The 71,864-nt window shown below is 33.1% G+C and overlaps 5 protein-coding genes and 1 long non-coding RNA gene across 9 annotated transcripts; 4 read left to right on the forward strand and 2 right to left on the reverse strand.

Moving 5' to 3' along the window:
* Positions 1-9,405: 9,405 nt before the first annotated feature.
* Positions 9,406-10,935, forward strand: LOC106797555 (uncharacterized). Its single transcript, XR_001386817.3, has 2 exons — positions 9,406-9,734; positions 9,868-10,935. It is a non-coding gene; the product is annotated as an uncharacterized lncRNA (long non-coding RNA).
* A 1,976-nt stretch (positions 10,936-12,911) lies between these two features.
* Positions 12,912-17,162, reverse strand: LOC100805250 (protein argonaute 2). 2 transcript variants are annotated; one of them, XM_006605460.4, is made up of 3 exons: positions 16,782-17,162; positions 15,504-16,662; positions 12,912-14,718 (listed from the first exon to the last, which is right to left on the reverse strand). In XM_006605460.4, exons 1-3 carry the CDS (start codon positions 17,050-17,052, stop codon positions 13,245-13,247), a joined length of 2,904 nt encoding a protein of 967 aa, XP_006605523.1. In that variant the 5' UTR covers positions 17,053-17,162; the 3' UTR covers positions 12,912-13,244. The 2 variants fall into 2 exon arrangements, with proteins under 2 accessions (XP_006605523.1, XP_003556681.1); XM_003556633.5 differs by having other exon boundaries at positions 16,785-17,161.
* Positions 17,163-31,309: 14,147 nt separating this feature from the next.
* LOC100815587 (putative E3 ubiquitin-protein ligase LIN) lies at positions 31,310-35,559 on the reverse strand. 2 transcript variants are annotated; one of them, XM_003556435.5, is made up of 7 exons: positions 34,301-35,559; positions 34,068-34,188; positions 33,013-33,977; positions 32,739-32,886; positions 32,291-32,545; positions 31,855-32,164; positions 31,310-31,625 (listed from the first exon to the last, which is right to left on the reverse strand). In XM_003556435.5, the coding sequence occupies exons 1-7, from the start codon at positions 35,407-35,409 to the stop codon at positions 31,504-31,506; spliced, it is 3,030 nt and encodes a 1,009-aa protein (XP_003556483.2). In that variant the 5' UTR covers positions 35,410-35,559; the 3' UTR covers positions 31,310-31,503. The 2 variants fall into 2 exon arrangements, with proteins under 2 accessions (XP_003556483.2, XP_006605524.1); XM_006605461.4 differs by having other exon boundaries at positions 31,310-31,628.
* Positions 35,560-36,802: 1,243 nt separating this feature from the next.
* LOC100806316 (pentatricopeptide repeat-containing protein At4g18520, chloroplastic) lies at positions 36,803-41,284 on the forward strand. 2 transcript variants are annotated; one of them, XM_006605462.4, is made up of 4 exons: positions 36,803-37,231; positions 37,985-38,391; positions 38,736-38,904; positions 39,350-41,284. In XM_006605462.4, the coding sequence occupies exons 1-4, from the start codon at positions 37,084-37,086 to the stop codon at positions 41,125-41,127; spliced, it is 2,502 nt and encodes an 833-aa protein (XP_006605525.1). In that variant the 5' UTR covers positions 36,803-37,083; the 3' UTR covers positions 41,128-41,284. The 2 variants fall into 2 exon arrangements, with proteins under 2 accessions (XP_006605525.1, XP_006605526.1); XM_006605463.4 differs by having other exon boundaries at positions 36,804-37,231; positions 38,033-38,391.
* Positions 41,285-50,789: 9,505 nt separating this feature from the next.
* Positions 50,790-54,618, forward strand: LOC100806846 (polygalacturonase). Its single transcript, XM_014772378.3, has 4 exons — positions 50,790-51,365; positions 52,452-52,741; positions 52,904-53,132; positions 54,038-54,618. Exons 1-4 carry the CDS (start codon positions 50,904-50,906, stop codon positions 54,254-54,256), a joined length of 1,200 nt encoding a protein of 399 aa, XP_014627864.1. The 5' UTR covers positions 50,790-50,903; the 3' UTR covers positions 54,257-54,618.
* A 928-nt stretch (positions 54,619-55,546) lies between these two features.
* Positions 55,547-56,908, forward strand: LOC102663497 (uncharacterized). Its single transcript, XM_006606575.2, has 4 exons — positions 55,547-55,641; positions 55,849-56,167; positions 56,257-56,514; positions 56,621-56,908. The coding sequence occupies exons 1-4, from the start codon at positions 55,547-55,549 to the stop codon at positions 56,906-56,908; spliced, it is 960 nt and encodes a 319-aa protein (XP_006606638.2).
* The last annotated feature ends 14,956 nt before the right edge of the window (positions 56,909-71,864 follow it).

The following is a 71,864-nucleotide window of genomic DNA, read 5'->3' on the forward strand; positions in this document are numbered from 1 at the left end:
TGAGGCTTCTACAACTCAGGAGCCGCAGCCAGAGTCGGAGGCGACACTGGAGGAGAAGTCGGAGGACATGTCAGCCGCCATACCCATGGAGGTCACTAAGGAGGGAGATGGCACTGCGGACACAAATTATGTCGCAGATATGACAACAGCGTAGGGCACTTGGGATCCCTAGCCAACCCCAACACATGATACACCTCTTCCGGCCCAGGACGCCCCCTCATCACCTCAGGACGATCCAGCACCAACTCAGGAGGAGTGAAGACAAGATCTATTTATTTTTATGCTATTTAGATACAGTTTTTAAATTTCAGTTTTAGTTATTTATTTACTTAGCATAATTTTACAGCTTTTTGAACAATTTACAATTTTTAAACTATGCACAGTGGTCTTGGTTTTTGAAACATCTTTTGGTTTAAATCTTTGGTGTTTGTTGAATTGGTTTGAATGTGATTGATTACATGAACTGAGTGAATTGCGACGATAAATCACATGCCTTCAATAAGTATGCGGTAGTTAGAAGAGAAAGAACATGAATTAGGGGCGTGAGTGAAAATGTTAGTTTGTTTGACAGGTAAATAGTGAAGGTAATCATTGGCTATAACCCGGTGAGATGTGTGAACTTAAATTGTGAGAGAACGACTAACATCAAGTACCAATTTTGACATGAATCTTTGAATATGGAATGAATGCATGATTTGGAGATGATGAAGGCCATGATTGATTGATTTAGCCACTTGGCCAAATAGCCTTACCCTGTTCATGAATGATGAAACCCTTGCACCCATTTTGAGCTTGAATTTGATTGAATGAGCTGAACCCAAAGCCTGATTGAAATTATAATCTTCGTCTACCTTTCCTTAGGTTGTAAGAGAGCATTGTGGTTCAAGGCAAATTTGTCCCAAATTTGGGGGAGAATGTTGGGTGTTTTTTATTGTGGTAAAGAAAGCAACAGCCACAGACAATTGTTTAAAGAAGCAGTAATCATAAACTGCTAAAATAAAATGAAAAAAGAAAATGAAAGTTTTAAGAATAAGTAAAGCTTTGTGTGTGTTGTTGCTTAAGCTAAGTGTCTTATATGATTGTGGCATATCAATAGAAGTTGGGAATTAAAAGGAAAAGGTGATCTAAGGATGAATGCTCTCCTAGAACCTAAGTTTTGCATCCTAGAAAAACCATGAATTGTTTGTAGCCCAGCCCCATTACAAGCCAAGAAAGTCCTTCAGATTCAATTTGTGTGTTTGTGATTGTATGGCATGAGATGAAATGCAAAAGTTAAGACTTGTGTTGGTTGTTGATTTGAAGAATTACCTTAAACACTTGTGCTTATGAGAGAAATAGTGGCCATGAGGATTAAGCTGGATAAACCTTCCTTGATACTTGTCTTGCTTGCTAGCTTATTTCATTTGTGCTGCTTAATGAACATGTTCATATCTTTGAAACATTGCATATCTTTATGAAGGGCTGTTGGTTGAAGTATTGCTAATTACCTTTGTTCATGCGATTGAATATTTTGGAACAAACAGATTTTTTGGTTAACCACTGTGAATTATGTCACTTGAGGACAAGTAAACTGTTATTTCTTTGCTTGAGGATAAGCAAAACTATAAATTTGGGGGAGTTTTGTTAGTCGTTATTCAGGAGTTAGTTTTATGTTGAATATTTGCATGGAAATAGGGCTTTACCTCCAAATTATGGTTCTTTTTGTAGGAATTGTATATATTTTTTTTGTTTAGTGTGATTTTATAGATTAGATACCCCCATTCTATGAATTAATGTTGAATCCAACTCAGTTTCAGGCTAAAGAAGAGAAGGTTCAAGTAGCTGATGACTCGCTCAGCGAGACAGATCTGCTCAGCGAGTGGCATCCGCTAAGCGAGGCATACAACTCACTTAGTGGGTTGGGAAATGTTGGATCAAGTGGCCTTGGAATAATTAAGAAGAGGGGATTGAATTAATTATTAATGAACCTTTACTAATTAAAAAACTATCCTTCTTAATGTTACTAGATTCAATTAGGTTTTTACTATAATGTTAAGAAAGTAAAGAACAGAAATAGAAACTTAACCAAAAGTAAAAGCAATAATTAAAGTGCACAACGGAAATTAAAGAGTGTAGGGAAGAAGAAGACAAACACAAAAACTATCCTTGATATTTCTTTTCAACCTTGTAAAATCCTTTACAAGCAAAGATCCACAAGGGATGTACCCTTCCTTGTTCTCTTTGAACAACCAAGTGGATGTACCCTCCACTTGAACTGATCCACAAGAGATGTACTCTCTCTTGTTCTCAGTTACAACAATCCAAGTAGATGTACCCTCTACTTGTACCACAAAGGATGTACCCTCCAATGTGTTAAGACAAAGTTCTCAGGCGGTTAGTCCTTTGAAACTTTGTGAAGGGGAAACAAAAGATATCTCAGGTGGTTAGTCCTTGGAAATCTTTTGTTTAAGGGAAAGGGAAGAATCAAAAGAATTCTCAGATTGTGTCGTTTTGAATTCTTTTGAAAAGGGAGAAGGGAGACACAAAAGAATTCAGGCGGTTAGTCCTTTGTTCTTTTGGAAAAGGGAGAAGAGAGACACAAAAAGAATTCAGGCGGTTAGTCCTTGTCGAATTCTTTTTGGCAAAGGGAGATGAGAGACACAAAAGAATTCAGGCGGTTAGTCCTTCGTTCTTTTGGCAAAGGGAGAAGAGAGACACAAAAGAATTCAGGCGGTTAGTCCTTCGTTCTTTTGGAAAAGGGAGAAAAGAGACACAAAAAGAATTCAGGCGATTAGTCCTTGTTGAATTCTTTTTGGCAAAGGGAGAAGAGAATGAAAAGATATAGCACACCTTTGTTTTCTGTGAAAGAACAAGGTTTGGAAACCAGAAAACCTAGAAAGCTTTCGGCAAAGGAAGAAGAAGAAGAAGTTCAAAGAGATGTTCAAAAGTTATGCAAAAGTTATTAAAATGCAAATCAAGGTCTTGCTTTTATAAACTCTTCATGTCTGGTCAAGAAAACCATTGGAAGAGTTATAACCTTGAGAAAAACCTGAAAACCATTGGAAGAGTTACATCTCTTGACTTTTTATTCAAAACTTTTCACTGGTAATCGATTACCAAAACCATGTAATCGATTACACAAAGCATTTTATGAAAAGATGTGACTCTTCACAATTGAATTTGAATTTCAACGTTTAGATACACTAGTAATCGATTACCAATATATTGTAATCGATTAGACCATTTAAAAAATAATTGGAATGTTGCAAATTCAGTTAAAAGCTTTTGAAATCAAACTTTGCCACTGGTAATCGATTACAGGAAATTGGTAATCGATTACCAGAGAGTAAAAACTCTGGTAACTTCGAAAATTTTGAGAAAAATTCTTTTGAAAAACAAAATTGTGCTATGTTTGTTTTTTTAAAAAGCTTTTCAATACTTCCCTTGTGAAGTATTCTTGATTTCTTCTCTTGAATCTTGAATTAATCTTCTCTTGAATCGTGAAATCAAACTTCTCTTGATTCTTGAAATTTATCTTGATCTTGAACTTGTTGACTGAATCTTGAAATCATTCTTTGGGCTTTTTGTCATCATCATTGTCATCATCAAAACTACTTGAATCAACTTGATTCATCATCATGAAGCTTGCTTCTACAAGAAATTCTAGAAGATGATTAGTCAGAGATATGCTCGCTTAGCGCGCATCCAGCCTGCCCAGTCTCGCTAAGGTAAAATTCACTTACTCTCGCTTAGCGAGCCTTTAGAAGTTGAAAGGTCCAAGAGCCTTTAAAACACTGAAGTTGGCGGAAATAAAATATAGAGAGTTGGAGAGAGTGCACAAAACAAAGCTGAGAAGACAGAAGGAAGGCAACTGAGAGAGCTTAGGTTAGAAGAAGTGAAGTCTAGGGTTTAGAGGTTGTAGGAGATATCCTCAACCATCCTTTGCCATTTTCTTTCACTCAAAACTATTCCTTCCTTGTATTGAGAGATTGCATTACTTGTAATGGAAGGCTAAGCCTCTTTGTTGGGGAGTTCTGCTGAAACCTTGATGTAACACTCTTTCACTATCTATTTAATGTTATTTTTATGTGTTCATTGCTTCTATATATGCTTATTGTACATGTTTGTGGCTTGATCACCCATTTGTATGTATAGTTAGGATTTTTAGCATTGGGAAATGCTTTAAAGCCTTAGAACTTGGTAGGGCAAGCTAGAAATCTGTATGTCTAGGAATAGAGTGCAGCTTTAAAGCCTTGTGTCTTGGTAGTCCATATTATGTTATAGGCTTAATGCAACTCTTTTAGACTAAGTTTGTTGAGGGATCAAGGACGAAGTTTAATGAGAGTTAGGCTCATTCACTAGAGGGATCTTGGTTTGAGTAGTTTCTCAATATAAGAACACTAGGATAACATTAAATAGAGAAAAATACACATTAACATCAAGAGAAATTCAGTAGAATGACCCAACGTTTGTTACTTGATAGTTTTCACTTCCAAAATTCTTGATATTTAGTTCATATTCCAATAGACTTTAGTACAAAATTCAACTTCATATTTACTTTGCTTTTAATCCATACAAATGTTTGCATACTGGATGTACAGTGTTTGAGTGAAAAAAATTCCCTGAGGATATGATACTTGATCTTACTATTTTATAATACTTGAACGAATCGGTACACTTGCCGAAGAGCACTAACAATTATGTAATTAAAACATATAAGAATTAGCAATATCCTCCCATTTTTATTGCTTCTTTTTGTGTGAATCATTGAAATTTCAGCATCCTCTGAGTTGTTGTGCAGTAGGTGCCTTAAATTACTAATTCATACTGTTTTGATGATTTTATTTTACAATTATACAAGCAAGGGATAGAGAGAGAAGTTGAGGCCTGATGGTTCGTGCTCAGCGCACCAAGCTCGCTTAGCAAGCTGTGTCGCTTAGCGGGAGATGTCCGCTCAGCGTGAAGCAGCAGTAGAGAGAACCTGAAGTCAAGCGAAAGGGCGCTTAGCGCCTAGCCACTTACTTGCGTTCAGCGTGCAGACGCGCTCAACGCATAGTCGCAGGATTTCAGACTTAAGAAAGGTTTTTAAGCAAAAAGTTGCGGGGAAGAAAGAGTTCGTTCAGATAACAGAAAAAGTCTTAAGCTTGAGTTAGAGGAAGAAGACAATCATTGGGAGCCCACTCTCTTTCCCTACTTCATCTTCATTCCTTATCCCTTCACCTTTTACACATTTGAGCCCTTCATGACCATGAAGGGCTAAACAATCCGTTGTTGGGGGAGCTTTTCACCAAACTCTTTTGATGTAAAAACTCTTATTATCTATTTAATATTATTGCTAGTTTCATTGTTTCTTCCTGTGTTTATTTCCATGTATTTGGTTTGATCATCCATTTATATGTTATGTTAGGGTTTAAGCATTGGGGAATGTGGGTAATCCTTAGAACTTGGAAGAACATCTAAAATGCTTTATTGCTAGGGATAGTGTGGAGTAATTTAGCCAAGGTGTACATCTCTGTTAATCATGCAGTTCACTTAGTTTAGTTCTTAAGAGATTAAGGAAGAAACTAGGAGAACTAGGCTCTCTCATGTAAGGAATCACGGCTAGAGTATTTTCACAGATGTAGGTTAAACTAGAATAATATTAAATAGAGAAAATTACCCCAATTACATCAAGAGAGGTTTTAGTAGGGAGTCCCCGACATAATCAAATCCTGCATTTGCTTTTCATCATCAAGCTCAGTGTTTGTTTTCTTTACTCAGTTTTAGTCTAGAATCGCACCATCGTTTAATTTGCAACCAAAATGATTTACATAGCATTTTCCCAAGTCATTCATTAATTGCACACAAATTGAATATGCATTAGTTGAGCACAAACAAAATCCCTATGGAAATGATACTCGGTTTTACCGTTTAAAATACCACTTGGACAAATTGGTGCACTTACCAATTAGTTAACAATAGGGACCACTGCAACGGGGTAATAAGAGACAAAGGGACCACTAACAAAGGAAAAAAATTAACAAAACGAAAAAATCATCGTACTTGCTATAGTTTGAAGATGACTCATCTCTTATTTTCAAAGATAACAGGCACCACTAACAAAGGGAATGCAACAACATGTAAAAGTCAACGAAGGTGAAGATGAAATCACATTTGTGAAGAAAGCCACTAAGAAAGGGACCACTAAGATGAAGCCACAAAATAGATGAAGTCACTACCTTGATAACACTTGCAATCAGCCATTGAAGAAAGTGACTACTATTGCCAAGAAGATGAAGTCACGTTTGTGAGAAATGATGTTTTCCAAAGAACAGTGATTTTTTTAAATTTTTTTTATTAATGTATATAATAATATGATTTTTTAAATTAAAATAACAAAAATAATGACATGGACACTTGTGTCTACGTGTTTAGTGACAACATGTGATGACGTGACACTCTGTTTGCTAAGTTATCACTTAACGGATACAGACTAATGGCAGATAGTAAAATGAAACGTAAAATATTTTTAGGTACTTGGTTGAAAAAAAATGAATGTTGAGTAGTAATCTGAAAACGACCTATATTTCAGGTATGAAAAACTTAATTAAGCCTTTTTTATGGTGTATAAAAAAATTAGTGTTATTTTTTTTTTTTGTCATAGGTCAGAGATCACAAGTGTCTCCCGAGCTCACTGGGTCAAAGACTAATCTTGTTTGTGGTGTGTTATTGTCGCTGTTTCAAGAAAATTTTACACATGATGATAATCAAATACAAATTCTTTCACTAAATAGATAGTTTCCACTCATGTAATCGTAGCGGAACCTTACATTAATTCACCAACCCTTTTGATTAAAATTAGTGTTATCTTATCTAGCTTAACTAAACCAAATGTGGCCACTGATTTTTGTTTGTTTTTTGTGAGAGAATATTGGGCTTATATAAGTTGTTGGCCCATGTGCAATAGAATTTTTTAGTTATTTATAGATTTTGATTTTGATTTTATTCATTTAAAGAGATTTTGTTTTGTTTTAAATGATAATGTAACATCAATGTTAACCATCTATTGACTTGTCATATTTTCAAGAAGAAAATTTGATAGGATAATCACATGTAATTCTTTATTTACAAAATTGTATTTTTAAATCTTTATTTGCTCAAAAATAGTTGACGGCATTAGACTAATTGGTGGTGTAATTAAAAATACAGCGTACCACAAAAACTTTATATGTGATTGCCATATTAACTCTTTAGTGACAAAATCAATGTGTTGTGTTGTCAAAGTTTACGTTATTAGCGGGTAGAAACTAAAGCAAGAAATTTAATTCTTTAAAGAATTAAAACAAAAAAGAATATTAAAGGACTAAAATAAAAATATTTTATTTTATAGGAACCAAAAATTTATTTTTAAGTCAAAATATTGTAGATTGTGACAATAAATTGTGTGTGTTATATCATTTAGATTCTAAGAAAATAAATGATAGATAAAAACCACAAATAATTATAAAAAACTCACCATTAATGTAAACATGTCTATAAATATATGAGACATAAGGAGTATTTTATTATGAGGGTGAGAAAATTAAATAACAGTTCTTAAATCAAGATAAAAGGTTCAGATTTAATTATTAATTAAAACTACACATATATTCTCAAAGGTGAGAAAAAATATATTTAATATTGATCCTCTCACAACACTCCTCTCATTTTATTTATATATATATATATATATATATATATATATATATATATAATGATAATTTAATTGAAACGGATTAGGATTATTATAAACACACCCAATGAAAACTTATCACTTCATTAAAATTTTATTAAAGAATAAATAATAAAATAATATTAATAAAAAACAAGGAAATACTAAACCATTGAAAATGGGAGAAATTTTTGCATATCGTTGAGCTCTGGTTACTTTACGTGCTTCTCAAAAGCAAACAATTGCTTCCTCTACAAGCAATGCTACAATTTTGTTGCTGCCATCCACATTAAAGCAAATCATGGCTGCCTTCTTCTCAAAAGCATCTAGGTGTTTTATGACTTATGACTTACCATCACTCTTTACTATGCCGTTGATCCTTGTACTTTGAGTAAATGATCAATATACTTCCTGAATTTCTATCTTACGAGTTCCTAAAACTAAGTAAAACTCAAATAAGTCTATAAATTTTTTTAAAATTTCATCTAACTTTCTCAAAATAACCCTTTTGTTTTCATTTTGGTTCCTACTCTAGAGACTTAAGAGAATAATAATAATAATATAAGTTTATGGACCAAAATGAGAGGGAAAAAGGGTTGATTTTGGGGACTTAAATAAAATCCTAAAAATTTTCAGGGACAGATTTAAGTTTTTTTTTTTTTAATTTCAATAACTAGAATGACAAGGTGATTCAAATCGAAGGATTAAATTAATTATTTACTCGGAGTAAAAAAAATGTTAAAAAATTGGTAGAGTTTTTGAAATTAAAAAAAAATGTATGATTAAATTAATGAATTGTTAGGTTTTTTAAATTAAAAAAGTGGGTAGTTTTAATAAATAAATTAGACAGGTTTTTAAAATTCAAATAAACTGGAAGTTTTAAATTTCAGTAAATGAAAAGAATAAGTAAAAAGAAATAAAATTGAAATTAGTTATCTTTATTGCTCTTCGTTATTTTTTTAATGGAGAAAATAATTAAATTGAACTCCTTTTATATTTTTAAATAAATGGAGAGAAATAATAAAAAATTGTTGTATAAAAAACTGAAAACAATTTGCGTCAGTTGGAAAGAATTATGTCTAAAATAATAGATTTAATAAAATAAAAGTTAAAAAAGTATAAAAGGTATAAAAATTTCTTTATTCTTATCCATCTAAAATTTAAAATTATTATTATTTTCCTAATTTGCAATATTTTTTTATTTTGGCATTTGTATATTTCTTGAAAAAATTATGTCTAAAATGTTTGTTTTTAAGGGATGTCTAAAATGTTAGAGTTTTTTTAAAAATAAAATAAAAATTTTAAAAAATATAAAAGGTATACAATTTCCTTATTTTCATCCCTTTAAAATTAAAAACTATTATTTTTTCCCATAATCCGTAAAAACCAAGAAGTAAGAACGAAAAAAATTTAGTATAAATAAGCATGTATGAGAAAAACATATTAAACTAAAATTAATATACATACATATGAATGCATAATAAAAAAAATGTTATTATATATGATTTTTATGTTAATCATAGTATTAATGTATAGTAATCTTCTTTCAATATAATTTATTTTATATCTAATAAAAAATTAAAATTAAAATTTTGAATCAATTAGTTAAGTAACAAAAACTACAATGAATTATGTGAAATGATATTAATATAATATATCAATTTTTATACAATAAAAATTATAGCATAATAGAATTGCAGACATTTAGCAGTGTTTCCGCCAGTTTTGATAAATCAAACACAAGTTCATCCGTTTCGTTTTCCTACCTTTTTTTCTCGCTCCCGTTTTCTCCAATTCTTCGTAGCAACAATCCCAATGGAAAGAGGTGCTTACAGAGGCCGTGGCCGTAATAGTTACGGTGGTGGTCGCGGTAGTTACGGTGGTGACCGTGACGGTAACGGTGACCATAACAGTTACGGTGGTGGCCGCGGTGGTTACGGTGGTGGTCGTAGCAGTTAGTTCTCCTTCTCAATCGCAGTGACAACTAAGGTCAAACCCTTCTTTTTCTTCTCCAAAACCTAACAATTCTCATTCTCAAGTTCAAACACAACTCAAGCTCATCCAGGTATTCAGTATCAGCCACTAATTTCACTTTTCTTACTGTTTTTAGTCTGTAAAATGCATCATCAATATTAACTAACAATAAATGATAATATTTTAGTTTAATTTGTTTTTATTTTTTTTTTAATTATGTACAGACATTGGATCTTCGAAGATATCAGAGAAGAAAATGGACACCATTACACCTGTGCGTAGGCCTGACAATGGGGAACAGTGGCAGTTCGAAAATGCTATCTCCGTGTGAACCATTTCCCTGTTTCCTTCAATCCACAGAGTATAATTATGCATTATAATGTGGAAGTGAAGGCCAAGGCTCCTCCGCCGAAGAACAATCGCCCTCCCAAGAAGATTTCGAAGTACGACTTGTCATCGATTTGGGATAATCTGTTTTCAGACAATCGCCCTTCAATCCACAGAGTATAAGTATGCATTATAGCGTGGTGCCTTTGCCAGAGGAAACATTTACTGTGGACGTGTCCAAAGGAGAGGACGAAAGACCTGTTTCGTATCTGGTCCCTCTGACATTGGTGAGCAGGCTCGAGCTTCGGAAGTTGAGGGATTACCTCAGTGGAAGCGTACTTTCGATCCCTAGGGATGTTTTGCATGGCTAGGATTTGGTGGTGAAGGAGAATCCTTTGAAGCAGTGTGTTTCGTTGAGGCGGTGCTTCTTCCCCATGAACCCTCCTTTGAGGAAGAAAGATCTTAACCATGGCATAATGGCGATTGGAGGGTTTCAGCAGAGTTTAAGTCTACTTCTCAGGGATTGTCCTTGTGCCTGGACTATTCGGTTTTGTCCTTTCGGAAGAAGCTGCAGGTGTTGGATTTTCTGTATGAGCATATTAGGGACTTTAATTTGAGGGAGTTTGGGCTGTTCAGGAGACAAGTTGAGCATGTACTTATTGGGTTGAAGGTTAATGTTAAACACCGGAAGACAAAGCAGAAGTACACTATTACTAGGTTGACACCCAAGGTTACGAGACATATCACATTCCCTATTTTGGGCCCCGAGGGCCGGAATCCCCCAAAGGGAAGCTACTCTGGTTGGTTACTTTCTGGAGAAGTAAGGTGTGAACATTGAATACAAGGACATTCCTGCCTTGGATTTTGGAGGCAACAAGACTAATTTTGTGCCTATGGAGTTGTGTGAGTTGGTTGAGGGACAGAGATATCCCAAAGAGAATTTGGACAAATATGCTGCCAAGGACTTAAAAGGCATGTCAGTGGCTCCTCCAAGGGTGAGGCAAAGTACAATACAAGCAATGGTAAACTCAGAGGACGGACCGTGCGGGTAAGGGGAATTTAATTTCGTGAAACTGGATACTTGTAGCTTTTGGTGGTGTTTGTTGCATTGGTGTAAGTTTCAAATGATTTGTGTGTGGTCACTTTCTCCTTGTCTGTTTACTAATTTGTCAGTGTTGTGACTTGTGATCCATAAGTAAATTTTTTACCTTGCTGCGCATATATGTTGAAAATGTTATTATTGAATATGTATGGTTTGTGGAACTTGTGATGCTGCTTTTCCTTGCTTGCATGGAACCTAATTAGTTTTATTGACATAAGTATGGACTCGGTTCTTTGGTGTTTCTTTTTCTTCTTTTTTGTTTTACCTCCTCTCCATCCTGCTTTGTAATGTCCAATGAGGTTACTTTTGCAAAGTCATTTCATTCTATTTATTTGAAGGTAAAATTAACTAAATATCAGGACCTTGCGCTTAAAGGACTGCATAGCTTTGAAAGCAAGCACAAATCCTCAAATGTCCTGTCCGTATAGCACATTCTCTCTATATTTGTTGACTTGATTGTATTTAGTATAAACTGTTTTGGTTTCACAAATACAAATTGATTTATATTTAACAATTACTTTCTGTAAGTACAGAACTAGAATTGGAAATGTAATGGTTATTCTTTTGTAACGGGGAACCTATAACTTCATAATCAATGTATCTTTTTAATTTCCCTTTTATCTCCTCGTGTATATACTTTGCCATGATTCTTTTCATCTGCTGTATCTTATTTTCTTTCTTAATTTGTTATAGAGACAAAGGCCTTACAAGTAAAGGAGTAAATTACTCCTTTACTTTTCTTCCTTTTATTTTATGTGATTTTCATTATTTTACATTTTTATAAATTTTCCTTTCTCCTCAAACGATTATTTGTTATTTACTTATATAGAATAAGATTATCCTTTCTAAATAATGTTTTGGCACTTTTTCCCCTAATTTCTTGTGTTTTAGGAAAAAAGTTATAATCATTTTATATGTGTAGAGGATATGGAGTCTAATGAATGTCAGCCCCTTGAAATTAATGAGCCTTAAAACATTTTTCTTGGTCAAGTTCTGAATAGCAACAGTGAAGCTTAAAACTTTTACCAGACACACATGCCTTCAAATTGGGGTTTAGTGTAAGAAGGGAAAGAAGTTGCATCATTATGATAATGAGAAAAAGTTCATATGATTTAAATAGTTTTTTTTTAGGATTTAAAAACACTGAAGCTGAAGGTGAAATGACATATGAAATAGCATATTCAAGAACGGGTTGCGAACCAATGGTGCGATTTAATGTAAGGAAGGAATTTGAAAATTTCAAAGTTGATACTGAATCCTACAATTTTTTCTTGTGTTCTTTTGGAAGTAGTACTTACGAAATTTTTACTTGGCTTTAATCCCACAATTTTGTATAGCATAAGTGAAAATAACCCCTTAGGATAATAAGACTGTTTAATTGATGGCATTTTTTTTGCATTGACACACTTATTGACAAGTCAGAAATCTGATTCCACTAACTCTTTCTTGTAACAACAATCAATTTTCCTAACAAAATTAGTTAATCCCAAAACTATCATCTCTGCTCATGGGCGTGACATGCCTTTGTTATTTTAAGGCTTTCTTGAGTATTTCCTTTTCTTTCGTCACCTTTTTTACGAGAATAAACATGAATTTTAATAATAATAATAAAATATCCAGACAAAATTACATATTCCCAACTACAAATAAGTCATAATTGTACAAATAGAATTTAATAAATGACTCAAAATAAGCAAAAGAAAAAATCTATTAATTTCCTGCATACCAAGAAACATGCAACGGCGAGTAAAAATAGAGCAAGTTTACCCCAAAAAATAAAGCAGGAAAAATTGAGAAATGGTAGACCAAAAAAATAAGGAGCAACTTCAGAGGCAGGTATAAACCCAAAACCAACTAAAATAAATAACATGAACAATATGTGACTCCATTGCAACTATAGCAAAGTACATGAAACCTGCTAAAAGGTTGCATGTAGATGCAACCACAAACCCAAAACCAACTAAAACAACATGAACAATATTCGACTCCATTATAACAATAACAAAGGACAAGACACTGAAAACAGTTTCACGATAATTGACCCATTAGATTCACGCACAAACTACTTATCTATTTCAATCAGGAAAAGTAGTTTGTCCCAATGCAAAGAGAGCAGAGAAGAGGAGCAAAATAAGTTCTTCTGCCACAACAGAAAGTGCAGATATAAGCCCTTCAAACGAAGAACATTATATTTTCCACATCAGCATGCAACTTGTAATACCCCGGATCATTTAAACTTGAGCCTGTTGAAGAAATTGACAAAGAAGTAATCTGTGATGATGAAGACGACACAGCTGAACCAGGAGATTGCATTTGATTCATTGCTTCATAGTATAACCGTCCTCTATATGCAGTGAGATCAGCATAGTACACTGGAGGGACTAAAGATACAGGTTTAGTGCACCTTGCAAAGGTAAAGCACATGTCATATATCAGTTTCTGCAAATCATCAGAGTTAAATTTATGCTCATCCCATAAGACATGATAGTGAGTGGGCTTACTAGTACCCAAGCTTCCATAGTGACTACAAAGGTAAAAGTCAAATTCAAAAGGATGTACTACTTTTGTGTCCACAACTGTACCTGGAAACACATTGCCATTTTGAATCCCATCCTTTGGACCCACAGGAAAAAATCGAGTTTGATGTCGCTTTTGTGCGACAATAATAGTGATGGTTGGGAAGTAATTTGCATCACTAAACACCGATTTCAAATCTTGTAACTCCTCTGTGAGAACCATATGGAATTGACTTTCGCTCACGCCATCACGAAAGACAACAATTTTTTCAGGCCTGACTTTGTTCAGCCTATCGTAATACGAAACAAGTTCATAGCAAATTCTCCCAAAATTCAAAATTTTCTCAACCCGATGACCTTGAGCACAAACACGTGCTGCATAGCGATTTGCAGCAGGCCAATTAACAGTGGCAACTACAGCAGCAATTGATGGACTGTTGATGTCCCGGGAAGCTGGATGATTGACATCAGCCCCTATGAACATAACATGACCTTCACCCTCAAAGTGTGGTAGCCTATTGATGAGCTCCACATTACTTCCTCCAATTTTGGCATTGATCTTGAGGGCAAGATTTGTAAGATATTGGTCCTTCCCTTCATTAGCAATACCAGACAAGCAGCATTGTGTCACTATGCCAACCTTGGTCTCAGCAATCCATTTGAGGCACTTGTAACCTTGATGCTTGTCGGACATCACACACAGAAGAAATTGTAGTTTTCGTCGATATCTTTTTTGAACCTTATCCTCAATATTTTCAAGTAATTTACACAGCGAATTGTAATCCCCAAGACTCCACATACTAGATTGTTCACGCCAAACTGGCTCCTTCATGCCAATACCCAATTTTCTATACTTACCCATAAGGTTCTCAATGAATTGTTTGCTGTTTAATTTGCGCCAACCAGACTCCTGGCTGGTAAAATCAAGAATGCCCCAACACTCAACTGGCTTGCCTTCCACCATTGATCGTCCCACTAGATTCCACTGACATTTCTCTACTTCAAGTGTCATACTAACAGTCTGGCCATTTGGATTACCTAGCTTCAATTGTGGAGGCTGAATTACACGTCCTGTCACATTTGTCATGGAAGTGTTGACACTCATTCCAAAATTTTTAATAACACCACCTCTGTCAAAAGAGATTTTGTGAGGCCTTTGTCTCTATAACAAATTAAGAAAAAAAAAAAGATACAGCAGATGAAAAGAATCATGGCAAAGTATATACACGAGGAGATAAAAGGGAAATTAAAAAGATACATGAATTATGAAGTTATAGGTTCCCCGTTACAAAAGAATAACCATTACATTTCCAATTCTAGTTCTGTACTTACAGAAAGTATTTGTTAAATATAAATCAATTTGTATTTGTGGAACCAAAACAGTTTATACTAAACACAATCAAGTCAACAAATATAGAGAGAATGTGCTATACGAACAGGACATTTGAGGATTTGTCCTTGCGTTCAAAGCTATGCAGTCCTTTAAGCGCAAGGTCCTGATATTTAGTTAATTTTACCTTCAAATAAATAGAATGAAATGACTTTGCAAAAGTAACCTCATTGGACAGTACAAAGCAGGATGGAGAGGAGAGGTAAAAAAAAAGAAGAAAAAGAAACACCAAAGAACCAGAAAGACTCCATACTTATGTCAATAAAACTAATTAGGTTCCATGCAAGCAAGGAAAAGCAGCATCACAAGTTCCACAAACCATACATATTCAATAATAACATTTTCAACATATATGCACAGCAAGGTAAAAAATTTACTTATGGATCACAAGTCACAACACTTGACAAATTAGTAAACAGACAACGAGAAAGTGACCACACACAAATCATTTGAAACTTACACCAATGCAACAAACACCACAAAAAGCTACAAGTATCCAGTTTCATGAAATTAAATTCCCCTTACCCGCACGGTCCGTCCTCTGAGTTTACCATTGCTTGTATTGTACTTTGCCTCACCCTTGGAGGAGCCACTGACATGTCTTTTAAGTCCTTGGCAGCATATTTGTCCAAATTCTCTTTGGGATATCTCTGCCCCTCAACCAACTCACACAACTCCATAGGCACAAAATTCGTCTTGTTGCCTCCAAAATCCAAGGCAGGAATGTCCTTGTATTCAATGTTCACACCATACTTCTCTAGAAAGTAACCAACCAGAGTAGCTTCCTTTGGGGGATTCCGGCCCTCGGGATCCAAAATAGGGAATGTGATATGTCTCGTAACCTTGGGTGTCAACCTAGTAATAGTGTACTTCTGCTTTGTCTTCCGGTGTTTAACATTAACCTTCAACCCAATAAGTACATGCTCAACTTGTCTCCTGAACCGCCCAAACTCCCTTAAATTGAAGTCCCTAATATGCTCGTGCAGAAAATCCAACACCAACAGCTTCTTCCGAAAGGACAAAACCGAATAGTCCAGGCACAAGGACAATCCCTGAGAAGTAGACTTAAGACTCTGCTGAAACCCTCCAATCGCAATTATGCCATGGTTAAGATCTTTCTTCCTCAAAGGAGGGTTCATGGGGAAGAAGCACCGCCCCAAGGAAACACACTGCTTCGAAGGATTTTCCTTCACCACCAAATCCAAGCCGTGCAAAACATCCCTAGGGATCGAAAGCACGCTTCCACTGAGGTAATCCCTCAACTTCCGAAGCTCGAGCCTACTCACCAATGTCAGAGAGACCAAATAAGAAACAGGCCTTTCGTCCTCTCCTTTGGACACGTCCACGGTAAATGTTTCCTCCGGCAAAGGCACCGCGCTGAAGATGTTCTTTTCACCATCATACGCTGAAGCTGGCAGTGAATTGTCGGAAAACAGCTTATCCCGAATCAATGACAAGTCGTACTTCGAAATCTTCTTGGGAGGACGATTGTTCTTCAGTGGAGGAGCCTTGGCCTTCACTTCCACATTATAATGCATAATTATACTCTGTGGATTGAAGGAAACAGGGAAATGGTTCACACGGAGATAGCACTTTCGCACTGCAACTGTTCCCCCATTGTCAGGCCTACGCACAGGTGTGATGGTGTCCATTTTCTTCTCTGGTATCTTCGAAGATCCAATGTCTGTACATAATTAAAAACAAATTAAACTAAAATATTATCATTTATTGTTAGTTAATATTGATGATGCATTTTACAGACTAAAAACTGTAAGAAAAGAAAAATTAGTGGCTGATACTGAATACCTGGATGAGCTTGAGTTTGTGTTTGAACTTGAGAATGAGAATTGTTAGGTTTTGGAGAAGAAAAAGAAGGGTTTGACCTTGGTTGCCACTGTGATTGAGAAGGAGAACTTCTATCACCGTAACTGCTACGACCACCGCGGCCACCACCGTAACTGTTATGGTCACCGTTACCGTCACGGCCACCACCGTAACTACCGCGACCACCACCGTAACTGTTACGGCCACCATTACCGTTACGGCCACGGCCTCTGTAAGCACCTCTTTCCATTGGGATTGTTGCTAGGAAGAATTGGAGAAAACGGGAGCGAGAAAAAAAAGTAGGAAAACGAAACGGAAATGAACGGAAGCAGTAACTGCAGAATTTGAGTAGTAACCGCGAGGGTCGGGGCGAATTTATACTGGGGTTGGGGAAATTACGGGAATGCCCTGGGTTGGCTTACCGTGTAAGCAAGAGACAAGAGTATTTGAGTAGTAACCGCGGGCGAATTTATACTGGGGTTGGGGAAATTACGGGAATGCCCTGGGTTGGCTTACAGTGTAAGCAAGAGACAAGAGTGAAAGAGTGTGTTTCCGGGCATAACGAGAGAGGAAGGTGTGAGGAAGTGACGGAGAAAATGAGGGGGGTTTATGCAAATAGACCAAATTGTCATAATCAAGTCAAAGTAATTTGATAGTGACATGTGTGTGGGGTATGGGATTACCTAAGCTAAATTCTTTTTTGACTGAAATCCCAATAGTGTTTTGTATCTCTTAAAGGATATTCATATTTAAAATTACTGTGCCAATGCTTGTCCATTTCTTGTTTGGTGATTAAGGATGAACTTGTGTTTGATTTATCAAAACTGGCGGAAACACTGCTAAATGTCTGCAATTCTATTATGCTATAATTTTTATTGTATAAAAAATTATATATTATATTAATATCAGTTCACATAATTCATTGTAATTTTTGTTACTTAACTAATTGATTCAAAATTTTAATTTTAATTTTTTATTAGATATAAAATAAATTATATTGAAAGAATATTACTATACATTAGTACTATGATTATGTTGATGTGAATAGAAGTTAATAGAAGTTAAGAAGTTAGTGGTAGTTTCTTGTAAATAGGAGTTATGTGAAGTAGTTATGTGGAGTCATTTTAAATATATTGTAACTGCAGTAGTCTATATATTGTAACTTTGTAACTGCAGTAGTTGTATTTTTGAAAATTAAGAAAAAGAGCCGTCTCTCTAAATACTTGTATGTCATTGTTCTTTTTAACAATTGGTATCAGAGCTCCATTGTAGGGGCCTGATATTGAGTGCATGTGAGGAAAACAGTGAGTGTGTGAGGAAAACAGTGAGTGTGAGTCAAGAAAGAAACTGCAGTTTTTCTTTCTTTCGAGTAGAACGAGTTGAGAAGAATGGCAGAAGGTGGGAGTAGCAGTTTCGTGCAGCCTGCAATTCCAAGGTTTAATGGTCATTATGATCATTGGGCAATGTTGATGGAGAATTTTCTCCGCTCCAAAGAATATTGGGATCTCATTGAGAATGGGATATTGATGGTGGCAGATGGAATAGAGCCTACGGAGGCACAATGCAAATTGATCGAGGAGCAGAAGTTGAAGGACTTAAAGGTAAAGAATTACCTTTTCCAGGCAATAGATCGTGAAGTCCTTGAAACAATCCTCAAGAGGGACACGACAAAAAATATATGGGATTCAACGAAGCAAAAATTCCAAGGTTCAACCAGGGTCAAAAGGGCTCAACTGCAAGCTTTACGCAAAGATTTTGAGATTCTTCAAATGAAGGAAGGAGAAACAGTGAATGCATATTTTTCTCGTACTTTAACCATAGCCAACAAAATGAAGGCTCATGGTGAAAGTATGAGTGAAACAGTCATTACTGCAAAGATTTTGAGATCAATGATCTCAAAATTTGATTATGTGGTATGCTCAATTGAAGAATCCAACAACTTAGACGTGATGACTATTGATGAGTTGCAAAGTAGTCTTCTTGTTCATGAGCAGAGGATGAGAAGTTGTGGAGAAGAAGAGCAGGTTCTGAAGATCTCCCATGAAGACAAAGCAAGTAGAGGTAGAGGTAATGGTTCATTCAGAGGAGGTCGAGGAAGGGGAAGACAATCATTCAATAAAGCTGTTATTGAATGTTTCAAATGTCACAAGTTAGGACACTATCAATATGAATGTCCTGATTGGGAGAAAAATGCCAATTATGTTGAATTAGAGAAGGAAAAAGATGAAGAATTGTTATTAATGTCTTATGTTGAATTGGAGCAAGACAAAATGGAAGAAGTGTGGTTCCTTGACTCTGGTTGCAGCAATCATATGACTGGAAACAAGGAGTGGTTCTCAGAACTGGATGAAAGCTTTAGCCAAACTGTAAAACTTGGCAATAATACCAGAATGGCTGTTGTGGGAAAAGGTATCATTCGTATGCAAGTGAATGGATTTACTCAGGCAATTTCTGGTGTCTATTATGTTCCTGAACTTAAGAATAATCTATTGAGCATAGGGCAACTTCAAGAAAAAGGCTTAACTATTTTGATTCAACATGGGAAGTGTAGGGTATATCATTCTGAGAAAGGATTAATTATGCAGTCAGATATGAGTGGAAATAGAATGTTTTCTGTGTTGGCAACCATGATACCAAAAGCTTCCTCGTGTTTCCAAATTGTATCAGAAAATGAATCTCATCTTTGGCATTGCCGCTTTGGTCACTTAGGCTATAACGGATTGAGGACACTTTTTGATAAGAAGATGGTAATTGGGTTGCCTTCAGTCAAGATTCCAAAGAAGATATGCATAGAATGTTTAACTGGAAAGCAACACAGAAACTCTATGCCTAAGAAGAGTTTATGGAGAGCATCAAACAAGTTACAACTTGTGCATGCAGACATATGCGGGCCTATTAAACCAGAATCAAATAGCAACAAGAGGTACATCCTAAGTTTTATTGATGATTTCACTCGTAAAACTTGGATTTATTTCTTACATGAAAAATCAGAAGCTTTTTCCATGTTTAGAAATTTTAAAGCTCATGTTGAAAAGGAGATTGGTGCATATATTGCTTCTTTGAGAACAGATAGAGGTGGTGAATTTACCTCAAATGAGTTTGTAGAATTTTGCAAAAATCAAGGCATTAGTAGACAATTGACTGCAGCCTATACTCCTCAACAAAACGGAGTTGTAGAGAGGAAAAATAGAACGATAATGAACATGGTGCGTTCTATGTTAGCGGAGAAGCAGGTTCCTAAAATGTTTTGGCCCGAAGCTGTAAAATGGAGTGTGCATATCCTCAATAGATGTCCTACTGTGGTTGTGCAGAACAAAACTCCAGAAGAGGCATGGAGCAATGTGAAGCCAATGGTTGATTATTTTCGAGTTTTTGGGTGTGTAGCTCATGCACATGTCCCAGACCAGAAGAGAAGCAAATTAGATGAAAAAAGCAAGAAGTGTGTTTTCTTGGGAGTAAGTGATGAATCAAAGGCATACAGATTATATGATCCAGTTTCCAAGAAAATCATCATTAGCAAGGATGTGATTTTTCAAGAAGATGAATGCTGGAATTGGGGCAAAAGCAATGAAGAATGCATATCAGATGTTTTAAAGTGGAACGATGATGGTGATGAGAATAACATGGAAGAAGGAATAGAAAACAATGAAGAAGAAGGTAACATTGAAGGAGAAGGCAGTGATGTTGATACAAGAAACTTAAGTGAAACTGGTGTTTCTTCTAGTGAATCAACTGAAAATGATTCACCAATTTTGAATGAAGGGAGGGTAAGAGGACCACCATCTTGGGCAATAGACTATGTAACAGGTGAAGGTTTGTCAGATGAAGATGGTCTGAATGCTATGATAATGCTCACTGAAGATGACCCACTTACATTTGAACAAGCTGTCAAGAGTAAGAAGTGGAGGGATGCAATGATGGCAGAGATAGAGTCAATAGAAAAGAACAAGACTTGGGAGTTAACTATTCTACCGAAAGGGGTGAAGCCAATTGGAGTTAAGTGGGTTTTCAAAACCAAACTTAATGAGAAAGGAGAGGTAGACAAGTACAAAGCAAGGCTAGTGGCGAAGGGGTATGCACAACAATATGGAGTTAATTATACTGAAGTTTTTGCTCTAGTTGCTAGACTTGACACCATTCGATTAATACTTGCTTTGGCAGCACAAAACAATTGGGATGTTTTTCAACTAGATGTAAAGAGTGCATTTCTTCACGGTGAACTCAATGAAGAAATCTTTGTGCAACAACCATTGAGATATGAGAAGAAAGGTGAAGAAGGCAAAGTTTACAAGCTAAGAAAGGCATTGTATGGCTTGAAGCAAGCACCAAGGGCGTGGTATAGCAAGATAGAGGCTTACTTTGTTCGAGAAGGCTTTGAAAGGTGTTTATGTGAACACACACTGTTCACAAAGTCGAAGGAAGTAGGTAAAATTTTAATAGTAAGTCTTTATGTTGATGATTTAATATATACTGGAAATGATAAAAGTATGTATGATGATTTTAAGAATTCCATGATGTTGGAATTTGACATGACTGATTTGGGGAGGATGAGATATTTTCTCGGGATTGAAGTAATACAAAGTTTAGATGGGATTTTTGTGTGTCAAAGAAAGTATGCTCATGAAATTCTAGGAAGGTTTGGAATGGATAAAAGCAATCCAGTGAAGAATCCTATTGTTCCAGGCACGAAATTGTCAAAGGATGAAGCAGGAACCAAAGTTGATGAAACTTTGTTCAAACAGGTGGTTGGCAGTCTGATGTACTTGACTGCAACTCGACCTGATTTGATGTATGGAGTGAGTCTTATTAGTAGATTCATGTCTTGCCCAACTGAATCTCATTGGCTTGCAGCAAAAAGAATATTAAGGTATTTGAAAGGTACAACTGAGCTTGGAATTTTCTACAAAAAGAATGGTTGCACAAATTTGGTGGCTTACACCGACAGTGATTTTGCTGGTGATTTGGATGATCGTAGGAGCACTTCTGGCTTTGCATTCTTACTTGGTTCTGGAGCAGTTTCATGGTCTTCTAAAAAACAGCCTATAGTGACATTGTCTACTACTGAGGCTGAGTACATAGCTGCTGCGTTTTGTGCCAGTCAATGTATTTGGTTGAGAAGAGTTTTAGAGAAACTTGGTCATAAGGAGGAAAATAGTACTTTGATTCAATGTGACAATAATTATACTATACAGCTATCAAAGAATTCTGTTTTTCATGGCAGAAACAAACATATTGATATAAGGTTTCATTTTCTTAGAGATTTGACCAGAGACAAAATTGTGGAGTTGAGTTACTGTAATTCTCAAGAACAAGTTGCAGACATAATGACAAAACCTCTTAAGTTAGAACAATTCTTGAAATTACGGAGTATGCTGGGAATGGTTGATGCGTCATTTATAAACTAAATGTTTGTTTTTCTTTTTAGTTTAAGGGAGGGAATGTTGATGTGAATAGAAGTTAATAGAAGTTAAGAAGTTAGTGGTAGTTTCTTGTAAATAGGAGTTATGTGAAGTAGTTATATGGAGTAGTTATGTGGAGTCATTTTAAATATATTGTAACTACAGTAGTTTATATATTGTAGTAATTGCAGTAGTTGTATTTTTGAAGATTAAGGAAAAGAGCATTCTCTCTAAATACTTGTATGTCATTGTTCTTTTTAACAGATTAACATATAAATCATATATAATAACATTTTTTTATTATGCATTCATATGTATATTAATTTTAGTTTAATATGTTTTTCTCCTACATGCTTATTTATACTAAATTTTTTTAGTTCTTACTTCTTAGTTTTTACGGATTATGGGAAAAAATAATAGTTTTTAATTTTAAAGGGATGAAAATAAGGAAATTGTATACCTTTTATATTTTTTTTAATTTTTATTTTATATTTTAAAAAACTCTAACATTTTAGACATCCTTAAAAACAAACATTTTAGACATAATTTTTTCAAGAAATATACAAATGCCAAAATAAAAAATATAGCAAATTAGGACAATAATAATAATTTTAAATATTAGATGGATAAGAATAAATAAATTTTTATACCTTTTATATTTTTTTAACTTTTATTTTATTAAATCTATTATTTTACACATAATTCTTTCCAACTGACGCAAATTTTTTTCAGTTTCGTATACAACAATTTTTTATTATTTCTCTCCATTTATTTAAAAATATAAAAGGAGTTCAATTTAATTATTTCTCCATTAAAAAATAAAGAAGAGCAATAAAGATAACTAATTTCAATTTTATTTCTTTTTACTTATTCATTTCATTTACTGAAATTTAAAACTTCCAGTTTATTTGAATTTTAAAAACCTGTCTATTTTTATTTATTAAAACTACCCACTTTTTTAATTTAAAAAACCTAATAATTCATTAATTTAATCATATTTTTTTTTTAATTTCAAAAACTCTACCCACATTTGCTTCCACAATTTTTCACTATTATATTTACACGAATATATAAGATTGATTAAATGATCAGAAAAGAAAAAAATATAAAATGTCGTGATTTTAATCATCTTCTTAATAAAAATTATTAATTAATATTAGTTGGAAAAAAAGACTGTTGTGTTTACTTAAGATATGATGGTTCTTATCGTTGTATTTTTTCTAATTCTATTTTTTATATTTAATATTTTATTATTTGATTAATTATTTTTATTTTGAAAGTTTGGTTATAAAAATAATAATAATCAAGTACTATTTGTGCCTTTATTTATTTGTTGATAAAATATTTTATTTTCCTTTTATATCTTTATTAAGATAATGATATTATTTTTTTCTTTTAAAAAAATATATCATTTTTGTTTTTATAGTTTTTATTATATAAATAATTATATATATATTTAAATAAAAATATAATTATTTCTGTAATAAAAAAAAATTTTAAAATAAGCTCTTATTAGGAAAACACCTTTTTTTAAAAAATAGAAAGGATTTGTTTCTCAAAATAAGAAAAAAAATAACTTTTTTAAAAAAACTGAAATTGTTTAGATAAATACAAATAGAAATAAGTTTAAACAAATTCATTCTAATTTAGAAAGAGATTAATCTAAGGGGTGCAATGGAAATGATCCATTGGTGGGAAAAATTCCTCGAAGGGGTGCAATGGAAATGGTCAAGATCTTTTCGTGGAGGTCTAACAGTACAAAATCATGGAAGTTGAAATGATTATTTGCTTATTTAATTTTATGAAAGAGTGTAAATACGTATTAAAAATATTAACATGCAAAAATTAAAGGCGGCAGATTACAATTGCACAACTTAAATGGAGCGGAATTTCAACGGCTTGTGACAGTTTTTTTTTTCACTGCAAAAATAAGTTATATTATATTACAAATAAGAGATTAGATAGGTCACAAGAAGTGGCACCATCCCAATTAGAGTATTACATAAAAGTTTGAATCTGAATTCTTAGTAAGCAATAGTAGAATATTGAAACTCCTTCCTATTGAACATAGAATCCTCTACTATGTTTTCTCAAAAAAAAAAAAAAAAGAATTATCTACTATGTTTGCAATCCCATTACGTGGAAAAAAAAAACGGCTTGTGACAGTAGTATTGTTCGCTTTAAATTTTTTATTTATTTATTTCCAAGCATAATAAAGTGAGAATATTTTTTATGTATTATTAAAAAGTTGTAATTTTTTCACAAGAGGTGCATTCTCATATTCAAGTAAGTTTTTATTCTATAGAATATTGTAACGGATTCTGAGGGCTTTGTTTTCTTGGCGAGTCCGATAGGCGTTGGCGGTTCCAGCAAAGAGCCACCAGATGGTAATGGTGGTGCTGGAGTTAAAAATCGACTGTCGTTTAACGGGAAAAACTTAAAGCATGTGGGAGGTGAGAATAGCAAAATACTCGGGATGAAAATAACAACTCCCATGAAATTATGGAGGGTTTTTGTTGGTGTACCAATTAATTAATGACTCATATAAGACTCAAATTTAAGAATTTTATGTTATTAACACAATGCTCTAATCAATTAAGCTAATAAATCAATTATGTTATAAAATAATTAATGTCACTATATATAACATTAAAATGTCTAATGCATATTTAATACACATATAAATTTATATAATAAATTTTGTAACAATTAATTTAGATATAATAATATTTTTTTTACATATATAAATTATAAATAAAAATTATAGGTTTAATAAAAATTTATATACGTAAAAAATACATTATTAACAAAAATCTACTAATATATTTTTTGGTCTTATTATTATTAATTTTGATATAATAATATATTATTTTACATATATAAATTTTAAATAAAAATCATAGGTTTCATAAAAATTTAAATATATAAACAAATTAATTGTCACAAAATTTATTATATAAATTTACATATACATTAAGTATACATTAAAAATTTTAATATTATATGTAACGATATTAATTATTTTATAATATAATTTGATTATGGGGCATGCATGCACAAAAACTTGGGCTCACACTTGTAAAGTGACGTGTAACTGTTCTTAATATTCCTTAATTGTTATTGGCAGTTCTCAACTTTATATGTTTTTTTTTCTTTCAAATATATCATTTTTCTAGAAAATACTTTTTGGAAGTAAAATTTTTTTAGCATTCCAAAGAGTAATTTCCAGACGTGAAAATGCTGAAATTTTTACATTCCAAAATATATTTTCCAGAAGTGTTAAAATTTTAATACTCTAGAAAGTATTTTTTGAAAGGTCTCAGAAAGAAAAAAAAAATGGACACCAATTACCTTTAAGTTGCTTTGTGTTGATATACCCACTTTCTCACTTTTTTTTAAAAGAAACCTAGCAAAAACAAAGAAATTATTAGATTTTGGAAGCATTAGTAGGAATATGAATTCCATGGATGCATCAATGCTCCAATCATAGTGATGACAAATCTTTCAAATAATGTAATCACCGAAACCATATCATGTTTGTTAATGAAGTTGTTCTTCCGGTTAAGAAGTGAAATTTTCACAACAGTGAGAAACACATCCAAGAGCTTAAGCTCTTTGTGACTACTATGTCACCATGATGAACTATCCCAAATTATGCAAAGGTTTCCCTTAAAAGCAATTTGGTGTCCTTTTTTTTCTTCTTAAAATTGGCTTCGGACAAGTACTTTCTGAAATAACACTTTCGAATAGTACTTTTTGGAATGTGTTAAGATTTTAATATTTTAAAAAGTACTTTTTGAAAAAAAATGGATATTTCTAAAAATATATATATATATATATAAAAGGAAGATATATTAGTAAGTTTGGGAGGTTTAAATAACAATTGCCTCCTTAAGCAAGAGAAATATTGAAATAATAGTAACACGTTTAAAAACATTGTTTATTAAACATTATATTTTTTTACGATTTTACTTTTATTTAATGAGTTTTACTTAAAATTTTATGGTTTGTAATAAATTTTAAAGTGTTAATTAAAAATGTTGGCTCCGTTAGTATAACAATTGAGGGAGAAGGAAAGAAAGTCTCGAAGAGAAGGGAAAAAGTAATATTTAGCAAAAGAAGAATTCATTCTATCTTATGATCATTATTATTTTTAATAGGGTTGAACAAGATTTGAATTTTTGAAAAACTAGAATGAAAACAAACTGAATCACTTTATAAAAATGATTTCAATTTTTCTTCTTCTTTTCAAACGAATGATAAAAGGTAGAGAGATGGAAAGGAGATAAAAAAGAAACTGGATTACTTTGGATAATGCTCAAAATGAGCAAATCTCACTTATGACATGAATACAATGTATCTTATATAACATTATTGGTTACAAGAGTAACTAACTTATAACTAACTAACTAATTTGTAACTAACTAAACTAACATGTAACTAACTAAACTAATAACTAACTTGTAACTAACTAATGTTAGTAGTCTATATCTCTAATACCCCCGCAAGCTCCAAGTGTTAAAAACACTTCCAGCTTGAAAAAGATAATATATTTTCGTCAAAGAAAATAAAAATAAAGTCTGAAAAATTGGAATATAGCAAAACATGCCGAAAATACATAGGCAAAAACAGAAATTTAGAAACAAATCAAAATGTAGGTGCAGTCATGGTGCATATCTCCTAGAAATCATCGACCAACATTGACTTTCTCAATTTTCTTCCAAGAGTCCAAAGCAAGCATCAAAGCTCTCAAATCAGCAATCCATGAAATTATCAAAGCTTAACCACTAAACAGAAATTATACCTCAAAGTTTAACCACTTAGAGAATCAACAAGGTTTAACCACCAAGAGCTGAAGCCAAAACAATGCTTAACCACTCAAGACAGAAGCAAAACAACAATCCAATGCTTAACCATCCATGGCAAAAACTTAAACAATGCTTAATCACCATGAACAGAAGCTTACATAAACAAAATAGAAAAATCACAAAATTTGTCTTCATGAGGACTTTTCACAAATACTTTGTGAACCAACAACAACCAAGACTTAACCATCCATGACAGAAACTAAAACAATACTTAACCACCATGGACAGAAGCTTAAAATCATCAAATCAAGCCTAAAAGGCTAAAAATAATAAGCCAAAGTCTTCAAAATCTTTAGAAGGATTTAATCACACACATTGTAGGAAAAAAAAACTGCCAGACATGAAGAAACTTACTCTGGCTATGCAAATGCTTATTCCACCATTGAAGGATAAGGTGGTTCCATAAAATGCCATAGTTAAGAATGCTTATTCCACCTAGAATTAAGAAAATGACTTTGAGCAGGCGAGAGAAAAAAAATGAGAGAGAGTGGTAGGAACTTAATGTTTTCATATGGTGGTGAGATTGAAAGTGCTGGGAATTTGAACTCTGAGGGTGGTTCTTTTGAGGTTGGAGTGGAAGGAGGCGAAAGAGATTAGAAGAAAATTGAGGGTGAGGATGATCGAAACGGGAAAACCGTGACTATGGATGTTCCAACTGCTGATATAAGTGAAAAACAAGGATGTAGTAATGGAAGATTTGGGTGATAAAGGATGAAAGACTGGCTTTTTCAGATGTAATCAAGTATGGACGTGTACCAAAGAAGAATCATAGCATTATATTGGCCAGGAAAAGAAAATTTGAGGAAGAGACAAACAACTCATATGTTGGAGCAGAGTCAAGTACCCATGACCCAAGCAACGATGTTCATTAGCAGTATGCAGCAGCCAAATTTGATCTCATAGTCTCAACATCTGAACCAACTTCAGCCGAAGCTCTGAACGAAAAAGATGAACGAAGCAGCGAAAAAATGGAGATGAAGACTCTGATACCATGATAAAGTTCAAGGTGGAGAGATGAAAAGAAGAGAAAAGAGAAACTAAATATTACTTTGGATAATATTCAAAATGAGTAAATCTCACTCATTACATGAATACAACGTGTCTTATATAATGTAATTGGTTATAAAAGTAACTAACTTGTAACTAATTAAACTAATAATTAACTTGTAACTAACTAATGTTAGTAGTCTATATCTCTAATAAACCGTTCAATTTTTAATCAAGTTTTTTTTCTTCTTTCAAATCCCTAATTTTTAAAATCAAATATTAAATAAGTATATATTTTTTTAATAAATCAACACACCATGAAAAAAGGGTGTCTTGGTTAAATAATGGACGCTAGCTAGTGAAATCTTTTAAGATATATTTTTCCTTTCTTCTCTCTTCTCTTTGTTAAAGAAGAAAAGAATCCAAAATGCAAGTTCACAAAAAGTGAGGAATCAATTAGGATTTAGGAGTCATTTTGGATTTATCCTGAAAAGCATTTCTCTATTAGGCCTCTTAGTACAATCTTGTATCAACTATTTGGATTATGCGGATTCTAATGGAATCTAATATTTGAGCTTAATTATATTCAAACTTACACTTTAGATTAATGGTTTTCCACTATTCCCTTAACCATTTGAAATGTAGTGTCACTAGTGTGGTCCAATTCCATGCCTCAATTCTCGTACCGTCTACATTCTGGTGCAAAGAGAGTTTAATTTGAACGTGTTTGGTATATAAGGCTAGGCTTGCGTGTATATACGTTATTCTTCTTACATTGCACACATATGAGACATTATTGGAGACCAAGTACTGAGAGAGTAGCATGTGAACGAAGAATAATGGGGACCATGCATATTGATAAATGATAATGATTGGTCATGCATTTCATGCAAAATTTGAGTTTAGATTGTTGTCTTACTCTCTTCTTTGCTATCTATGCTTCTGTTTTTACAGTTTTCTTGATGGGGTTCCTATAATTCATATAAGGACAATGGAAGATACACTTGTGGCCAGCACATGGCTACACAACATGGAGTTTTGGCCAACCAAAACTCTGTCATTTGCTGCAAAAATTCAATGGAACCCAATTGGGTGAAGCTTAAAATGACAAGGAATAAGCGTAGCAAGACTAGACTTGGCTATATTAGAATTGGCTTTCAAGTTTCAAGGACAATTCTCATGTTGATTGGTGAATCACCCTAATCATGTGCAATTTTTATCTTCCCCGTGAGGGGCATCGTAATTCGTAATGAAAGAATGATTGTTAATTAGTTAAATGTGTATATAGTATATAGTTATTACCGTACATATTCGTTAACATTCTTCCATTGAAAAAATGACACATGGTATCATCATAAACTTGACACTAAATCAACACGAGTGGTAATAAATGCAGTATCTTCAATTTAAAGTTTCAAGAATTTTATGGATGAAACATAATTAAGAAGAAAAACTCGATTAAAAATACTTAATTAATTTCTTTGACAAAAATTAATCGTTAACAAAATTCATAAATATTCCATCATTCACGCCAATGTTATGTTGAACAAATAAAGTTGACACTAGACTGATTTTGTTGCTCTAATAGATGGGACATTCACTTAATGGGTGAAAAACAGTCAATATCAGTAAGCTATATAAAAACTGATTGAACAAAACTTGCTTTGTCTTTATATGTATGGGAACTTAGCATTACATTTGATGCCAGGATTTATCAATGGTACCAAAGGCTATATGGATAGAGCCAAAACATCAATGCATAGATGACGTGGGACTTATTGACCTGTGTTTCAGCGATGCATGGGTTTTGTTTGGCCTGAAAGTCTGTAACATTGGAATCAAAGTGGCACAAAAACTTTTTAATTAAGCTCTACATATTTCATTTTCTTCTGAATATGGTTTCTTACTGTATATTCCTTCTGCCTTTATAAGAAACAGATAATATTAATGTTTTTAACACTGTTATTATATATTCCTTATAAAAAGGATAGGAAATAGTAGTATTATGTTTTGGCATGGATTTATTTATTCTTAAAACTGATTATTTTACTCAATCACTGACGTTTTTCATTATGCATGTAACAGATCTTAAATTTAATTAAAATTATAGTATCACATAAGAATTAAATAATCAATAACTATCATATCAATAAATCATTGATTTCAGTGGTACTAGACTTGATCCTCTTAAGTAAAGTCTCAATTGAAATCGGTACTAGACTCGATCCTCTTAAGTAAAGTCTCAATTGAAATCTTGTGAATGACAAAAAAAGTGATTAAGAAAGAGACCCTACCAAAGATGGTTAGTCAGATTATTTAATGAAAATTAGTCATCAATAAACTGATGGATACTCTATAGTCCACACTAATTGTCACTTAAGTTCAATTATCAGATTTCTGTTATTGTAAAGGATACGTAAATTTTACTGTCTTTGTTGAGGGTTGCATTTTTTACTGGTCTTGTAAGGCAATGTATCTTCCTCTAATCTAAAATTTTACATAAAACAAAATCAATAACTCAATCCCTTTACATAATGGGTGAGACTCATTTGACAGTTAGGCTAAATTTGTGGGAAGAGTCACGGTTTGATCCCACAAAATACACCTTTAGAGAGGGGTGAGGAGTCTTATCCGAACAAGATTGATTACGAAATATTTAAAAAATAAAAACTCAATCCTTTGATCAGGTTGACTACTAAATACTAATCCAAGTTCAATATGTACTTGCTTATGTGTGTATGGCATGGATTTAATATTTAAGTTACTATAAGCTTAGAAAAACTGTTCACCCCACCGTGAAGCTGAGCGATCACATCACATCACAATTCCACACAATTACACATCCAACTATGTCCCAAATTGTTCTGTCCTGTTTGTCTGTTATTCTAGGTGGACAAGATCTTTTTCCTTAAGAGATTCTTTTTCCTTATAGAGATGAGGGTACTTTACTCAGTCAGAGTCTATAGAGATGCAACCGCAGAACCAAGCAAGAGATAAATTTGTTATCCCTGTAAGACACTTAGCAAAAGTGCCCCTCTTTTTCATCATCTATTTTGTCCTCATTCCTTTTTGTTTTAAGGGGTGAGACACTGACATAAGGACAAATTTTGAAATCTAGGAACAAAACGATAATAGCGAGATCAATGCACAACTACTTGTATTGGATACTCTTTAGCACCTAAGATCTTTTAAGTTTTTTTTCCCCGTTTTTGTAGTTTTCTTTCTTTTGCTGAACAAGGTTTTCAGGTTGTGAAATCATAAGCTATCATAAAATGAAACAAATATATTTTGGTAGATTTTGTTAGAAACAATTCCATTCAAAGTTTCAAACTAATCAACTATACAAACTCAAGGGTGATTACTGATTACAATCACATGTACATAAAAGACAAATAATGAACACACACTGAAGAGTTCAAACAATGGAGTTTTGCTTTTCATTGGTTTTTATTGCAAGCTGCTTTTGGAGATGATTGAAATTAGCTCATTGGAAGTCCACGTCACTAGAGAGAGATTCTGGAGATGTTTGAGTGAGTCTTTATCTAGTGATGATAGGAAAGAGACACATCCTGCTAAGAGTTTGCCAAAAGAAAGGACAAATGAAAAATGAAGCTAGTGTTAAACAAGGATACAAAATTCTAATTAAAATTTAATCAATTTATAATAGTATATTCTGAAGGCCCCCTTTTTCTTATGATGCCAAATCTAACAGTTTGAGAAAAAAAAACTAAAACAACTTATTCTTCTAGGACAATTTTGGCATAATTCTGAAAATGGCAAAAGTTTCAGAGTTCATACCTGAAATTTTTACAAGGCATAGCAATGAATATGAAGCCAAGACTCTTGCCTCAACATCCTTGTCATAATTCAAGTATTTTAGCAACAATGGCATGAGGATTGATAATGCCATTGGTGGAAGCTTTCTATCATCAACTAAGTGAAGGTAGCTGCTCATCCATGAAATTGTTACAAGGCTAGCTCTTGCTAAACTTGGAACTCCATTTGCTGCAGAATCTGAAAGTACACTTAGTAAATTCTTATTTCCACTTTTCAACAAGACATTGGCTGCTGTTCTTCGCCAACTTTCAGCTTCATCATCCTCTTCATTCTAGTCATCAACACATAACTAATCAATAATTTCAATAGCAAGTAGTACTAAAAGCAATTCCTGTTCTGAGATCTAGGGACATGAAATTTGACAATTGCATAATTATAATCCAAAGGCAAAGATTACCTTGTGAGCTGAATCATAAACAACAATTTCCTTGCCATAAGAGGAATCTTCTAAGCAATTTTCTTGGAAGCCAGCTTGTTGTAGAAGAGTTCTTTCCATTAATGATTCTCCTGTATAAGAAAAGTGTCCTGCTAACAAGAGTAAAGCTCTTGCTGATTGTTCTTGTATTTTGTCATTACACACTTGACAATTTAAAGCAGCCACAATTGCCTCAATTGCTTCTGCTCTATATAAGCTCTCTTTGAAAGGATCTTCCTGCAACACAACTGCTATTCCATTCATGAACTCTTCAAGATTACTAAAATCGATTTATTATATAGCTAATGGATTGTTAATTAGAGTAAGTTTTTGATTTTGGAAACAATTAGTTATACAATAACTTGGAAAATTATTCACCAGACAATAAGTTAATATTTCCAGACATGGATTAGTAAGTGGAAGGAATTACCATAATATCAAACAGCAATAATACCACTGCAACCAAAGGGCATTCTTCAGGTGGAGCCCTCTGAAGGTAGATGAACAGAATGTGCATTGTGTTTAGGCCACCCCATCCATCTTTAAGTCCCCTCAAGAAATTTAAAATCTTGGTAGTTCTGACATGATTTCAGAAGACTATCATATCAACACTTTCTGATAAAAGTGAGGAAACAAAAGAAAAGAAGGAAAAGAATAAAGAATAAACAAGATATCTAGGAAAAGTTAGGTAATGAAGTGCATACCTATCAAGGTATAGTAACTCAGCTAGCACAGAAAAGGCACATCCACTGCAATTTTTACTATTGCCAAGAACGATGAGTTCTAGTAAAGAACTCTTCTTTATATTGTCAGCTAGAAAACTCCGGCAGCTTTCTTCAGCATGAATGCAACTATAAATGATAAAAGCAGCATTGTTTCTCTCATGGATTTCTCCTTCTTCAATTCTTTTCATAAGAAGGGTCAATCCACCAAGTGAAACAACCTGCCTAGCATTCTCTAAATTCCTATCTTCATCGAAACCAGTAAGAAGTTGGTCCAGAAAGTAAATTGCAGCCACTTGAGGATTGCATTGTACTGTGAAGAGGGTCAGCACTTTGTCTCCAAATTCTAACACTCGAAGTACTAGTGGCACCCATTCTGGTGATAACATCTGTTTTGCTTGTGGCTTTAACAGATAAAGCAGAACTGCAGCTTTTTGAAATAGGCCAGTCCTTCTTAGAAGTCTCACAAAGATTTCTAGTCGTGGATCCGAGTTCAGCATAATTTGTCTAATTGCATCATTCCTTCCTACTAATTCTGCTAAAACTGATATAGCCAATTCTAGAATTTCATCTTCACTTGAGGCAAACAATACCTCAAGGATAGCCTCAACCACACTAGACTGTGACAGTGCTTCTTCAATTAGAGGGTCAGCATGAGAGTTCAACCATGCTTTGGCAATCACACGAATTGAGAATTCACATTCACTTAATATATCTGATGAACATATAGTTGTAAGAGCTCCAACAAATTCACTTGAAAGGACAGTTGTTTCATTTCTAAATGAAGCATTGCAGGATGTGTAGCTGCTGTTCACCAAGCTTTCTGCTTGCATACTCCTGCAAGAAAAGCATTGAAAATTGTCCAATCTCTGTGACCCTAGCCTTATTTCAGCATAACTCTTGTCAATTGACCTTGATGATCTTCCTAGGTATATTGTCTCTTCTTTCTGTCAAAGGTGAGAAATAAAATGAAACTATTAGTTTGAAATGCATACCAATATTTTAAATCTGCTATGAATGAAGACACTAAAACTAACCTGAAGTGAACTGCAGCTGTATTCATGATTCCTTGAGCTCCATCTAATTGTCAACAATCCATTTTGTTCAGCTAGAGGGGTAGGTTTCATCTCTAGTTTGGGGCCAAATACTTCCTTGTATCTATTGCAACAGCCAAAGCACAGAAAACACATAACTACCATATACTTGATTTGTTTCTTGTGAAAAGATAACAAGAGTGGACAAGTAAATGCAAGATGTCCATGTCACTTACAAGTTTGTGTTGATAGAGGAATGCAAAACAAAAGAATCTGAAGACATTTTTCTTGATGATCTGCAACTTGGTCTTGAAGGCAAAGAGACAATAGGAAGAGGAGGCTCATTAGCCCCAACTTTAAGCCACTGCTTGTAATACAAAGCAAACATAGCAGTTCCTGTGTCCACCTTGTTACCATACACCTTGCTCAAGGTCTTCATTTTCTTGTCCTTCTCACCTTGACATTCACTTGAGGCCGAAACTGCGTCGAGCTCCTCGGCATACCAAATTTTAAGATGGAGAAGGTGAGGAAGGAACACATGCTCCCAAAGGTCAGGAAGCAAATAAGTCCTGGCCAAAAAAGGAGAGTCACAAAATACTTGCAGCAAATGCCTAGCACAAATCCTGTTGTTCTTCTGAAGCTTGTAAACTATTGCCAAGTAGAGCTGAGCACAAGCAGAGATATGGGAATTGGGTATTCCACAAGTTGAACCACTTTCCCTTGATGTTGTTCTAATTTTACTATTCAGTGAAGCAACTATGGTCAAAAGCTCAATGGAATTCCTCAAGCTTTTGATCTTCATATCTTTCTTTGTCCCTTGATCCTGCACCAACTTGTCAATATTCTCCATGCCTAGTTTCATGTTCACCAGAACCTCATTTTCTTCTTCCGATGATGATCCTGAACCGTTTCTTCTCCTTCTGACCAAGTAAGAATTGCACTTGTCCCTTACCATTTTCCTGAAACTATCATCTTTCACATATCTTCCAATGTATCCACTTAGGATAGCAACCACTGCTCTTGTGGCAACTTCATCCATGGGGGGTCCCACAACAGTTCTTGGTGGTGGTGACACCAATGAAGTTTCAGAAACTGAACCAACAACAACCCTTTGAGTATTGGAGTGAAATGGCCAAGACCCTTTTCTTGTCATGGACTTGTCTATGCTTTTGTTGGAGCAATCAACAAAGCTTTTTCTGTCATTGCATAGGTGTAGAGGGAGTGAGTTTAGTATTATCTCTGGTGTTGGTGGTGAGAGTTTGAGCTTTGGCTTCAAAGGGTTGTTGTTGTTAGGGGTTGTTTGGTAGAAGCCTTCGTCTGTGAGGAGTTCTCTGAGGGAAGTCATCTCTGAAGGGTGGGAATGAGAGGGTGACAAATTTCACATTCTTAGAATTCGGAGCCAACAACAAACAAGGAGAGCAGAGAGACAGCTAGGTATAAGAGTGGAGACAGTGAAGGGACTTTTAGGCACAGAAATGAAGACAAAAAAAGTGTTGTGTTGGGTTAATCATCAATCATGGATGGCGAAACTTTTAAGGTCTTTTAACTTGTTAGTTTGTAGGTTGTAACATTCTGTGTATGAAGGCTGAAAACAGTTAGGACATACCCACCGGTTCAACTCGGTTAAATTTGATACTTTTATTTGATTTCTTCCACATTTCTATATCGAGACATTCAAACCGCAATTGTTTTTTTTAAGGCGTAAACAAATAGAGGAGAGTAGGTAAGATGCAAAATCAAACTCAAATCAAAGCCGGTAATAATAGTATTTATTTAGTGATTATGATATTAATGTGAAGTAACTCGAATTAAAAGTAATGATTAAATATTGATTGAAAACCGTGAGGGTAATTAGTAATTTTTTTTTTAATTTCTAATATGATTTATTTCAAAAAAAACCCTCCCAGAATGCTGTTATAATTTTTATCTAATGTCTTCTATATTTGAAAGTCTAGTTAAATAAACTCATCTAAAGATGTAATCTCTTTCTACATTTATTTTATAAAACTTAAACTTGAAATTATACATTAAAAAAACCCCTAACTTCTTCTCCGTCAAGGCCAAACAAATTGATAAATAATTGAAATAATTGATAGTGTGAAAGAAAGAAAAGTAGAAAAAAGACAAGATAAAATTAGTAATAATTATATAAAATAATATGCTAAGGTTTATATTATTGTTTTTTTATTTGGAAAAATTTAACACGGTATTAAGGGGGCTTACAACATGTACATATCCTATTTCACTAATTGAGTTAGACCTTGTTAATAGTAGGTTTATACTATTTTGTGTTAATGGACACATAACAAAAAATTAAAATAAATATTTATTATATAAATTACAAAATATTCAATATTTATTAGGTTTAATTGTACTTTTTATCCGTAACTCTTTATTTTTTTTTGTTGAATTTTACCCAAATTTTGTTAATTTGACACATTCTATCCCATCTTCTAAGATTCTTGCAGATTTTAATCTCTGTCGTTTTATTTTTAATGTAATTGTACTTTTTAGCCTAACTTATCCCAATTTTTAAATTTTTTGAAAAATTTTACTACCAATTTTTATACATATCAATGAATAAATAATAAAGGATAAAATTTACAAATATTTTAAAAATTGAATAAAATTCGTCAAATATTAAAAATTAGGAATAAAAAATACACTTAAAGTATATTTATTACTAAGTGACATTGCTGAGGTGGCAGGCCTCCTTATCCCTGTCTGAACTCAGTTCACCTCCTTTTTCCCTCTAGATTTTTTTTTTGTTCTCCTTAGATACTCCATTCACTTCACTCTCCACTCCACACTTCCTTCCTATTTCCTACAACCTCAATCCAAAATCAATCCTATACTTGAGATATTTTCCAACTTCTTCCAACTTTCAACCTCTTATTTGTTTTAAAGTTTTTTTTATTCTTTTGGTTCACCACCACCAGCTCAGGACTCAGAAGTAAAACACAAACCTTTTTTTGCCTCTTCCTTTTCCACCACAATCTCTTCTTTTTTTACTTAACACATGGAGTTACGCACCGCAATTCTTCAATCCTCTTCTTCGCTTCCTCCGAGGTTTCACACTCTCAAACCCACTCCAGATTTCGCCTTCCCCTTCTCATTATTCGTTTCAAACCCACTTCGACTTTCGTGTTTCACTTTTGTTTCCAAAGGTCAGTTTCTACATTTCAACTTCAATTTTTATCACATACCACTTTCTTTTTCTTTCTTTTTTTAGTTGTTTTCTGCATTATATATTATGTATTGTTGTTGGGATAGAAGTTAGGAAGATAAATAATAAATTAGAGGAAAAAAAACTAATTTAACCATTTTTTAGGAGGATTAGATTATGTAGTAACTTTTTTATTAACGGGCTTGTAAGGAATCAATATATGTACAAAGTTTTCACGGTTGAGATGTCTTTGTAACATTGAAATGTTATTACATTTTTAAAATTCTATTTTTGATTTCAATAGCTGCCGTCTTTAAGGCTTAGCAAAACTGTTTCGAAAATTGATCGACCAAATGAAAAAAATTGGAATTTTTAGAGGGTTCAAAATTATTTATAAATACAATTTTTAATAGGTTAAAGTATTCATTTGGTCCTTGTATTTGTCTCCATTCTAAGTTGTAGTCTTGTATGATAGAATGGTACGTTTTAGTTCCTAGACAATGTTTTTTTTTTTTGTAGCGGTTTATCATCGCCAAAAAGTTTTTGTAGCTTCATTAACATTGACTTTAGGAATCAAAGCTTAACTTTTATGCATATTAGGACTAAGACTTACAGTTTTCTCGTATAGGAATTGAAAGTTAAAATGAAGACAACTATAAGGACCAAATGAATATTTAACCTTCTTTATGCATTATGATGGGTTTATTTGCAACATAATTGTATTTGTCTCTCTTGAATTGATGGTGTGTGACAGGAGATGATCCTAATTCCTGTTATGCTAACTTGTTTCTTGGTCAAGCAGACCAGCAGCATTCCTTTCCAGTCACTGCACGCGACACAAGAGCAGTGCTGAATTGTATCAGTGAAGGGTTGTCATGTACCGGTGCCTCCAGTGGTGATTGTTCTTGTGATGATAAAAGGGATGATGATGAAGATGCCATGGGGTTCTTGAATAACTATGAAATGATCATTAGAGATTGTGACAAGCTAATTGAGGCTTTCATGGTTGACGAGAGAAATTGGAGGAGGCTGTTAGTTTTCAACAAAAAGTGGAATAATATTAGGCCCCATTTTTTTAGACACTGTCAGGATAAAGCAGACACAGAAGACAATCCGGTGACGAAGAACAAGCTGCTCTGGCTTGGAAAGAAGCTTAAAGAGGTCTGTCATTACTCCTTTGTTATTGAAATTCTATACCCATCACTCTTTCATTATGGTATTAGTGACTAAAGAAAAACAAGCTGGCACAATTCTATCTAACCTTTACCCCCACCCCCCCAAATAACTTTTCATTTCTCTTTAATGTAATCTACACACTTGTAGCTGTATTTCATTGCGTAATTATACTGTTTCCTACATCAATTAGAAAATAATGAAAGGGGGAAGATGTTTGAAATGTGATTAATGCAAGGAAACATTGTATATCTAGAGATTATACCATTCCTTTAAATTGTTGTCTATGGCTTCCGTAATGCACAAATTTATTCAATACTCCTGTTCTGCAGATAGATCAAGAGTTGCAGGGGCACAATGAACTTATCGAAATGATCAAAGGGAATCCATCTAAAATTTGTGAAATTGTCTCCAGCAGTCGTAAAGATTTCACAAAAGAATTTTTTATGCATCTTCATACAATAGCTGAATCTTATGGATACAATCTCGAAAGGCAAAATGGTGAGACTAAATGCTTTGAATTCTGAATTAGTGTTTTCTATAACAGTATATTTTGCTTTCAAATATTTGGTCACTCACTGAACTGAATGATATCCCTCCAGTTCAGAGCTTTTTTAATACTTCATTACTACAACTAAAATTAGATGCCGGTGCCTTCTATAATCAAATCATAGGTATTCTCCCACAGAATGATACTCCATTTTCATTCCCATTTCTCCAAAAATTCTTCCTTTAAAAACATAGCTCATCAAGTATTCATCTAGCTTAGTCTTAGCCTAGGTTAAACTGTGATAATATGCCTTTGGATTTTTGTGTCCTTGCAATATAGAGATCTTATTGTACTAGCCACATGTTAAGATTCAAGAAATTAATCAATTTAACTGGGTAGTTCTAACTTGCCTCTTCAATTAATTTGGTATTTGTCATCATATGTTTATGTGACAAGATTTGTTAAAGCTTTGGAACACGTGCTTGGCTGCTGTAAAAGTCTACGATGCTGCAACTGAAAGCATTGAGGCACTAAATGCTGCAGAGTTGAATTTCCAAGATATTATCAAGTCTCCCCCGGATGCTTTCTGCTGGAAGATAGACAATTTAGCTGAGAAAAGTCAATGCTTCAATCCAGAATTAGTAGCTCATTGGCTGCGATTGTGTTATAATATGGAAGAAGTAGGAAGGGTACACACAATTGTCTTGAAATTTTTTATACATCCAGTTACTTATGTAGATAATAATTTGATTTGTAGTTATTTAAGATTGGGCAAGTTAGCTCAGGCTCGTAGAGTGTTTGATGGAATGTCAAGAAAGAATACAGTTACGTGGACTGCTATAATTGATGGATATTTAAAATTTAACTTGGATGATGAAGCTTTTAAGTTATTTCAAGATTGTGTTAAACATGGTGTTCCAGCAAACAGTAAGATGTTTGTCTGTATCATGAATTTGTGTGGTAGAAGAGTGGATTTAGAGCTTGGGAAACAAATCCATGCTCGGATTTTGAAAAGCAGATGGAGGAATTTAATTGTTGACAATGCAGTTGTTCACTTTTATGCAAAATGTGGCAATATATCAAGTGCATTTCGAGCATTTGATTGTATGGCTGAGCGAGATGTAATATGTTGGACAACTATGATTACTGCTTGTTCCCAACAAGGGTTTGGACATGAAGCCTTGTCAATGTTGTCACAAATGCTAAGTGATGGGTTCTATCCTAATGAATATACTATATGTAGTGCACTAAAGGCTTGTGGAGAGAACAAAGCATTGAAATTTGGGACACAGCTGCATGGTGCCATAATAAAGAAAATCTGCAAGAGTGATGTTTTTATAGGAACTTCCCTAGTTGATATGTATGCAAAATGTGGAGTGATGGTGGATTCTAAAGTAGTGTTCGATAGAATGAGAATTAGAAATACAGCTACTTGGACTTCTATTATATCAGGATATGCTCGGAATGGGTTTGGTGAAGAGGCCACAAGCTTCTTTCGATTAATGAAGATGAAAAGAATACATGTTAATAAGTTGACAGTTTTAAGTGTCTTGATGGCTTGTGGCACAATTAAGTCTTTGCTATTTGGAAGAGAAGTTCATGCACAGATAATTAAAAGTAATATCCATACCAACATATATGTAGGAAGCACTTTGGTATGGTTCTATTGCAAATGTAAAGAATACTCCTATGCTTTCAAGGTGCTCCAATATATGCCTTTCAGGGATGTTGTTTCATGGACTGCCATTATCTCTGGTTGTGCCAGGCTCGGGCTTGAACATGAGGCTCTGGAGTTTTTGCAGGAAATGATGGAAGAAGGCGTGTTGCCTAATTCCTATACTTACTCGTCAGCCTTGAAAGCTTGTGCAGAACTGGAAGCTCCAATTCAAGGAAAGTTAATTCATTCCTACGCGAGCAAGACCCCTGCCTCGTCTAATGTATTTGTAAACAGTGCTTTAATATATATGTATTCAAAATGTGGATATGTTGCTGATGCTTTTCAAGTTTTTGACAACATGCCGGAGAGGAATGTGGTTTCTTGGGAATCCATGATATTGGCTTATGCAAGGAATGGGCATGCTAGAGAGGCTCTGAAGCTCATGCATAGAATGCAAGCTGAAGGTTTTGTGGTGGATGATTATATCCATACAACAGTTATTAGTGCATGTGGAGGCGTTGAGCATGGAGACATTCATCAGGATAGTGAGTATTCTTCACATTACTTGCATTCCTAGTAATCTTCTACAAGATAGGAGCATCAATGAACATTGTAGAACAAGTGAATGTACTAATTATAGCAGCTAAAGGATAATGTATAGGCAGTAGATGAGGATGATACATAGTGATTTTTTGTAACAATGTGCCACCAAATGCTAGTAATGGCCTTCTTTTGTTTTCTTTGCATCTACCCTTAATGTAAAAGATTTAACATGATGAGAAAATGAAAATGAAAAAGGAATACCTCAATCACTTAATGATCAAATGGGTTTCTATGAGTGACATTGCCTAAGAAAGACTACATTTATGATGAAGGATGCTGCTCTCAAAAATAATATCTTTATGTATGTGTTTTATATTGTATTGGGTTATATACACCTTTACTATAATCCTAAAGCAAACTGTTTATATATTCATGTACTCTCAAATCCTGATTCTAAGACATGTTAAAGAGTAGTATTCCGTTTTCCTTTCTAGTCCTAGTGCACAATTCTTGTTTGCTTAAATGGTCTCGACAGCTTTTGGATCTTGTGATGAAATTTTCATATATGGCTGTAGAATAACCATGTTTAACTGATTGGAACTCCATAAATCCTACACATCTAAAAGCAGAAGAGGCTTTGAAAATCATCTGCACAGGCAAGGTGTGTGTACAATGAGTTTGATATCCAACATTAATTTTTTCACTGGGAAAATAAAATTTTACTTTCTCCAAAATTACGTTGGTCATTTGGATGGCATTTAAAATTGATTTTGAATCACATGCACTGAATCATGTTGATTTTCACGGTAACACATGTTTGGTTGCAAAATTGTGGTGAGCAAGATCAATCCGTTGCATAGATCATTGATTCTATATGTGGAACTTCCAAGTTATATTTTGCTTTCACTTCAAAAGTCACTTTAATTTATCAACCATACAAAATAAAAATAAAATGATTCTTTTAAAATTTTCCAAAATGATTTGGTGAAGGAGATTTTGAGTGTTTGCGAAATGGAATGAGTATGTAAAGTTTATATCTTAAGAAAGAAGGATAGATTTAAAAATAAAAAGGCTGTCAGGTCTTGTGTAAGTTAGAGAACCGAAGAAGATGGAATATTAACTTGACCATATTTTCTGAAGATGCATGTTATTCTTCCAAAGTATGGCAGGACACAATGAAGGAACACCATTAATGATTAAGGGAAACAATTGAGCTTGTAGTAAAATTTTCATATGGATAAATTGTTAGAGAAAATGTATCGTATGCTCAAGCTGTAAAAGATGGAATGATCAATCTGGAATGTGAATTACATTTCAGAATGATGACATATATTGGCTTTAGGAATGATGATTCCGAAAGATAAAAATAAAAAATAAAAAAAATTGGAAAAGGTACAAGAAACAACTTGGAGGTGATGGAAGCAACAACCTTATAGGGCTACCACATTATAAAGAAAAGTCTTAACAATTTGATGTTCATTTTAAAGCAAAATAGGGCAAGATGCATGGGATGCGTTTTCCTTTCCTATCTGTGCTCCTGCTAAGAATGCGGCAAGTGCGAGCTTAGGGTTGTGTTTTGGATAGATGAAAACGAAAACTTTAATCCAATCCTATCCATCTAAGAATTGAGAAATCTATGGGAATATGCCTCATTTTTATTTTTTTCTTATAATTTAATGTATTTAGTTATATTTTAAAATAAATCATATATTACAGTATTAATTATATTTAATTTAAATATTATATAGAAATTAATATATAGTTAGAATATTAAATATAAAAATTCTAAAAATTAAATATGAATTTCAACTTTATTAATTTTTTTTTTTTACTTTTTGCAAGATCGTTTTTAAAAACATGTTGAAATTAAAACAGGAAGACGTTGTATTTCATGTTAAAAATAATAAACATTTATTACTTTTTATGATTATATACAAATAATGAAAACTAATTTAATTAATTTTAATCTTAGTAATCTATTTTAATAATTTTATATATGATATTACCAAACACGTGCGAATCACCTTACATAAGATTATTTCATGTTAATTAGATTTATATGTCACACGTATTGATTTTATTCAATTCTAATAAGATTATCTTCCGTGAAAAAAACAAAACATGTTGTATAGACAACAAACAATAATCCAGTATATGGTTAAAGCTCACTTCTTTCATACTGGCATCTATTGCTTCCGCTTCCACCAATAACATGTCCAAACCTTGAAAAAAAATCCAAACTCAACCAACAAATTTCCAAAAACGGCCTTGACTTGATTATTGTGAGTTAACTTTATTGGCAAGTTATACATAAGGTCTCAATGAAACTTGCGGCATATTCCTACGATAGATTAAGCAATTAACTTCCCATAGTTCATGCATGCATCTAGCTTGTATAGGTTATAGTACGAAGAAACCCCCACGTGGTAAGCATTATGAACAGTATGGTCAATTATAGATATAAGAAATTAAGGTGAGCTTCAATTGAACATTGAACAGTGCTAATTAATGGTTATTATTTTCTTCCCAGGATCAATAATCAAGCATGCATGCTTACAGCACGCAATTGACTTACCACTATTTGGGATTTGTCTTCAACAAAAAGTAACACATTCTTTCGGTAACGACACCTAACCCACTTCGATCGACTCCTACCTTGAACAGTGATGAAGATCTATTGTACTTGTTTACAAGTGCTGCAAGTGTTACGAATTCCAAGAATTGACAAAAAAAAGTGTACGTGTGAATTAATACATGAGAAACATGCATCTGTGTATATGTAATATCCCCCCAAATAAATGACTTCTATTTTGATTTTGTGACTCAAATTCCATTTTTATTGGTAACATTGGGTAGAGATCTTGACGAGGTTCCTTGAAATTCAAAACCTAGCAAAAACCAACATGGAGATTGATTGAAAAAATCAAACATGCATAAATGATATTTCCTACAAAATAATTTTAGTATGAAAAGGGATAAAAAGGATAGACTGACAAACAAGAATATGCATGACCATACACGGATAGATGAATAAAAGTTAATTGAAGAAAAAAATCAGACAGTGTTTAATTGAAGAAAATTACATTCAATACTTTTTTATTTATTTTATTTTATATGAACATAATTATATTTAGTTTTGATGCGCACGTAAAAAAGAAATTCAAATCAATCTTCACCATTAAAGAATATTATAATATAATAGTGTTAAAAAATTTGTACACAAGAATTAAAACAAAATTTAATAGTGACTAATGTTAAGTTTGTACAAGTGAAATTAGGTTTGAATATCTTAAGTAAGATTTTATGATTGAATTTTAGATAGAAAAAATGTAATTGAAAAAGGATTGAACAGGCTATATAATTTTTTGTGTAATGATTAAAACAAAATTGGCCAAACTAATTAAAAAAGGAATTTCGATCTGCTCTTTACTTCTATCAATTAAAATTCTTTTCCTTTGAGCAAATTATGAAAAATCAGCGTGGACAATCCATAGAGTCACACTGTTCATACTATTTATCAACTTTCAAAATCAAAATAGTGGCAAGTCATAATCAAGTCTTGAATTGAAGCATATATACGAGATATGTTATGCATATATCATAAATGAATTTTGATGAACACTTATCAAGGGAAAACATGGGTGCAATTGAACTTCCGAAGATCATGTGTCCAAACCTATAATATATAGACTAGTGCTATATTTGCGAGCTACTGAGCTAGTCAACGAAAATCACATGGCTCCACAAACTATAATTGCCTTAAACAAGGAACCCTGAAACAAGCTTGCGTATGTACGTATAGTATCAATTTGAACGCCAACAAAACGATTATACACACAAGAATTTTGATGTGATCGATGTGGCTTATATGCTTTGCCGCAGACAAAGTTCATCTCCAAACAGAACATGTGAGCCCTCTCAAATATCTGATATATAGCGGCTCATCTCCTGCATGCGCACGCAATACCGTCATTTTAAATGACATGATAGTTAAATTATTATAAATCCTGTCACATGATCTTCTTTCAATTCACAAGAATTAAAAAAATTACAAAGATTACACCACAATCATAGTAACATGTAAATATATTTTCTGTTTACAAACTTGATCTTGAGTTATTTTGTAATTGAGGTGAATATTAGGATATCCATATTTACATATCCATCTTCATTAAAGTTCATACAATGTATATTATTGACTATTTGAATCAACTTATATATATGATTGTTTCAATTTAATTATTTATCTTGGGTTCAAGAATTGATATGTATCTGTCTGTCTTAAGTATTTAGAGAAAGAATTTTGTTGATTAGAGTAATCATACCAGATTTGAATAGAATTGCCCCTAAAAGAAGTAGAAGATACATATAACTTATGAAAAAAAAAATGTACTTGTATAGTTGTATTCATATCTATATTAAGCAAATAATTATTCTACTCGACCTGTGAGTAATTTTTGCTAGTACTAATTAGATCCATTATCTGTTACAATTTCTAATTATCTTCGGTGGTGGTGCTAAGCACGGTCGAGATGAGCAAACCCGCCCAAGGTTCATTTGTAGAGGGCACCATTTTTTTTATTTAGGTTATATAACTATTAAAAATATATAATTTAATAAATTATATTAAAAATTTATGAAGATAGAACAATTAGCAGTAATTTTTTAGAGTAATAATTACCATTAATTAGTTAACTAATAGGTGATATTTCAAGTTCTTAAAAAACGAAAATAAAAAAAATTGAAACTCATTTAAAATATCACAATTCTTATGATCTTAATGATGAATTCTATTTGAAGAATTAAAAGACATTAGACATGTTTCAACAATTGAATCAAAATAAAATTTTATGATATTGCATTCTTTGAAAATATTTAATTGTTTTTCAAAGGCACGTACAACTTATAAAATAATATTAATTATTTTTGTTATTGTGGCATTTACCAAAAGGAGTTTATTAAAATAGAAATGATTAAAATCCTATATTGTTATCTACGCTGCCTCCGGACTAAAATATAAGAAGAAAAAAATCTGTGATAAACTAAAATATAAACAAATTTTAATTAATTATCTCTTATTTAGTGGTACCATCTCTAAAATATCATTAATTGAAGTTTTATTTCTAACAATCTTTTCTTTATTAATCTTATGCAATTAAATGTGGATACTTTAGCAAATGGATTGATTTCTTTTTTGTCTAAATCTCAGGTGTCATTTTAGTCCTATGCAATCAAATGTGGATACTTTAGGAAACGAATTGATTTTTTTATATTGCATATATTTTTTTACAGGAGACCATCATATTTGACTTGGTTAGGATCCTTATGAGTGGTAAAATTATTTTTCTAAGTATTTAACACATTTGTATATTTAAGACTTGAATTTAAGATCTCTCATTAAGCTGAAACAACTTAACTTAAATGTTAGTTGATCTACGTGCTTGATGATTATTTTTCTTTTAAAGATTATAAAAAATAATTAAGTTAACTTATTTTCTTAATGGGCGTGAACCGGTTTTTCTTTCTTTCTTATATTTCAAAAGGTAGATTAATTAAATAGTCTTATATTGATTTCTATTAAAAATAGTTTTTTTTAAAATAATTACAAACGTATTATTAATAATTTTGCAACGAAAAATGCAAGAGAAACAATATTCAAAAGATTATAAGGGCATAATTTTTTGGGTTTATCCATGAAAAAAAAATCTCAGAACCGATCTGATTACCTTGAATTCTCTCATCATTTTACATTAAAAAAAAATTTAATTTGATCCGTTATAGGATGGTACAATTGAGAAGCAGAGAGAATGTGATGTAGAGTCAAAATTTTGCTCGCATAAAAATCCACTAGAATAACTTATAGGAGTAAAATATTGGACCACACATTCTCTAGTTTCCATGAAACAATCCCAAACATGTAGAAAAAGCTTATCCATAAGGAATAATGTGAATATCAAGATTCAAGCGTCTGTAGATCTTGCAGCGTAAGTTATTCCTCGGGCAATGTGAGTATGAAACCTAGCGAGTTAATCGCTCGCCAATGCTCAACCAGAAACATGCATACTCCACTTTGTCATCTCGAAATCCATTAATTATGTGTTCACCCAAGTCTTTCAATATTATTCTGGTTAAATATTTTTTTTTAATTCTAATTTTTTATGAACAAATATTCATAATTATAATATTAATTTTATTATTAGGATCGAATCCATAATTTTTCTCTCATTTCTTTCTTCCTTAATCATTTAGTCAACTTCATATCTTCGTTTAATCTATAATTTTTTACTTTTCAACTAATTTTTCAATTAATTTTAGCTGTTTAAAAAAATTAATGAAAATTAAAAAGTTAGTTCATAATTAAAAAATTAACTTATAAGTATTTGATAAAATTAGTTAAAAAGTTTAAAATGATTAAAAAATAATATAATCATAATTTATTTTAAAAAAATTGATAAATATATTAAAAATTAAAAAAATATAAAAAACTAAAAATTACTTCAAGTAACATCTAAAAAAATCATTAAAAATTACTAAAAAATTATAAAAAAACTTTATTTACTAAATATTCAAATAATTTTTTTAACTAATAATAAAAATATAAAACTAACTAAAATATCTTCTTCAACATATTTTTTTATCTCTTTCAACAAAATTCTCCCCTGCAAACACATTCAAGAATCAAACTTCCGCTTCCATAACACTGTCGATTTTATTTTACCAATATAATACTGTCGAATACTCATTGAACTATTGGAGTATACAGTGTGTGCACGAGACAGAATCTCATATGTAGTTAGAGTATATTTGAATTATAGTATATGATTATATACACTACGTTAACTCCGGAAAATGAGTATGAAATGATGGCGTGATTTAGGCTTTTTAACTAGATGCCATGTCCGCAACCTACGAAATACGAATGCCACATCACATTATTGGTGATTTCCTTGTTTTGTCGTAATGAAATAATGTCTAATTTTTTCTTTTGAATTTCAAGCAATCATACATACTTCCTTCAGTCTTTCTTATAAGTTATCAGTACTGAAAAAATTATATATATCACGTTTATTTATTAAAAATAATATAATTTCATGTTGTTTCTAATTAAAAATATATATTTTTTAAATTATCTTTCATTAAATTTTGATGTCATACATAAAAAAATCTTTGGTCATGTTGGACAAAATATTTTAGTTAACTTTTTATTATTTTTTACTAGAAAAGTTTATTTTGTTTTAAGTAAACAATTTTTTTTTAGAAATTTCTAAGTAATTTCTAATAATTTTTTAAATGCTACTTAGGTTATGTTAGATAAAACTGACTAAAAAATTAATTAGAAATTAAAAAATTAATTTATTAAATTAAAAATATTCAATAAAATTAAGTATCGAAGTAGATAAAAAATATAAAATGATTGAAAAATAATAATAATAATAATAATAATTTATTTAAAAAATGGTAACAAAAAATATGAATAAATATCGAGGATAAAAATGAAAAAAAGTATAAAAAGCTAAGTAAAAAACTAATTTTTGTTAAAAAAATTATTTCAAGTAGCGTTTCAAAGAAATAAAAACTTATCAGAAACTATTATAAAAATTTTGATTACTGAATAATCAATTAAGTTTTTCAACCAGTAAAAAAGATTAGAAATTAACTAAAATATTTTGTCAAACGTGACCATATTTTTTTCATTTTTATCTTCAATATATTTATTTATTTTTTATTGTTACCTGTTTTAGATACATCATGATTTTATTATTTTTTTCATTTTTTTAACTATTTCAATAACTTATTTTACTGAACACTTTTATTATAATAAGTTATTTTTTCAATTTTCAGTATGTTTTCAGTTTTTAGCTTGTTTTATTAAAAATATCTTAAATGAATAGTATTTTAAAAATAATCTTATTAAATAAAACAAATAATTAAAATTTATTTATATTTAAAATAAAAAAATAAAAAAAAATATTTTTTATATTCAAAACCGAAAGAAATATATAGTAAAACTACTATTTGTTCTCCGATATTTACAACTAAAGTTTTTCCTTCATCTCCCACTTTCCAATCTAATTAGTAGCAATTACCATATACCAGCACATCACACTATCTTGCAAGATATGTCCTAAATATGCTCATTGTTTTCTTCTCCCTCAACATGATTCGCTCCCTTTTCTCATTAGTAGTAATTAATAGAATAGAACCGTATATAATTACATATTCTCCACACGGCCACATAGAAATACAATAGATAAGTCAGTACTTTCTATATTTTCATCTCTCTTCGATCTTTCCTCCACTTCGCCTTCATTTATTGTTAGCTAAGTCTTCCTTTTTGGTAGACCTTTGTGATGCAACCCTTGAATTAAACCAATGCATTTGCCTAAATAATAAATAAAAAAGTAATGGTCTTAAAGGTTTATTTTATAAAGATATTGATCAACTTTATTTAATCTAACCATAAATTATGGATAATTTTTTTTTAATCTAACCATAAATTTAATCGACTTAATTTTAATATATTATAAAAGTAAAAAGAGCTTCGCATTAATATTTAGTGTTATATCATTTAATGAGAATATTTTTATATGAAAGAAAAATATTTATTTTATGTTATTAACCAATTAACTAATTATTTATAAAATTAAACTTATTTATGTCTATAACATCTATATCTATTATTTATATTATCATATTGACGCAGAATATCTACAAGGCATAAATGACTTATTGGTATTTACATATAATATATATATATATATATATATATATATATATATATATATATATATATATATATATATATATATAAAAATAAAAATGAACTTGAAAATAAGTGTTAAAAATAAAATTTACTCTTAATTTCAATTTTATATTAATATTAATTTATTATTATAATATCTATTCAAGATTTCTAATTAATTGTTGCATTGAGAAAAATAATGAATGTAATATTCAACCATATTATTTTATTTGATCAAATATTATATTAATATTTAATTAGTTATGTTATATGTAATAAACACTACAATTAATATATTTTAAATAAATTGATGGTCGAATAACATTAAATATTATATTAATGGAACGTAATAAATATAATGTACGTTTATTGAACATACTGTATGACTTTTCATATCTCTATATTTTGTTTAAAATGTATATACTAAAATATCAGTTAAAAATTAGTTCTTACAGTATTTGTATAAACCTCAAAACAAGAAGAAACCACATTTTGATGTCTCATTTTAATCAACCTTCATGAAACAGTACTTTTGACACATACAGAAGATAAATCATAAATGTTGCAGTAACCATTCACTGGATTAAATTAAATTAACCTCTCTTTCTTTGCCTCTTCCGAAAAATGTTAAAAGCGATAAAAGGAAATTAAGATAATGAAACAATTAAAAAAAGGAAAGGAGCACGCAAAGGTCACTTCCGGTAAAACAGGCCCTCTTATCTAACTCAAAAGTTCGGCACGACTTTTACTTTCTTTCCATTTCATTTAAGACGTTCAATTATTTATTCCTTGTTACATAAAATATCATAGCATTTTTTTTAGTACATAAAATATCATATAGTTTTATAGTACTAATTGACAAGACATGGAACAAACTAAATAACCTGCACAATGCGTTGCCCTCAAATCCTTAGCTATAAATACCCTTCACAGACCGTTCCAACTCCCATCTCACACCTCCTTCTTCACCACTTGCACCACTCCAATATCTTCCAACTTCTCTCATCACTACTCCCACGTTCATAATCAAATCATCTTCAACACTTAACCAAAATTTCCAAAAAAAAATGACAAACCCAACACCAAAACCTAGTCCTAGTCTTCTTATTACCCTTCGTGTGATCTTAGGTTGTTGGTTGTGTTCATCCGTTGCATTTGGAGCCACCTACAATGTGGTCAATTTTGGAGCCAAATCCGATGGCAAAACGGACTCAACCAAGGCATTTCTCAATGCATGGTCCAAAGCTTGTGCTTCTACCAACCCTGCCTCAATTTACGTGCCACAAGGAAAATTCTTGCTTAAAAGTGTGACTTTCAATGGGAAATGTAACAACAAGGGTATTTCTATAACCATTGATGGCACTTTGGTGGCTCCTTCGGATTATAGTGTCACCGGAAGCGCCGGTACGTGGTTGGAATTCGAGCGTGTCGACGGCGTTTCGATTCGCGGCGGGGTGCTTGACGGCCAAGGCACTGCCTTGTGGGATTGCAAGAACTCCGGCAGAGGAAACTGCCCCAGCGGAGCCACGGTATGTTTAATTAATTAATTAATTTCAATTTCATGCATTGAACATATATTATCGTTGACACAATTAACTACTTGCTCCCATTTTTATTTTTTAATTTGATGTTGGAGGTGGAGTTGGACTTGGTGATTAATTAGCGAGAGTTTGTTTAGTGGGGGAGATTAATTCATGGAACGGTTTGCAACTGCTCAGTGTGGTTGCTAGAAGTTGAAGCAAATATCAAGCGAGGAGTTAGTCATAACATACTAATAATAATAATTACTAATAAATAATAATAGGTTATGGTTGCTAGCCAGAAGAAGTTGAAGCAAATATCAAACGAGGAGTTAGTCACTGTATATGCCATACAAGTAATTGATAAATAACTAAAGGTTATGTGGTTAGTTTGCTAGAAAAAAATGATGCTGCATGTATGTGGGGCATGGACTTATTGATAATTTGCCTCTCACCCATTTTCTTTTTAACATACAATTGTATTATCTACGTTATAAGAGACGTTTTTTTTGTTACACGTTAAGAGACTGGCTTGCACATTCAGTCTAAATATAATACATCAAAATCAAAAGATATATGAATGTCGAATAATAATATAAAGGATGTTCCTTGTAGTGCCATTAAAACCACAAAAGATCATTTTATTATTATTATTATTATTATTAATATTTTATTATTATTATAAAATGATTTTCTTACACTCGACCAATCATTTATTGAGTTTAACTCTACGTACGGTTAATATGCTTTTTAAATTAATTATTGTAAAAAAAATCAATAAATCTATTATATATGACAATTTGTGAATTTGTGATAGATACTATTTTTTCTTCTCATGCATATATAATAAAATTGATAATTTTAGTATTAATTAATTAATTTAGAACTCGTCCATCTAAATTAATCATTTCATAATGTAATTTCTACATCAATTCTACAATATTTAATATTCTTATTACTATTATTAAACCAAGTCTACTAAACACCATGTTTCGATCTCTTGGCTCTTTGTATGCAATAAATTAATTATTCGTAAATTTTATAAAGCAAAGGAGAATTTGAGCTAACCGTAGTTTTGTTATGTTGTGTGTTTAGACACTGGCGTTCACCAACTCCAATAACATTGCCATCGGTGGGTTGACCTCAATGAACAGTCAAATGTTCCACATAGTGTTCAATGGATGCCAGAACGTGAAGCTGCAAGGAGTGAAGGTCCTGGCCGACGGAAACAGCCCCAACACTGACGGCATCCATGTACAAATGTCGTCCCACATCACCATCCTCAACTCAAAAATCCGGACCGGCGATGATTGCATCTCCGTCGGTCCCGGAACCACTAACTTGTGGATTGAAAACATTGCTTGTGGACCAGGACATGGAATAAGGTAATATTTTTTGTTAATGACCAAAATGAGATTTGAATCTAAGACCTTTATGCATTTAAGAATGTTGTTCCGTGTTATTAGCGGATTATAGGTGTTGACATACTTATTATTATTATCTTTATGATAATGGTAATAGTTGAAATTGTTGATTGGATTTTGCAGCATTGGAAGCTTGGGAAAGGATTTGAAGGAAGCCGGTGTACAAAATGTGACAGTTAAAACTGTTACATTTACTGGGACTCAAAATGGTGTTAGAATAAAGACATGGGGGAGACCCAGTAACGGATTTGTGAGGAACGTCCTTTTCCAAGACGCAATCATGGTCAATGTTGAAAACCCCGTTATAATTGACCAAAATTACTGCCCAAATAACAAGGGCTGCCCCGATCAGGTATGTAAATTGGAATTTGGAACAACACATTTATTAGTTTAAGATCTCATATAGGCTTCTAATGGGCCTAGAGGTTGTAGTATCTCCTGGACCCTGAGGTTAAGAAAAGAAAAAAAGTTGAATAACTATTAGGCCTCTTTGGATATATATAGTTCAGTTAATTAAACACTTATTGAATAACTATTATCATATAGTAAGCTGTTATGAATAAGTCACTTTTATAATTCAAGTAGAAATAAGATTAAATTGGTTTTATATACATGATAAGTTAATATGAAACTCCAATTCCCATTAGAGAATATTCCCTCCCTTCACTTTTATAAGAAAAAAAAAACTTATATCACACCTAGGGAAAAAGGATTATACATAGTGTAAAAAACTTGTATTATCATTTAATCACAATTCACTTTGACTTTTAAGATAAATAATTTAAAAGTCTTATTAATGATTAATTGTGAATTTGTGATTTGGTGACTGTGTAAAAATTATTTTGCACAATGAGGACATCACTATTAAATTCTCATACTTATTAAGAAAATTAGTTTAGTTCATTAAATTGTGTTATTTTTAATTAAAAAACAACTTGTTTCCTAAATTATCCTTTATTGAAAGTTAATTGATATTAAGCACAAACTCCTTTATTAAATGAAGGGTATTTTGAACATACATTAAATAATATGAAAGTGGTTAAATTTTATTTATATTTAAAAATAAAAAAATTATATATATATATATATATATATATATATATAATATTCTTATAAAAGAAAACGGAGGAAGAGTATAAATAAATTCTTCCAGCCACATCCTAAAATGAATCGGAAAATCATTATGATAAAAATGAGCTGATTTTGTTTTTAATGTTTGATTATTATTTTTCATACCCAAATAAATTAATGTAACAGGCTTCTGGAGTCAAAGTGAGTGATGTGACATACCAAGACATTCATGGAACATCTGCCACCCATGTTGCTGTGAAATTTGATTGCAGTTCCAAGTACCCATGTAATGGGATAAAGTTAGAGGATGTGAAGCTCACTTACAAGAACCAACCAGCCCTAGCTTCGTGCAACCATGCTGGTGGAGCAGCATTGGGTTCGGTTCAACCAGAGAGTTGCTTTTAGAGCAAAAAAATTACTATATGCACAAAAAAAATAAAAAATAATTACTAAGCAAAGATTCTAAGTGGAATCACTATGATTGTCCCTAGAGTCATAGGACAAGATAGGCATATACAATGTATCACTATGTTTTTTGTTTTTATGAGAAGTGTGAGGAATGGATGTATCATCATGTTGTAGTTTCAGACGTTTTGTAGTTTTGGGTTTGTTGCCTGATCCTGAGGCGTTTGTAGCCCATTGGGCTACGGTGGGGCCTGGTCTTATAATTGTTATAGACCGTATGTGCTCCGATTTTCTATTACATGATTGTATTTCTATAAAATATACAAATATATGTAGTAAACAAAAAGTTCATGTGTTACTGTATATTGGATTTTATAGTAGTTTTATGTTTTCTTGTGATGTATTAAATTATATATTTATTAGCCTATTTTAAATGCTTTACTACAAATAGGTTATTAGGATAAGTTAATAAAAAATTTCAAAAACATAAAGCGCTTAAAACTTATAGGCAAAATTATATTTTTGGTTTCTTTAGTTGTCTCCAATTTCGATTTTAGTTTCCTTCAAATTTATTCATGAATTTAGTCTCCCAATTATGTCGGTGCGTCATTTTAATCGAGTGTGGTAATTACCTCAACCCTGGTAATTACCCGAAGCAAATTAAAAGTCCCTAAGCTTATCTGAGACGCATGAGGTGTTGGCGGTCATTGTTGACGGTGGTTTTCCTTGAGAATTTGGGCTTCCATTTTAGTGGAAGTCGTCATCACTTGGTTTATGAACGAGGGGAGGTGTGGAAGGTTTGTTACTTTCTGCACGTGTGGATCACGATAGTTGTAGGGAGATGGAACGTCAATATTTTTGCAAGTAAGTTAGGTTATTTTATTGAAGTTTTCTTTATATTACCATGGTAGATGGTTGTGGTCCCTTTGTGGGATTTTTTTGTTGATGCGGTCCACGATTTGTTTTCCAGTGTTTATTTTTTATTCAGGTGTTGGACTCCACGAGGTGTGTGTTGGCTTTTGTTTTCTTGTGGTCTGTTATGTCTTCCTCGCGGTTTTTGCTTTTGTTTTTGTTTTCTTGTGAGGTTGTTTGGTTGATGTCATTTTTATTCATGTTTTGGGCTTCCTTTTCATTCATGTTTTTATTTATTGAATTCACATATTTAGTGGGTTTTACTGTATAATGGAATTTTGTTCTTTTATTACTGTCATTTTTTTCAGGCCAACCGAAGAACAAACAATGAGGTTAAAAATTTACCATGGTGGGATGTTCATTTATCAGTCCTTTACTATGTATACCAATGGTCAGATAGAAGAAGAAGAATGGGGTTGGGATGTGGATATTATGTCCTATATTGACTTCAAGAAGCTGATTAACTCTGTTAGGTACAAACATTCCAGTGCTTATGCTATAGGGATCCCAAAAAAGCACTAAGCACAGGACACTTAATTTTGACTTTGATATTTTGCAATTGGCTAAAGATGTTTCTGGCTTCGATGTGGTTGAAGTCTATGTGGACCAGGGGGTGATTGACACATCCTAAAAAAAGTTTAATGATGTTGAGGATGACGAGGTTGTTGTAATTGATGGAGTGGTGAGGTTAAAGTTGTGGTGGATGGTGAAGTTGAAGCAGTGGTGGAGGGTGAAGTTAAGGCTGAGGGGCAGGTTGATGGACAAGCTTTGGTTGAGGTTCGAGTGAAGGTTGAGGTTCAGGTTGATAAACAAGGTTTGGTGGAGGTTCAGGTGCAGGCTAAAGGGGAGGTTGGTGTTCAAGGTGACATGGAGGAGAAGGTTCAGGTTGATGAACAAGGTTTGATGGAGGTTCAAGTGCAGGCTCAACATGAGGTTGGTGTTGAAGGTGAGCTGGAGGTTATGGTGGAGGGTGATGTTGAGGCTGAGGAAGATGATGATGTAATAGTTATTATAGTGAAGTTTCAAATAATGACTTTGAAGAAAATTGGAATTGGGCAGAATCCTTGGACCCTGACACATTCACACAGACTGGTCAACCCACATTTGAGACTAATGAAGCAGACTCAACAAATTTTGATTTTGGTGATGAAGATGGAGATTCTGATGAGTTAGATACTCTAGATGGAAGTGATGATGAAGGTGATCCAAAAGTTAGATTTCCTCGGTTTAAGGTGCTTCAAAATGATGAAGATGTAAAGTTTCAGATAGGGTTGCAATTCAGTAATAAGAAACAAATTCTAGAGGCTATCAAAACCTTTGGTATAATGTCTAAGAAGAATACGAAGGTTAAAAAAAATTATAACAAAAGAGTCATTGCAATCTATAAAAAAAAAAAAAGGGTGTCCGTTCTACTTATGAGTCAGCAAGTCCATTCAAGCAACTTATTGGCAGGTGGTAACATTCAAAGATCAACATTATTTCTTTAGAATTGCTAGAAACAGCCATGCTACACCTGATTGGGTGGCAAAAAGGTTGATATCTTTATTAATGCATACTCCTGACATGAAGCTAAAAGCCTTAATTGCTTATGGTGTAGAGAAATGGGGAATCAGGTTGACCATGGATCAGGCATACAAAACAAAGGTTAAGGGAATGGAAAAAATTGAAGGTGCAACCAGAGATCAATATAAGCACTTGAGAAGTTATGTTGCTGAGATGTTAGAAAAAAAACAAGAATAGCATTGTGAAGATCAAATGTGACTTAACTCCTCATGGTCCTGTGTTTGAACGTATCTATGTATGTCTGAAGGCTTATAAGAATGCATTTCTAACCACTTGCAGGTCTTTGATAGGATTGGATTGTTGCTTTCTGAAAGGAGAATATGGTAGCCAATTGTTGTCTACAGTAGGTAAAGATGATGAAAACAATTAAATGTTTCCTATTGCTTATGCTGTTGTGGAATCTAAAAATTATTCGTCTTGGAAGTGGTTTGTTGATCTTTTGATAGCTGACTTAGATGGTATTCAGGAAAGATGTTGGCCATTCATTTCTGACCAATAAAAGGTAAAGTTAAAATTGATATTGTTATTCATAAAGGATGTAGGGCATTTCATTTCTACTATTATTTAATTTATTCACTATTATTTGTAGGGGTTGGTTGAGGTAATCAAGGAGCTTGGACATAACGTAGAACATTGACTGTGTGTCAAACATTTGTATGGTAATTAGAAAAAGCAGTACCAGGAGCACATATGAAAGAGTTGATGTGGATGGCAGCTCGATCAACTACTATTCCTAATTGGGAGAAGACTATGGATCAGATTAAAACTTACGATGCAAAAGCTTGGAAGGATATGGAAAAGTTTAACATTGGTGCTTGGACAAGATCTGATTTTAAAATAAACACTAAATGTTATTTGCAAGTCAACAACATGTGTGAGGCATTCAACAATGTAAAAATGGAGTACAGAGACAAGCCAATAATCACTATGTTAGAGGGAATTCGATTTTACATAAGCTCCAAAATTGTCAAGTTAAGAACTATCATGATGAGGTATCAAGGTACGATATGTCCCAAAATTCACCAGATCATTGAAGAAAACAAGAAAGCTTGTGAAGCATGGCGACCACATTGGTCTGGTGATGTTGATATGTCTTTGTTTGAGGTGTCAAAGGGCATAGAAAAGTTTGTGGTTAATCTAAAAGAACATACATGTTCTTGTAGAAAATGGGAGTTAATTGGAATTCCATGCACTCATTCAATAGCATGCATGTGGATTAATGGTGTCGAACCTGAACTTAGTGTTATTTCTTATTACAGGTCTTGTTTTCTGTTATTCCTATATTGTTGTTTTTGGAGTGTTTTTGGTAATTGTTTTGAATTGAATATCTTTCGATTGCATTTGACAAGAAATCTACTATCTTGTCAACATATTCATTTATTATCTTTCCATGTAATGGACCAAACTTATGGCCTCCTTTACAAAGACCAGTCATGCTTCTGCCAATGAGGAGGAGGGCACCTAGAAGACCAAAGAAAGCAAAAAATAAGAGAAATGATGAGCCTAAGAACAACTTCAAGCTACCAAGACAGTCAAAATCAATTGTTAGTAAAAAATGTGGGAAAGTTGGTCACAAAAAAAGGACATGTAAAGGAAAGACAATTGCTAATAGGAACATTCCAAATGGAGGGAATAAGGTAAATATTACTTTTGACCTTTATGTAAAGTGTGTCAAATGAGTTTAATATTTTTCCAATTTTTGCTTTCAATCTTAACAGAATTTAAAGAGACAATCAACCTTTGTCACCAATGATGTAACAAAGAAACAGAAAAATGTTTCATGTACAAGTAGGACCACAGCTGCAGGAACTCAAGGAGGTGATAGTACCATTCTAACACAAGAATCAAGAATCAGCTAATGAAGTCGACATGGAGGACTTAGACCCAATTGGATTATCTGTTTAAGTTTTTAGGATGTGGAAGTTATATATTTTGTGGCTCTATTTTTTTTGTTGGTTCAAGTTATTGTTCAATGAGGCAATGTAATACACTTTTTATCTAATTAATTTTTATTTTTATGTTTAACTTACTCTTTAAAAAGGCTATGTAATGCACTCTTATGTAGTTATGTTTTGTTGTTGGTTCAAGTTGTTCTTTTGTTGTTATGTTCAACTTACTCTTTATCTAATATATTTTGTGGCTTTGTTTTATTGTTATGTTCAACTTACTTTTTTGTTGTTAATGAGGCTAAACAAACCACTATCGAAACACAATTTGTCTTATTTCTATCGAAACATATTTGAACCATGATATCAATATAGGTCCATTCACTAATTTTAATCACTGCATCAGCTAAAAAATGTTAACAAATCAAAGCTGAATACCAAATGAATACCAAAGTTGAACACCAATAAACTTTTCTTTCATTAACATAACCATTGAGCAATTACAGTGTGCAGACTAAAAAAAACCAACTTATCACCATTACCTTCATCCTAAACCATTGCATAATCGAAACACCAACAAGCAAATTACCACCATTAAATCGCATTCCCCTGCTACATAATAAAAACACCAACAAGCAAACACTGACCCAAGAAAAAACCAATTCAATCCCTAAATTTTTTTCCTTTATCTTCATGTCATTGATCTTGCTTTGTAAACCCTTTCTATGATCTTCAATTCATCAATCTTCTTCATCAATGCTACAACGATTCTTTTCTCACGACTGTTCACAAGTGGATCGTGCCACTTAAAAATGTCACATCATTTTCTACCTGTAAACTACATGGCCAAAATAAACACAAAAATCAATAGAAAAATCATAACATAACCAATGATATACATTATTCCTTACCTTGTGTAGACCACAACCATAAAAATGTCTTCCTGGATTATCCTCAGTCCACGATGTCACCAGTGGAGCCTCTACGTTACACAAACACATCACACAACTTTAGGGCTTCGAGCTGTACGATGAGGAACTCCTTTCCATGGGAACGATGTAGACAATGACGTGCCTCAGGCGATGACGATGATTTGCGACCACAACCTCCAACTTCCAAATGATAAATGCTAATTATAAGTATATTTTTTGGGTTAAATTATACAGGAATTTGCAATTTTTCCCTCCTAATTTTTTCTTTTTGAGAAAATAATTATTAAATTAACATCATTTATGTTTTTGTGAAGAGAATATTAAAAGTGATGAAATTATGATGCTTAGTGAGTGAAATAAAGCCCAAAAGGCAGGATAATTCAAGAAGACTAGAATAATTAAGGAAAACAGAGCTAATTAAGGAAAACAGGACTAATTAAGGAAAACAGAATAATTAAGGAAAGCAATGCTAATTAAGGAAAGAAGACTAATTAAGGAAAGTAGGCTAACTAAGGAAAGAAAGACTAATTTAGAAGCCCGCTAATCTACACCTATAAAAGAAGACATAAGAAGGAAAAAACACACAAAAATTCCAAGAGAATTCAATTCCTTATAGAAGGCAAAGGCTAGATGAAGGAGAAGCAAGCATTGGGAGTCATTCCTTCCCTCCATTCACCTTTCTTATCTTTTCCCTCTTTACTAAATATTTCCCTCTTGCAATTGTAAAGCCTCCATGACAATGAGAGACTAAACCCCCTTTGTTAGGAACTTGGCAGCCAACTACTCTTGATGTAATTTCTCTTCCTATCTATTTAATAATATTACTTTTGCATTATCCTTTCTTGTGCTTAATACTATTGCTTGTGACTTGATCACCCATTTGCATGGTAAGTTTTAGGGATAACATTGGGAAACGTTATTTTCTAATAGAACTGTGAAAGAGTATCTAAATAAAGTTATCACTAGGGATAGATTGATATTTGTTTAGCCTGTTATACATCTATATTCTTAATGCAATTTACTATTTTAGCTCTACAAAGGGATTTGGGAGAGAAAATAGATAAATTAGACTCTTTCATGCGGGGACCAAAGTTAGAGTATATTAGTAGACGTAGATATAAATTGAAATATTCATAAATAGAGAAAAATCTTTAACATTACATCAAAGAGTAACTCTAGTAGGCTAAGTTTCCAACATTCTCATCTTCTGAATTTACTTCTACAAAATTATTAGGTTCTCTAATCTTCTTGTCTTTTAATTTAAATTCTTGTTTAATTTAATTTTTTTTCAATTTAAATTATTTTTTTCTACTACCTTTCTAAATATTTTTTCTTAATCAAATATTCATCTACATAAGTACAAACAAAATACTTGTGGATACGATACTTGAACTTCCGTTTTAACTTTACTACTTGGGACGAATTGGTGTAGTTGTCGATCCATCAACACCAAACAAGATGACAACCTTGCTTGGCGACCACATTTACGGGATTGGACATAATTAGGGGACTAAATTTGTAAATAAATTTAAAGGGGAACTAAAATCGAAATTGAAGACAACTAGAAGGACCAAAAATACAATTTTACCAAACTTATATAAAATAAAGTGTAACTTAACCCCACCTAATTTTACACCTAATATCATATTAAGCAATGAGAAATTGTATGAAGTCGAAGGTTTTAAATATCAATTCAAATAAGCTAAACATTAATGTTACATGATGTAATGATTGTATTTCTTATTTTTGGGTTAATTTAACTAATGTATTTGAAACGTTAGTAAGAAGATATTTTATTATGGTTGCAAAAAGCTAAGCATAGTTTTACTACTAGAAATCATACATTTAACATCGTTAGGTTAACATTGGTTTTGGACAAAACCGATGTTAACACAAACATGGTGGCATACTTGTAAATAAGAAGAGTTTATTAACATTGGTTTTGACAAAACTGATGTTAACATAGCCTCGTTAACATCAGTTTTGTTAAAATCGATGTTAACGTGGCTATGTTAACATCGATTTTTTAAAAAATAGATGTTGTGTTTTTACTTAAACTACAAATGCAAAACCCTTTTCTCTGTTCACGCTTAGTCTCGCAAACCCACCCTCGTCACTGCTATTGTCCCTGACCTCCCACGCTGAGTCTCGCAAAGCCACGCTCAGGCTGTCGTCGTGCTCTGGTTGTGTCTGCTGTGACACTCACCGTCGTGTCTTGGTAAGTTTTCTGGCTTCGGAAAAATTCATGTCGTCACTGACATTGTCTTTGAATGACGTTCATTGCTTTCCTTGGAGCCATTCCATTGGCACCAAAGCACTTTTTGCTCCTCTTTGCTCTTCTTTGTACTCGCTTGTGCTTGCCATTATGTTAACTTCCCTTAGTTATAACTTCCCTTAAACCGAGCTTTTAACTTCCCTTAGTTGGTCGCAACCTGCATGTGATGTATTTAGGAAAGTTGTACTTTGACTGTTTCAAGCTTCAGATACCCTGAGACTAGGCTCAGGCCCTTTGATTTGCGCTATATCAAAGGTGAGTGAGCCTATTTGCAGTGACCCCTTTGTCCTTAGTGATTATTGTTTTTGTTGTTGTTCATGAAGCTCCGTTGTTGCAGCTTTAAGAGTTATACTCGCTATTTCTTTCATCCACAGAAGGAACATTGCGGGTAAAATTATTCTTTTCTTCTCTAACATTTCACTAAACATATGGTAGTATAGCATGGCTCTATTCTGTACTTTCTCTCTGTATTTTTTAAATAAAAATTCTGCTATTTGTTAATTCCCTTAACAAGTGTTGTTATTTGTTTTTTAGAGGATCCATTGAAATCTTCATTTTGTGGTTGTATACCATGGTTCTGTTTTGTGTCTCTTTAATAGAAATATATATATATATATATATATATATATATATATATATATATATATATATATATATATATATATATATATATATATATATATTTTAATAACGTGTAGGCATAAAAAGAAATATACATTAAACTTATGTTTTTGTTTGGGTATTACTTACTCTTAGGTCACACGGTTAGTTAGGTATGAAGAAAGCAACATGTGTAGCAGTTATTATTATCATATTTCTCTATGTTAATTTACAAGTTAAGGTTTAATAGGCAGTGAGAAGATTGGATGGTAATCCCTTTAATTTGAAGTAGGTAGGGTCATATCAAATGGAAATGTATCTATACTAACCATGTTCAACATCTTAGGGCAGTCGGTCAATATACACGAAAACCATCAAATGACCAAACCAACTTAGCTAGAAGCTTAAGTTATTAGTTAAGGATTACTGCCTAGTTGATATCAGCAAGCTTGTTATTGGACCAATACCAGAATTAGTGCTACTTAGTTTCTTTTGTTTTAATTAGTGCTGCTTAAAAATCAAATTAATTAGTGTTGCTTAGTTCCTTTTCTTTTAATTAGTGTTGCTGGAAAATTTGCCATTGTGTGCTATTGGATAATTAATAACATTATACATTATTTAACAATAGCAAATTTTCTTGACATCTATTTTCAGTTGAACCATCAATAATCCACCCAAACTAGATTATTACCAAGAAGTACTGATGTAGAGTTGTTTCACGTTGATTAGTAGTTTCAAATTATAGTCTTTGATATGTTACAAGAAGAAAACGACAATTTGGTCAATAAGGTGATAAAATACATTAGTTTGAGTAATATGTTTTCCTTAGACATCCAAGTTTTGAGATTCTAGCAGGGTGTTTGTAAAAGAAATTGTCTGACCTCGGTTTTCTTGGTTTCAAATGTAGGAATGTTCAGTTCATATTTTGATATCGATAAAATAGATTCTTTTTTGTTTCAGATATAATTTGGGCTATAAATTATATGTAACTTAATTAGCACTGTCATGTGAATATTGTTGTCTTTTAAAAATAATAATACGGTTGAAGGCTGATAACATGAAGTTGTTCATAATAAAAATTATTTTGTTTTAATATATACATTCTTTTTTCGGCACACCATTTTGATATGTGTATCCACAACTTATACTTGTAGAAGAGAAGTGTGAAGAAGCTGAATCAATAGTTAGGCAACTAAAACAACAAGTAATACATGGTTTAAAGAACATTGTTGTCCACTTATATTTTTCTAAATACTCTTTTATGTTCATTAATCCTTTTAGTTATTTATTTTGATTATATTCCTAGATTGAACTTAATCTACACAAATTATTGAATCCATAGTTTGATGTGATGAAAGGGGTGCATATATCTTGCAAAACTTCAAACTTGATAATAAAATACTGACATCTAACGTGAATGTCATATGGATAACCGGTACATACATAACTTTTAAAGTATTATATATCAAAAAAATTTCTTTTGGGTTGAGTTGTTAAAAGAAACCGGTAGCTATATATGTGTGTGTGATCATTAATGTAATAAATGACTACTTAAGTTAATCTTTATATTTAGTACCAATGCAAGTGCTCTTTCAAATAAGGGTCACTAGGGCCGGGAACATCAGGGTCAGTCATGATCTGCACCAAAAAAGGGAGACATTAGCTTTGTGATTCAGTATTTGTAAAGAAAACTCCAAAAGAGACTTAGTGTGTGAGCTTGATTACAAAAAACAACAAAGAAACACACTGGCAACAACTCAAGTTTTTCCTCTCTTTTTCCCCAAAAAACTTTGTTGACAGTGGAAGAAGGATCTCATATCACCACCCTTAATCTCAACCTTGGGCTTGGTGTTGACAGTGGAAGGGAAGAGTTCATGGCCATTGTAGACTTGATTCTTGTTGTAACTCACAATCATTTTTGTGCTTGTGGTAAAAGAATCAAGAACTTCTCCTATGACTCTCCCCACTATTAAAGGCTCTAAAGGCATTCTTGCCATTGTAAGAGGAAGGAACAAGGAGGAAGAAAGAAGAGGTAGTGGAGCTAAGGAAGGGAGGAATACAATTGTTAAGATGAATCCGACTGAGAAAGGGAGTGCGAGCTCCATATTTATAATGTCACTTACTGTGGAAGAATTTAACTGAGGTGTGTCATTCTCCTCAATGAACCTAAAGATGTTATTTAAGACATAATATCATTTTTCTTATGGAGCCAAAAAGAATGTATGTGAGAACTTCCTTCTCACATTATCCTTCCCAGTAAAGCATCCAGTTACTAAAACTATCACACCTCCCTTATGTGACTCCTGAGCATCTGTAGTTTTTATTTCTGCTGTATAATCTTCATATTTAAGGGAAATAATCTTTTCATGGATTTCTTGATCCAACAGTCAGGTAAGGAAATTCTTCAGAAACCGAACCATTAGTAGGAAGCTTCAAAGGGAGTACAAATGTCAAACACAAACTAGACATATTGTGTGACAAATGTATTTAGCAAGGTAGTAAGCATGTTATCACATCACAATAGTATTTAGCTATGTATACCGAAAAGAATGAATTTTGCCTTAGGTGGATTAGGGATGTATGAAGAAAAGTGGAATGGTACACACCCCGATTAATATAGTAGATTAGATGGATGGTAGTCCTATCACTAGAGGTAGAGGGAGACCAGAAGAAATTATATCCAAACAATTAAGGATTTAGTGGTTAATGGTTTGCCTAAGACATGGTTCACAATACAACTTTACGACATTGTTTGATCCAAGTAGCCAACTTCACCTAGTAGAAAAAGACTTGGTTGTTGTAGATTGTTGTTGTTGGAGAGGGCAAAACACTCTCAACAATTGTTAAGCTAAATATGTTAAGAGACCAATAAGTTTAGCCAAATGACAAAATTGTTCATATAATCGATAAATGGATGTTTAGTTATTGCTCTTTCAATATGATTGAAACAGGTAACAAGACTCAACTCAAGATGGGCCGGTATGGTAGTTATCATCTAGCATAGACAAATTGTAAAGAATCCATACTGCAAAGCTAGATAATGACTAAATTGCATTTTGAGGAAGAACTATGAAGTATAGATAAACCTAGCCTAAATATCATGATACTAGGACAGAAAGTAACCCAAAAAGAAATTTAGTGTGAAAGCAATTGCAAAGAGTGTAAAAAAAAAACTCTCTTAAAAAGCTGCAAAAAATATCAAAATAAACCAATCCAAAAAGACACTCGGTGTGTTGAAATCATAATTTAGTGTGAAAGCAATTGCAAAGAGTTAGATCAGAACCTACAAATAGAATGGAAAACACAAATGTAGGGTGCAGAGATGAAACTTCACATTTACTAAGTATCAAGTGTGAGGACTTTAGTGTAAATTTATAACAGTATATAAGTGCTTACGTAATATAACACCCTAATCAAGCCATTAGAGAACAGTAAAATCATGATCCTAATCCAGAAACATGGAACATTGGATTAGACCAAGTTCCAAGATTGGTAAAAGAGGAAGCTGGACCTTCTTTATCCACGTGGTGGGCAGATCAAGCAAAGAAACTGGAAATTACATCCTTGCTTCTACTACTGCTGCCCCTTCTGTGGATTCAGACATTACTTAATGAGCTAGTAGTTCCCCATCACACTCACATGGTCAACTGTGATAGCCTCAGAGCAGATTGCAGTGAATCTCTCCCACAATCCTATTCTGGATGCCAAGACCAAACACGTGGAACTAGACCTTTTCTTTGTTAGAGAAAAGGTTATAGCTAAGCAACTCACTGTGCAGCACATCCCTGGCTTGGATCAATCGACTGATCAACCTTGTTTCCTACAAGATTTTTATTTCTTAGAAACAAGCTTAAGGTAGTTAAGTTACCTATAGTTTCTCACCCGCCTTGAGCTTGTGAGAGGGGTTTGTTAGTTTGCCCCTGCTAGTCACTAGTCAGTTTTATAGTCTCTGTCAGACAGTTATAATTGGCACATATCTCGTGATGATCCTCTTGATGAGATCAGTTGGTAATGCTTGGTTAGTGAAAACCCAATTCTTGTATACAGCTGAAGACATCTCCATAGAGTACTTAATTGATATAAATGATACTCTAAACATTGAATCATTATCATACTCAATTGTTAGAACTAGAGCAGAATGGCTACTAGGACTAGAAAACCTGGGAATTGATCCATCCAATCCTCAAAAATAAAATATAAAAAAACAAATAAAAAATGGAAACACGAGTCCTGAACAAGCTGACCCATGTCAACTAGCCATGGCTCACGAGATAGATAGAACAAGTCCTTTTTATTTTGTTTTGAAAATTTTTACAAACTTTCTTTATATCATTTGATTATTTAGTTCCCAATTTATATCTTAAAGACAACAAAAAAAGAATAGGTGGTAGTTTAAGGTGTTTGTTTTAGGCTTTGTTTGGATGTGTTGATGATGAGGGGTGGAAAAGGAGGTTGTGGTATGTATAGGTGTGTTGTCAATCAATTGACCATTGCTCTGTGTAACTAATATACAACTCTTTTTTTAATTGCACCCCTTGTACTTATAGATCTTTCCAATATGATATTGTATGACTCAAATTATGATAGAAATAGACCTATTAGGAAGGTTTGTGACAGGAGGTGCAAGACACCTAGTAGAAGTAACAATAGGATACTTTGAAATATGATATTGTATGACTCAGATTCATATCTAATGTTTTTGGGAATGATGATTGATGTAGGCGGTCTTTCAGTTATTTATTGGATTGTTGCTTTGATTTTGGACCGTGTTGTTGATCATCACAGGTACAAACAGGGGTTACCAATGTTTTTATTACTTGTTCATTGCTATTAATGACAATTGATATATGCTATATAAATTATGTTCATGATGAGTGAACCTTAAATTCCCATTTGAGATTGAATGCAATGATTCTTGCGGACAGTTTGCATTAACCATTGTATTCAATCTTGAATTGTCCGTTTGGATAGTTTGGGGAGACTGATATTTTTATGGTAGATTCATGCGTTGAGGTTAACATTTTTTTTTAATTTGATGAAATTTTGTTACAAAGCATTTCTAGTTGTTCTCTGAGTGCATAATTGATTATTGGGGAATTAATCTCATCGATTTCATGTCGTGTACTTAGAGATCAATGTGAAATGCTGCAAAAATTTTGTCAAATTTAACAAAATAGAATTAACCTTGATGTATGAAGCTACCATAAAAATATGTCTTCCTGAATGGGATAGGGCCACACCTATAATAAAAAAAAAGTGAGATTTTCATGCATCGAATAACTTTGTGAGTATCACGGAGTTATTATTTAGATGGATCGAAGTTGGATGAATGAAAGTCACATGAGCCCTGCATATGAGGAAGGCGTTGATCAGTTCATGCAATTTGCTTCCGAAAGAAGTTGACCGGATGAGAACGGAAAATATTTTTGTCCTTGCATCAATTGTTTGAACGGGAGGCGACAAATGCTGGATGACATACATGAGCATCTATTGTGTTATGGGATTAAGAAGAATTACACGACGTGGATATGGCATGGTGAATTGACAGACATGCAGAGGGGGTCTCAATCTGAACCATTTGATGTAGAAATGGGAGATCGCTTAGAGGATATGATTCGTGATCTTGGACAAGAGTCTTTTCAGCAAGCACATGCCCCTATGTATGATACATTGCAAACTGATTCAAAGAAGCCTTTGTATCCGGGGTGCAAGAATTCCTTGACGCTGTTGTCGGCAGTGTTAAGTCTGGTTAATGTGAAGGCCAAATATGGGTGGAGTGACAAAAGCTTTAGTTCACTGCTTCAAGTAGTGCACGATATGCTTCCAGAGGAAAACACGTTGCCTAAAAGTTATTATCAGGCCAAGAAGATACTGTGTCTGATGGGTTTGGAGTATCAGAAGATTCATGCATGCCCTAATGATTGCATACTATACAAACATGAGTTTCAAGACATGCACAAATGCCCTAGGTATGGGGTATCATGATACAAAGTGAAGGATGATGACGAGTGTAGTAGTGATGAAAACTCGAAGAAGGGCCCCCAGCGAAGGTGTTGTTGTATCTTCCCATCATTCCAAGGTTTAGGCGTCTATTTGCTGATGGAGACGAAGCAAAAGACCCTACACGACATGTAAATGGGAGAAACTATGATGAAATGCTCCATCATCCGGCTGATTTGTCGCAGTGGAAGAAGATTGATCATTTATATCCGCATTTCGGCAAAGAGGCAAGAAATCTTAGGCTTGGACTAGCTAGTGATGGAATGAATCCATATGGCAGTTTAAGAACTCAACATAGTTCATGGCCAGTTTTGCTAGTAATTTACAATTTGCCTCCTTGGTTGTGCATGAAGCGAAAATACATGATGTTGTCTATGATGATATCGGGCCCAAGACAGCCAGGAAATGATAATGATGTTTATCTAAGTCCGTTGATTGAAGACTTGACAAAGTTGTGGGACGAGGGGTTTTTAGTGTTTGATGGGTTTCAGAATGAGACTTTTCAAATGCGTGTAATGATTTTTTGTTCCATTAATGACTTTCTAGCATATGGAAATTTGAGCGGTTACAGTATTAAGGGTCATTGTGCATGCCCCATCTGTGAAGAAGACATAAGCTACATACAACTGAAACATGGTAGAAAAACAGTGTACACTAGGCATTGACATTTTATAAAACCTCATCACCCTTACAAGCGATTGAAAAAAGCATTTAATGGAAGTCAAGAGCATGAAACTGCACTGATACAATTACTAGTGACCAGGTTTTCCAGTGGGTTCAACACCTAAATACTATATTTGGAAAGATCCAAGAGAAGGAAAAAAGTAAGACTTGGATATGAAAGAAGAGGCCAATTTTGTTTGATCTTCTGTACTAGTCTGATCTAGATGTTAGACATTGTATTGATATTATGCATGTGGAGAAAAATGTATGTGATAGTGTCATTGGGGCATTCTTTAACATTCAAGAAAAGATGAAAGATGGTTTGAATACTCGTCAAGATCTAACTGAGATGGGTATATGACCGCAGTTGCATCCAAGGTTTGATGGTAAAAAAATATACTTGCCTCCAGCTTGTCATACTTTGTCCAGAAAGGAGATGATCAATTTTTGTCAATGTCTGCATCGGGTGAAAGTCCCACAAGGATACTCTTCAAATATTAAGAGCCTTGTGTAGTTGAAGGATCTTAAGTTGGTAGGGTTAAAGTCTCACGATTGTCATGTCTTGATGCAACAATTGTTAGCCGTGGCCATACGAGACATTTTGCCTAACAAAGTCAGGTTAGCCATAACTCGGCTGTACTTTTTCTTTAATGCCATATGTAGCAAAGTCCTTGATCCTGTGAAGTTAGATGAGCTAGAAAATGAGGCTGCTATTAATTGTGTTAGTTGGAGATGTATTTTCCTTCTGATTTCTTTGATATCATGGTTCACTTAATTGTTCATCTGGTTAGAGAAATCAAATGTTGTGGTCCTGTTTATTTGCGGTGGATGTACCCGGTTGAGCGATACATGAAGATCTTTGAAGGGTATACCAAGAATCTACATCATTCGAAAGCATCTGTTGTTGAAAGGTACATTGCAGAAGAATCCATTGAATTTTGTTCAAAGAACATTGAAAAGGCTAAACCTGTTGGGCTTCCCGAGTCTCAGCATGACGAAAGAGTGGGCAGTAAGGGTTCAAGAGGACTATATGTTATCACTCCAACTGTAGAAGATTTGCAACAAGCTCACTTGTACGTGTTGAATAACAGCAATGAAGTTTTGCCATACATACTTCGCCATGAAGGTTTAGTGAAAGAAAGTAATCCAAAAATGTCAAAGAACTGGGTCTTGAAAAAGCATAACAAGAATTTCCTAGATTGGTTTAAAGATACAATCTTTGCTGATGATAATGCTTATGAAATGTTAAGAAAGCTAACAGATAGGTCTAAAAGAAATGTTATAACTTGGCAAGAATACAATATAAACAAGTATTCCTTTTATACAAAAGCACAAGATGAGAAAAGTAAAATGCAAAACAGTGGGGTCACCCTAAGGGTTGAATCTCAACACTTTGCTAGTGTACATGATGACAATCCCCGTGTAGCTTCCATCCTTTACTTTGGTTTCATTGAAGAAATTTGGGAGCTTAACTATGTCAAATTTACTGTCTGTGTTTTCAAGTGTAAATAGATTGACAACAACACTGGTGTGTAGACCGATGATGTAGGATTTATGTTGGTAGATCTAAAGAAACTTGCTTACCAGAATGACCCTTTCATCATGGTAGAACAAGCTAAATAGGTATTTTTTATGTTCAAGACCCTTGTGATGAAAGGTGGTTAGTGGTTCTACACGGGAAAACAATTGGTGTTAATGTTGAAGATGATGATTCATACATTGATACTTATGTTAGTCCTAATGTCATCAAAGAAAAAGAAGTTGACGACGTTCATGCTAATCGTAATGATCATGATGAAGGAGAATTAATTAACATCGTCTAATGTAATTTTCTTATTATATATTTGATTTCAGTCCATTCATTTACATAACTTATTCAATTTTGTGATAATGTTAATTAACTAATGTTTTTTTTCTTTACTGGAAAATGGTTACACCACCCAACTCTCCTCCTCCTACTAATGCAACATCATAGTCGCCATCTACCTTGAATCGGACAAGAAAAGCCACACGGCTAAGATCATTGGCGACTAGACCAGTTGGGACAGAGAGACCGCTGGGCCATGTCGATCATGCGACCGGGAAGGCCGACGGTCCCCACAAAAAGAAGTTAAGAACATATTTGGGGATCGTTGCTCGTGATAAGGTCGATGTCACATACGAGAATTGGAAACATGTCCCTGATGCTCAGAAGGATTTGATATGGGAGGATATTCAGGTATTTTAGTTAAATCTTTCATTTTATTCATTGATAATCAAATTGTAATTTAGTAACAATAGAATGTAATTTTTTGTTTGTCAGGCTGAATTTGATATCCCTAAAACATTTTATCTGAGGACAAAAAAGAAAATACTTCAGACTGTAGGGGAGCGGTGGAGACAATTCAAGTCTGATTTGACGTCGAAATGGGCACTTGCAGTCGACAAGGAAAGTCTCGACAACACTGTATGCGAAAAGTACGACATTAGCAAGGAGAAGTGGACCCAATTTTGTCAGACCCATAGAGACCCTTCGTGGGAGGTAACTAATTTGTGATGTTCATTGTTTTCAACTTTAAATTCAGTTATTATAATACATTATAATCATGAGTTTCATTAATGTTGAATTTTTGCAGCATGTGCGAAAAAAGGCACAGGCCATCCAGAAGCAAAATATTGCCCCTTACGTGTTGTCTCGTGGAGGTTATGAATATTTAGAAAACAAGTTGATGGATGAGAAGAGAAAGAAAAAACTGAAGGAAGCTGCTCAATCCGGAAGCACTGACGCCGTGATTGAT

This window comes from Glycine max, chromosome 20, assembly GCF_000004515.6.
Source record: "Glycine max cultivar Williams 82 chromosome 20, Glycine_max_v4.0, whole genome shotgun sequence".
NCBI lineage: Eukaryota > Viridiplantae > Streptophyta > Magnoliopsida > Fabales > Fabaceae > Glycine > Glycine max.

What these genes read in the sequence shown, in the direction of transcription:
- LOC100805250 (XM_006605460.4), bottom strand. Translation starts at nt 17,052, where the DNA reads ATGGAAAGAGGTGCTTACAGAGGCCGTGGCCGTAACGGTAATGGTGGC. An exon ending in AACTCAAGCTCATCCAGGTA is followed by an intron (nt 16,663 to 16,781) that starts TTCAGTATCAGC and finishes AATTATGTACAG; the next exon opens with ACATTGGATCTTCGAAGATA. An exon ending in TCAGAGGACGGACCGTGCGG is followed by an intron (nt 14,719 to 15,503) that starts GTAAGGGGAATT and finishes CTCTTTTGACAG; the next exon opens with AGGTGGTGTTATTAAAAATT.
- LOC100815587 (XM_006605461.4), bottom strand. Translation starts at nt 35,409, where the DNA reads ATGACTTCCCTCAGAGAACTCCTCACAGACGAAGGCTTCTACCAAACA. An exon ending in TCCTCTATCAACACAAACTT is followed by an intron (nt 34,189 to 34,300) that starts GTAAGTGACATG and finishes CTGTTGCAATAG; the next exon opens with ATACAAGGAAGTATTTGGCC. An exon ending in ACAGCTGCAGTTCACTTCAG is followed by an intron (nt 33,978 to 34,067) that starts GTTAGTTTTAGT and finishes CACCTTTGACAG; the next exon opens with AAAGAAGAGACAATATACCT.
- LOC100806316 (XM_006605462.4), top strand. Translation starts at nt 37,084, where the DNA reads ATGGAGTTACGCACCGCAATTCTTCAATCCTCTTCTTCGCTTCCTCCG. An exon ending in TTTCACTTTTGTTTCCAAAG is followed by an intron (nt 37,232 to 37,984) that starts GTCAGTTTCTAC and finishes GGTGTGTGACAG; the next exon opens with GAGATGATCCTAATTCCTGT. An exon ending in CAATCTCGAAAGGCAAAATG is followed by an intron (nt 38,905 to 39,349) that starts GTGAGACTAAAT and finishes TTATGTGACAAG; the next exon opens with ATTTGTTAAAGCTTTGGAAC.
- LOC100806846 (XM_014772378.3), top strand. Translation starts at nt 50,904, where the DNA reads ATGACAAACCCAACACCAAAACCTAGTCCTAGTCTTCTTATTACCCTT. An exon ending in ACTGCCCCAGCGGAGCCACG is followed by an intron (nt 51,366 to 52,451) that starts GTATGTTTAATT and finishes TTGTGTGTTTAG; the next exon opens with ACACTGGCGTTCACCAACTC. An exon ending in GGACCAGGACATGGAATAAG is followed by an intron (nt 52,742 to 52,903) that starts GTAATATTTTTT and finishes TGGATTTTGCAG; the next exon opens with CATTGGAAGCTTGGGAAAGG.
- LOC102663497 (XM_006606575.2), top strand. Translation starts at nt 55,547, where the DNA reads ATGTATACCAATGGTCAGATAGAAGAAGAAGAATGGGGTTGGGATGTG. An exon ending in AGGCTGAGGAAGATGATGAT is followed by an intron (nt 56,168 to 56,256) that starts GTAATAGTTATT and finishes ACATTCACACAG; the next exon opens with ACTGGTCAACCCACATTTGA. An exon ending in TGTCTAAGAAGAATACGAAG is followed by an intron (nt 56,515 to 56,620) that starts GTTAAAAAAAAT and finishes ACTTATTGGCAG; the next exon opens with GTGGTAACATTCAAAGATCA.